General features: G+C 39.1%; 1 protein-coding gene across 2 annotated transcripts; it reads right to left on the minus strand.

Moving 5' to 3' along the window:
- Positions 1-12,204: 12,204 nt before the first annotated feature.
- Positions 12,205-35,753, minus strand: CDK5RAP3 (CDK5 regulatory subunit associated protein 3). 2 transcript variants are annotated; one of them, XM_053697466.1, is made up of 14 exons: positions 35,651-35,753; positions 33,728-33,773; positions 33,433-33,564; positions 33,247-33,347; positions 32,484-32,532; positions 31,808-31,986; positions 30,522-30,658; positions 15,370-15,517; positions 15,186-15,290; positions 14,376-14,460; positions 14,200-14,288; positions 12,869-13,074; positions 12,593-12,764; positions 12,205-12,331 (listed from the first exon to the last, which is right to left on the minus strand). In XM_053697466.1, exons 1-14 carry the CDS (start codon positions 35,654-35,656, stop codon positions 12,266-12,268), a joined length of 1,521 nt encoding a protein of 506 aa, XP_053553441.1. In that variant the 5' UTR covers positions 35,657-35,753; the 3' UTR covers positions 12,205-12,265. The 2 variants fall into 2 exon arrangements, with proteins under 2 accessions (XP_053553441.1, XP_053553450.1); XM_053697475.1 differs by lacking the exon at positions 35,651-35,753 and adding an exon at positions 35,543-35,624.
- Positions 35,754-72,089: the final 36,336 nt, after the last annotated feature.

The raw sequence follows: 72,089 nt of genomic DNA on the forward strand, positions 1-72,089 counted from the left end.
CAAGGCCACTCCACTGCACACTCAGCAGTGCCGGGGGGGGGGGGGGGGGGGGGACTAGAACAACTGCTTTAGGACTTAGATAAAAAATTGTTCTGGTACTGGGCAAAGTACTATGTGACATGGTTCCTACGCACATTTGCCGCAGGGAGTTAATGCTTTAGTAATGAAAATATTTTAATATTGATGTGCTGCATAGTTTTCTATCCCTTTATATTAAAATGGTTTTTATTGGAATAACATCTTTAAACATGGTACATGTCTTATATCATTGGTTACATCAATATTACATCAGATGATTATGTACAATCCTTACTGTATACATCGGTTCCAAAATGTCCCTGCTATCACGTATAGCTTTGCTACATAGTGTTTTCTATCCCTTTAAATGGACATGTCAAGTTTCAAGATTCTGATAGAACTGGCAATATATATATATATATATATATATATATATATATATATATATATATATATATAAATAAAAAATCTGATTTACTTTTATTATCAAATGTATTTCTTTTTCTTAGTTTCATTTGTTAAACAAGCACTTTTCCATGAGAGCATGCTGAGGTAGGCTCAGCAGCGTGCCAATGACAAGAGACAGATTTATGTAGGTGCCAAGCACCAGCCAGCTCCCACTGAAAATTATATAACAGCAATGTTTGCAACAATGCTATATATAGAGGGCCCCATGTATTAACTGTATTATAAATTTGAGAAACTTGTTCACACGCCTTTGCTGCATACAGGCAGCGGATCTGTTTGTCCGCGTATGCATCATTACACACTCCGATGAGTGTCTAATGCCCGCCCTTTCACTCACGCGACCTTCAATCACAGAGAGAGAGTTCTCTGTGATTTCCCTTCTCCACCTCAGAGGTGGGGATGAGTGTAATGCTGCTTTTTACATTGCGGAAAGCAGGCTCGCATGTGCAAACCTGTCCTGCAAGGGCACAGGAGCAGCTTATGCTAATTCGTACATGGAGCCCATAGTGCTCAAAACATGTGCTTGACAAACGATACCAAGAGAAATATTAAACAGAAGTAAATTGGAAAGTGTTATTTTCTTTTTGAATTAACCATGTCCAAATCATTTAACTTGAATGTAATTTGCTGTGTTCTTTTAATATCTCTTTTAAGGGATGGAGTAAAACAAAAATGTTTAGTTGATACTTCTCAGAAGTAATTAAAAGAGGTGAAAAAAGGCAATTCTCAGCTGGTGTATTACAAGCTGAAAAACTTACCTTAACCTATAGTTTAATTTTTCAGTAAAAAAACAAAACAAAAAAAAAACAGGTAAATTCAAGGTTTAAAAATGTTAATTTGTCTTTCCTTATCTAGGGGGCAAATGCAAACACAATATGAAAAACACTGCATAACCTCTTAACAACAAAACAATTAAAAATAATATGCCCTTTTCAATGTTTAGACATCTGAAACTAAAATATAAAACAATTTGCTTCTGAAACGGACACTGTATCGCCATGCCAAGTTTTATAACAATCCCTTCAGCTGTCTGAACTGTAGAAGTGGCTTATCGTTTGTTTTGTAAGTCATTGAGAAATTTTAAAAATTGCACCTTTTTCAGTTTAAATGTTTTAAATTTTGGGTAAACCAATTTACTTGACCTGTTCTACTTTTGTACTGATTACTCCTTTAAAATTAAAGTTAAAGGGACACTGAACCCAAATTTTGTCTTCAATTCTAAGCAACTTTCTAATTTACTCCTATTATCAAATTTTCTTCATTCCCTTGGTATCTTTATTTGAAAAGCAAGAATGTAAGTTTAGATGCCGGCCCATTTTTTAACAACCTGAGTTGTTCTTGCTGATTGGTGTCTAAATGTACCCAACCAATAAGCAAGTGCTGTCCACTGTCTGCAATAAAAATTAGCTCCTTAGCTTAAATGCCTTCTTTTTCAAATAAAGATAGCAAGATAACAAAGAAAAAATGATAATAGCAGTAAATTAGAAAGTTGCTAAAAATTGCATGCTCTATCTGAATCACGAACAAAAGGAAATGGGTTCAGTGTCCCTTTAATATTCCAGCCCATAGTTAAAACATTTAAAATTTTACTTTTAATGGAAACTTGTATCATACTGGTTGGTGCTGTACTGACCTCTGGAACTGAAAAACTTAACTGGGAGGGCTGCTATTGTAAAATAAAAAAATTGAAATTGTCTTTGGATCTAAGATTTAACAGTGAACAGATTTACTTGCTTTATTCAGAGGGAAGTACAAGCAAATCCATGCAGCATGTACAAAAACCCAGACAGTAACTAGTTAACTTACTTCAAACCTCAGCTTTTTCCATATTGTATATTGCATATACGAATATAAAATTGTGTGTGTGTGTTAAATAAAGACAAAAGCCCCATTTCTTAGTTTGCTGCAATTTCTTATTGAGGATTTTCAGCTTTGTATATACACAAATAGATACATAAACACACTCATGTGCAGTTCTTCTGCTAATTGAGTAAAGTGTTCATCAGATGTTTAATTAAAGGAACGGGAGAACCTGTGTCACAATGGAGCAGATGGACAGAGCCCTAATTGCTAATTATATTGTCCACGCCAGCTGAGGAGGCATTGAGTCCTGTGCAGAGGGACCCAGACAGTGACATGTGATATGCGCCAGGAACCTCAACATAGAGGCATGCTGGGTTATATGAATGTAGGCAAATCATTGCCATGGATATAAAGCATCTACTTATATTGCACTTCAGTGCTAACATAGTTTCCACAAGCCACTCCAAATCTACACATGCTGCTGGATGTCCTGTTTCAGATAGTGCTAAAGTATACAAACATTGGAAAGAAGGATGTAAGGTAAAGTAGAATCCTGGCTCAAGATATAGGGCTAGATTTATCAAGCCCCTGCGGCAGCAAGTTCTCACAAGAACTTGCTCGCCGCGATTTATCAAGCAGCGGTCACCAGACCGCTGCTTCCCTAACATCTTCGCCACCTCTATTGTGGCGAAATTAAATCTCCTCGGTCGAGTCTGACCGAGGAGATTGACAGCTCCTGTCCGCGTGTGATTGGCTGTGTGCCGGCAGGGGGCGGGATTGCACGCGAGCGCAAAATTGCACTCGTGTGCAATGTTAATTACCTGCGGGTAATTTTGCCCCGCCACAGGCGAGCTGAGGCATACAGGGGTGTGTATACGCGCCCCTGTACGCCTCAGCGTTGATAAATCTAGCCCATAGCCCTATATTTTATAAGTAGCAAAGAGAAAGGCACAATCCCAGGAGGGCATGGAGCAAGACCATGTGTATGTATTTTACATAAAGTAGTTATGAACAGGGGTTAAAAAATATCACTATAGTGAAAATGTCAGGAAAAAAGTTACTAGTCCACGTTATTAATCATAGACAATAGCTTCTTTATAATGCTGTAATTTCTTAGAAGTCAGAAAAAGTGAAACAATGTAGCCAAGGTCATGGGTTACATGTTGTGAGAAGATATAAGCAAAAGCGAATATTATATACAAAAACAAAGGCACAATGGAACCAATAGCAATTCAAGTTTAGTAGCAACCTGTCATAAATATAGTATCTAATCTGAGATTATAAGAGATGCCAAAGGGCAGGAAGTCAGACTAGAGAGGAAAGAGGGCTGCAACACAGAGCATAAACACATACTCATGTATCTCCAGTGTAACATGGAACAAAATAACATAATGAATCCCTGTCCAAATTAACTTGACTCCAATTCACAGGGGGATGAAACACCCAACACTAAATAGTTTAAATAGAGTTATTAGATAACATTGTCCTAAATCTTTAAAGCAGATAGATCAGTGAAAGTTCATTGATGAATATGTAAGAAGTATAGTGACTAATTACTCTTTACATCACAGTATATGTTGTGGGTAAAGTAAGAAATGGGCAATAATTGTTCTTTTCAGGTAAAGACTTTAAATACTATTATACTAACGGTTAGGCATTTAATAGTTAAAAATTGGAAAGCCAAGATGGTTCCAGGCCTAATACAGATTCTGAAAGAAATCCAATACCAAATCATCTACGAATCATTTCACTCACAATTCTCCTCAGAAAAAAATAGTTAAAAGATTCTTAATGGGCTGGCTACTAATGATTAAATCATATTCTTTACCAATTCAAAAACGTATTCTATCCCCCTTTTTGACTTCTATTAGCTTCATGGAATTGGTCCTTCTGGACCTATTCCCTTTAACATGGATGGCTAATTAAAGGGAGGTTCATTAAGAGATATTCGTCTTTTTAAAACTGGGCATACTTTGTGTACATGGGGGGGGAGAGTGAGAGGAAGATCCCTGCTCCCCTTTTATTTCTTTTTTTTTTAAAGACCAGAAGGTGCATAGGTATGGTCATATTTGTACCATCGTTAATTACAAACACTGTTTCTCTTTTTTTTTATATCTTCTTGCCGTTTAGGGGCTAAGCTTTGTAGTCCCCAATTGTATTCCTTCCTAAACATGGATTTCTGGTGGTCTTATGTGAATCTAACATAAGAACAAGAGATAAGATAGAAGATAGATTATTGTTAAATATATGTATTCATTATCTGTTATTATTTGTCCTAAAATACCTTGTATAGGTATATTATAGGGTTGTATAATTTATAATTTGGTATGCAAAAAGAAAGTTTATGTAAATTGAGGTAAATATGCTGTTAAAAAGATGGACTGAACCCGTACTGATATATTTTGTTTGTTTTTTCTTCTTTGTGCGACGTTTGATTTATGTTATAAAAACTCAAACATATTTAAGAAAAAAAAAAAAAAAAAGAAATTGGGTAATCCTAGCATTACCCAAGCGGCTGTGGGTAAAGCCTGATGTAACTTGATAAATCTTCTGAGTACATCGGAGTCACCGCACCAAACATATATACGATGCACTGTAATTCACACATCTTCACTATCTTTTTTGCCTCCGCCTAGGGGGTTCAGGGGGGGGGGGCGAAGACCCCCTTGTAAACCTCATTCCCCAAAGTTCAATATATATACCTTCCATAAGCCACGGAAAGCAGCCCTTCAGTAGACGTGCATTGAAGGTTTTGAATGCCTCAGATTGCGAGAGAAGGCAGCCGCTCGTAACATTCGGCTCTTTTCAAAGCCGGATTTATTCAAGTGAAAGTGCAGCACACTTATATCTGTGCAAATCCAGAAATTAGTGTGTTGTACTTTTACAAGAATAAATCTGGCTCCAAAAATAGAAACTTCTCAATGCACATCTACTCTTTATTACCTTTTTAATGGACTACTGTTTATAACATGGTAAATGCAAAGTTTATAGTTCCTCCATACACAAAACACCGGGTTGGGGCAAAATAAAATGCATAAGCATAAGATATGATGTTGATCAGTCTCTCCTCATATAAGGCCCCATAAGCTATAGTCACACCTTGTTCCCAATAGGCATAAATAAGAGCTGAGCGGTTTGCTTATTCCCACTATACAGCCAAAAGAAACACACAGTTCTGCTTACAAATATCCTGAGTATATGACTCGTCCGGTCCTAAGAGAATCTGTTGTTTCGTTGGAAAGTTTCCTCTTGCACATTTCACAGCCCCTTACCATATTTCAGCCGGGAGATGCAGAGGACTCAAAACTCCTGGAACTCGCCTCCTCTTTCAGACGTCATTCAGGTTGGACTCAAGCAGTGCTGTGATTGGTCCTTGAAACTCCTATGGAACCCCATTGGATACAAACACTGTTATGCTCACTTGGTCAATAGGGTATGCAAAATAACACAGCGGATCGGAGCAGCAAGCAGTGAAAATGGTCCTTTATTCGTGGCAAATTAAAAGGATGTCAATACATCTCAAACACACACGGACAGTAAGAACAAGACAATGGTAGGAGATTAGCTAGACAGCTGACGCGTTTCGGCAGTTAGCCGTACTCCTAGCTGATAAAATACAATTTAAAAACACTCCCCTTTATAGGGTCATCTAATCTCCTATTGGGCTGGACATTAATTGGACAAATAATCTGTTTAACCCTTGATCGTCTATGAACAGTATAATGATATAATAGCATGCTGAATACATTTAAAGGGCCATAATACCCAAATGTTTAAACACTTGAAAGTGATGCAGCATAGCTGTAAAAAGCTGACTAGAAAATATCTCCTGAACATCTCTATGTAAAAAAGAAAGATATTTTACCTCAAAAGTTCCTCAGTAGCCACCTCCCATTGTAAAGTATTTCTAAGCAGCATTTTAGTGTGTCTGTCCTGGGACAGCTGAAAGGATGAGCCTCGTGAACTCTCATATTATTTCACCAATCAGGTAAAGGAAGCTTAGTATGACATCTCATGAGAGTTAAGTCAAATCTCATGAGATCACAGTAAGAGTTCATGACCTCAGCACTGCTGATGCTGATTGGCTGCTGTTCATTTCTTCATTTTTTTTTTATTTTTACCTGCAGCTGGGAGCAGATGAAGTATAACTTTTTACACAGAACTTACTCTGCTGAGCTGAGGAGATTGTGAGGTAAAATATCTTCCTTTTTTATATAGAGATGCTCAGGTGATATTTTCCTGTCAGCTTTTTACAGTTATACTGCATCAGTTTCAAGTGATTTAGCATATGAGTATTATGTCCCTTTAAGTATTCAAATATTTTTCCCCAGCTATATTGTTATTTCAACAATCACACTAAGACCCTATACATCAAATTAATATATGTACAATGATAAGCATAAGGTTAATTTGTATAACCAAAAACAATTGTTTCAGTTCACTCTAATAGTTACAATATGCTTTTTCGTAGACTTGCCACAACAAAACACAGATTTCATAGTTATATAGAATATATAATATATTAACCCACTAGCTCAGTTAGAAATAAAGTGATAAGCTTACTTTAAGCCTGAGTATACAGTCACTAATATTTCTTATTCTATTCATCTAATATTTATATAATATATATGAATAGATTGTTACATTTGAATTTATTTATTTTATTATTTTTATTTTCCATTTTTTACTACTTCAGTTCGAGGTGTAAGAAATTACGATTTTTTTTAGGAACAAGCGAAAAAATGACGATATATATACACAAGTGATAAATAAAAAGATGTTATTGTGTACTGAAATCAAAGCACTTTTTCGTAAGTTACGCAGACGGAAAAAACCTCCTAAAGATACACAAAATGCAAAAACATTATGTACCGCTATTCTTTAAGTTATTTATAAATACTAATATTAAACATATTTTGGGGTCACTCTCTGATGGGCCAGTGTTCCAAGACTTCCTGGTCTTTAGGTACTGCGCTCTGGTCCAAAGTTCTCTCAGGATCCGAAGACTGCTGGGCTCCCAAAGTTCCAGTCTCAGCACCTCCCAGAACTGCTGCTTCCACTCTCAGCAGTCTATATTAAACTAGGTCTAACTGTATAGGTATATAGAGATATAACCGATTTGGCAAGTCCCTCTTCAAGCCAACCCAGGATCTCTCTTTGTGGGTAGGGAGAGTTCCTGTCTCACAGCTGACCATATAGCTTTAGAGTTGAATTCTTACAGTGTTGAGAGTGCAACTACCCATTAACATATCTAAGGTAAGTAACTATTGAAAACATATTCAATACACTATCAAACAATTTCTTACACGGGAAGTGTGACCTGATTACTATGTGTATCGGCCAGGAACATGCAGCCACCGTCTGTGTGTAGCTTTTCCCTTACTTTTATTAGGGAAGTCATACCAGCCTTTTTTTGGAGTGTTGGATGGTGTTTTTTGATATCTCAGTTTTCATGCAAGAGCTTTTCCTTTGTTTTTGCTCTATAATTATTAAAAGTTAAGTTGTATGTGGGTTCTGCCCCATAATCCTACTTTTTCTCCCCTCTTCTTAATATTGTGTGGGGGAGGGTGCACTATGAAGATTACCATCATCACATGATAGATATTTAGTTTTTGTTTAATGTAACCCATAAAAACTGCCAAATTCCCATATGTTAAAAACCCTTCCACTAATACAATGATTTACTCTCCCTACAAAATGCACTATGTGAGCCCAACATATTGCCTTAAATTGTCTTTTTTTCTCATTCTGTTTGTAATAGAATTGGCAGCATCTTTTAACCCATTCCCTACCAAAAGCATTATTTTACACCTGCTGCCACTGTGCTGCACATAGGATATATTTGTGTGCAAAGGTAATGCTCTGCATGCAAGATAATTAATAGATGCCATCACTCAGTGTCCAGCCGCAGGGCACAGCTTCCCCCTGGTGCATAGATAACGAGCAGCCAGAATAATGAGCACTGACAGGCCACTCGTCATTCTGATGGGATGTAATTAGCGAGCCAAGAAGAGGGGAAAGAAATGTACCACCCTGTATGGTAAGATATGAGAGGGGAGGACAGAGATGTGTAGAACTGTGTGGAAAGGAGAAAGATATGCATCACCTTGTGTGGTATGAGAAAAGGCTCTGTGTATAACTCTGGGCATTATAATAAGCGAGAGGATACACCTCATGTGGGATAAATCAGAGCCGTGTATCACACATTAAAGGGACAGTATACACCAATTTTCATATAACTGCATGTAATAGACACTACTATAAAGAATATACGCAGATACTGATCTAAAAATCCAGTATAAAACATTTTTTTTAAAAAACTTACTTAGAGTTTAGCTCTGTTGATAAGGTAGTCTGGGACACCCACTAAAAGGGGCTGTGTTAACAAAAAAAAGAGTAGACACTCCCCCCCCCTTCCCGCATATGAAAAGACAGATTACATAAAGAGGAGCCTGCAGGAGTCTGTAAACGTGTGTATACATCTGGCACTATGGGGCTTGGTTAGGAGTCTGAAAATCAGCACAATGATCTTAAAAAAAATAAGTAAAACTATACAATTTTATAAAAACACTACCAGATGGGCTATATAAATTAATTAAACCACAAAGTCCTGGCACTTCCGAAAGGACATTTCTAAACAAAGAAGGTAAAACGTCAAAAATGTATTTCATCCAGCGATAAAAGCATACATGGATCCAACTTGTGGATACAGTTATAAATAAGAACAAAACTGAAATGGGGAAACCATGGCCCCTCCGCATCAGACACGTTTCATGCTGAGTAGGACTTGGTCACTGATAGTGTGAAGGGTCAAGGTAAAGGCTTTTTAAAGATTGAAGCACCAATGAAAATCTTGCATATAATTAAACTGTTTTGTTCAAGTGCTGCCATAAAGGGGAAGTAAAAAGATACATACCCTTAACAGAGAAAATCCAATTTCATAAATATATAATATTAATATCAGCCTCATTTTAAGCTATTAACATTATACTATACAAAGGGTATTGTGCCGACTTTATCAAAAGAAGTAATAGAAGATAATTAATGTTTAATAAACAAATCACATCCATACGGGAGTTTAAACCATTGGGAAATTTGGCATTAAGATGTAGAATCAAAAATAGCTCTTTTTCATTATTTGTCTTCCCTATTACCACCTCTTCTGCCTACTGGGACAAAATATATTCCCTGAACTTTTAATAAAGAACTGAGTTGTCTTGTGTTCTAAAATGTCTAGCTATGGGTGTGTTGGACTCAGGGTCCTCTATGGCCCTGAGATGTTCTAAAAAATCTATCCCTGAGGGCCCTTTTGGTATTGCCTGTGTTTTGTATTTTGCACCCCATACATGCAAACAAATAGACCACATGGGTAGTATTACAGTTAATAAAATAGCGGATCTCAAAGGTCCTATTATTGCTAATTGTTTTCAAATCAAAAGGTGCTGCCCTGGATTACATGTTCACAGGTTTTACATCTTGATCCACAGCACTTATAGCATCCTTTTTTTGGGTTAACCAAGTAGTGTTTGTGAGTTTGGGAAGCATGGATGGGGAGAGGGTTTTCCTGAACGTTTTGGGTTTTTTGGACACAAATGTAATAATACCTTTATCTACTATAGTGGATAGTATAGGATCACTATGCAAAATAAGTGTTGTTTTATTAGACCACAAATTTGATGGTATGCCTTACTATAGGATGTTACAAATAAGGGAGGTTGTTTATTATCTTTATTGTAATGTTTCTTGTAGGTTTTGTTAAAATATGAGGTATTTTGGATTCTACATCTTAATACCAGATTCCCCAATGGTTTAAACTCCTGTATGGATGTGGATTTGTTTATTAAACATTAATTATCTTCTATTACTTATTTTGATAATGTCTGCACAATACCCTTTGTATAGTATACTATTAATAGCTTAAAATGAGGCAAATACATTAATATTATATATTTGTATATATTTATGAAATTGGATTTTCTCTGTTAAGGGTATTATTTCACTTCCCATTTAAGGCAGCACTTGAACAAAACAGGGGTTAATAATATACAAGATTTTCATTTGTGCTTCTACCTTTAAAAAGCCAATACCTTGACCCCTCACACTATCAGTGATCAAGTGCTTACTCAACATGAAACGTGTCCGATACGGAGGGGCCATGGTTTCCCCATTATAGTTTTGTTCTTATTTATAACTGTATCCACGAGTTGGATCCATGTATGCTTTTATCGCTGGATGAAGTTTTACCTTCTTTGTTTGAAAGTGTCCTTTCGGAAGTGCCAGGACTTTGTAGTGTGTTCTATATTGCAGGCCTGTTCAGGGGCCTTTCATGGAGCACCTGGAATCACACACCCCCACCTGTATTTTACTGCTGGCACAGAAGAACGCCATGGTAAGCGATTCTGGCTAGAGCATCCCGTACCTACACATTGTGTTGCTTACATAAATGAATCACCTACAAAACATTTATGCAAAGAAAAGTCTAGTGTTCAATGCCCCTTTAAGAAACAAAGTGGAGAGAGAATTGTATGAATGTATATAGGAATGCTTAGACTTTACTAAGATGGGATACAATTATTTTATGAATTTTGCCACACGTCTACTTGTGCATGTGATAAACTTAGGGAAATTTGGGTTTAGAAGCATTGTACAGCAACTGTCTAACGACGCTATGATGAATCACAACTTGTTCAGGTAACGTGTGTGTTTACTGGATGCTAGTGTAGTGATGCAATAATATACATGTTAAATAAATGACATATTTCTATAAACCTTTCACTATTCACATAACGTAGTATCACATACTTTATGTGAATAGTGAGGTACCTGTGTCAACTAGAGCTGACTAGGCCAGAACCTACTGTGGCAAAATGAGAGGGTTGCAAATCTGGTGAGCAGCTCAGCACCATTCCACCCTACATATTAATATTTTTTGGAGCTGCATTTTTTTGTAATCTAGTGGGGAGCTTTTAGACTGCCCCTATGCACAACAAATTCCAATCTGGGCCAGGTGGAGATCAATTACATGAAACCTGATATGGGAATAATAGCTTGCACATAGCACTATACATAATGTTATTTATCTACAGCTGACCCAGTAAGGCATTTGCTGGGCAGACGTTTAATTTGAAACAAACTCTGAAGTCAGGAGGCTCAGCACAGGATAAAGAACCCTCCCCCACTTACAGTGATTCAACATGGAGGCTACATGGAAGTATCCTCTGCACTGACTCTGCATCAATAAATTGTCTTTTATTTTATTTTTGTTGAGGGAGGAAAATAATTTAATTCATTGGCATAAGGAATTAATCCCTGCTCTATATGTAGTTGGCATAAGAGGTTAAAACTGCTCTATCAATGTATTTGTACCTAACAGAAAAGGATTAATCACTCTCTTAGTCTGTATGGCAGGATGGTATTAATTACTAACCACTCAGCTGTAAGAAATATAAATGAGACAAATGATATAAAATAGGAAGGGGTGAGGGTGTAGGGTTTTCTGTGCCTATGACCAAATTACATTGTCTTTGACTTTGTATTTTATGAGAGTAGAGGACTGTGTTGCCCTGTTTTGTATGTGAGAAGGGAGATCTTTATACACTTACGGTGTGACAAGAGAGACATGTAGTAGACACTGTAGTACACGAGAGGAAAGAACAAATGCCACACTACATGAATATTTGAAAACACCAGTTTGCAAGGCTTGTGCCAATGGCTCTGTTCATTAAGCTAAACACTGTGTATTCTGTCCCTGTGTTATTCTTACACAGCCTATTCACAAAAGTGAAAACAAGTGTAAAAGAACTGGGAAAAAGAATGGGTTTTTTTATGTCAGGTTCTATGTTCTGAGGTGCAAATAAAATATTCCGGAATGACCTTGTAGGGACAAGCAAGGTGATTTAATACAAACCTCATAACTGTTCTTTATTATTATTTATTAAATCTGCTCACAATTCAGTATGACATCAGAGATCAAAAATCAGAGGCCAGTACCAATCAACTTCACAGGGCGATTGCTATATCTTTTTGAGATATCTGCTTCAACCTGCAAGAAGAAAAACGTTTATTAACGACAAAGCAGGAAATAGAGACAATTTATAACTAAAAGTTAATCCTACCCCTGTACCTTCTGACACCAAACCACTGCATCAAATGCTCACAGTTCTTTGCAGCTGAGAAAATAGAACCCTGCGCATGTCTAATTTCCATCTTTCCTATTGAAGCAAGGTTTAGGTTCTCTATACCTTTCCTCCCATTACAGTCTGTTTTCCCTCACATTAATACGGTAATTTACTGCCACTCTCACCTGTTGCTGCAGTTCTTTGCTCCTTTCCTGTAAAAGTGCAAGTCTGGGCTCCATGGTTTCCCTCTCTTCCTGCGCAGTCCTGCCTCTCTCCCTCCATGCCTCACTTTTCTGTTCCAAGAGTTCAGCCTGTCGCAGTCTCTGGCGCAAGAGATCCGTGACACGGTCCACATATCTGAAAAGGGAAGCAACTCTACCTCTGACATATGCAAGAGCACATTTGCATATTAACAGGAAAAACAGTTTCACTTAAACATATGCAGATGTGACTACTCTCACCGTGGAGATGCTAGGATAAGGAAGAGGTGGCGCATTCGTACATCTGTCAGTCGGCCAATCAGATCCTTTACAGATGCTAACATTGCTAATACTGGTTTCTGAGTTAGTCCCTGCAGGATAGGAGGAGCTGTCTGGAATTGTGTAACAGCAACGATATCTGTGTCACCTTCTAGACTCAGTAGCCACTGGGACAGGAAAAGCTCCAACTGCATGGAGAGATTTGAGAAAATATTAGAAAGATAAAAGTGGAGAGTAGAGGGATGGAAATAGACAGAAAACAGTTACTGCTAAGGGATATGCTGGGAGAGAAGCAAAAACATTTAGAATGGATGGGAAAATGGAAAAGAATGGAGTTGAAAGGGGGAGGTCATGGTGTTATTGAAAGAAAAGAGAAATAAAGAGGGGGGGGTAGGTGACAGAGTGCGGATGTTGGCAGATTAGGTAAAGAACATCTAGTGCTATATACCACCCAACTAATGGCACTCCTCCCTTTCATGCAAGCTTTCCCTTGCTAGAGATGTGAGGACGGATGAAAGAGACGAGGTAGGGAAAAGAGGGTACAAGGGAGAGGAGAAAAAGATGAACAGAGAGGAGAAATTTAAAAGGACATTAAATGGGACAGAAAACCCCAAAATGTAATTAATGGTTCGGATACAACCTACAATTTTAAACAACTTTCATATTTACTTTTATTATCAAATGTGCATCATTGTCTTGTTATCTTTTGCTTAAATAACAGCATTGCACTACTGGCAGTAGCTGAACACATCTAGTTAGCCAATCACAAGAGGCAAATGTGTGCAGACACCAGCTAGCTTTCACTAGTGTGTATTCATTTTCAACAAGGGATACCAAGAGAAGAAAGCACTTTTGAAAATAGAAGTGGTCTTAAGTGTCTTTTTGCATCTGATTCTTGCAAGTTTCATTTTGACTTTCCTATTCCTTTAAAGTATTTTTCGTTCTTTCATGTAAAATAGATATTTTAAAATATATATTACAGTTAAAAAATAAATAAAAATGTTTTGTGCATATACTTGTGGGGTGTGTCCACCAATGGAGATGGTTGTTGTCCCCATCAGCAAGTGAAATTCTATTCCACAGATCTATTATATACAAATAAGCACTTCATGTTTGTTTCCAAATTAAAATAAATTGCTTTGCCTTAAACATTTTCATAAAAATAAAGATATAATTTATTTTATAAAGAGTGCTCTTTCATATGTATGGTAAATATTTGTTAAGTTTTATGTCCCTTTAAGAAAATAAACAAAAAGAAGATACATTATCAATAAGCAGAGAATCATAGTGAGCAGAGAGTAAAGAGGAGTCACCTCCATTAATTCATCCACAAACTGGTTTCGAGTGTCTGGGTTTTCCAGGACCGTTAAAGCATCTGACCCACGAGCTACACCTGGGGGGACTGAGGCAAATTGTTAACAATTATCAATGTAAATAAAAGAATAAAAGGCGGCCTCTCCACAACCCAAGCTCCCTCTCTTGAGCTTACCATGGGTTCCAGCTTCAAGCACAGTGATTGTTTCAGTTGGACATGTATCTCCGCTGTCCCAGTTTATACCGTCTGCTTCTACACCCTTAGAGCATAATGTAGTAATAATAATAAAAAATACTAATTGTTCCCTTTATACCAGCCTATCATACTGCTCAATATACAGCATCTCACACACGTGTACACACCATGCTAGTCTTACATTTTCTTCTTCATATCATATTTGCATCTCACAATACTCCATACATCTTCCCAGTCCCTCCTTCTGGTAACCCTGCCAGCATCTCGCCTCTCACACTCCTCCACATACCCTGATACTCATTCTCCCTTATACACCTTACAGGCATTAAAGGGACACTGAACCCATTTTTTTTCTTTTGTGATTCAGATAGAGCATACAATTTTAAGTAACTTTCTAATTTACTCCTATTATCAAATGTTCTTCATTCTCTTGGTATGTTTATTTGAAAAGCAAGAATGTAAGTTTTTGGTTGTCCTTGCTGATTGGACAGCACCAATAAACAAGTACTGTCCATGGTCTGAACCAAAAATTTGCTGGCTCCTTAGCTTAGATGCCTTCTTTTTCAAATAAAGATAGCAAGAAAACAAAGAAAAAATTATAATAGGAGTAAATTAGAAAGTTGCTTAAAATTGCATGCTCTATCTGAATAATGAAAGAAAAAAAATGTGTTTAGTGTCCCTTTAACAACCTTTCCCTATTTCTCATCTTTCAAAGCCATGCCAGCTTGCCACAATACATTCCACCAGTCTTGCCACACCAGCAGCCTTACCCAACAAAACAACACTCACCTCTGGCTCCACAGTGATGTCCCATTCTATGTCTCCAGCAGTTAAGCCATCCATTCCTTCTGCAGGGGTGGCCTCTGCCTGGACACTTATATCCCCCCAGTCAATCTAAAGAGGAATAGGAAAGCTGTGATATAAAATATAGACACACCCTGTTAGGATCTTACTGCCACTCCACTGCACTCACATCTCCCACTTCTGTAGAATGGAGGTCCTGCTCCTCTATCTCTAGACGTTCTATCTTCTCTGGAGCCTCCCCTGTACGCCACTCATATACAGTGGTGTCCCCATGTTGCTGTATGTGACGCAGAAGTGGAAGTTCATGCTCAGGTGAACTGGAGAAATAAGATATATAGAATGATATATGATCTATATACTAAATCAAACTTAATGCAATTTTTTTATGAACTGGAGAAATAAGATATATAGAATGATATATAATCTATATACTAATCACACTTGATGCCATTTTTTTATTTCCAACTCATTAGGCCAATACCATTTTCGTAAAGCATTTTATAGTCTACAACTTTACCTCACCGCTACAACAACTAACTGCAAACTGCTTGAATTACTCTCTCCAGACTAATTCCCTACATTCCTCATACTCACCTTATCTGATGGTAATTATTCTTCCACATACCCACCACCAGTTACACCCCTTATTTTATCCCACCATTGCTGTCACCTTAAAGGGACCCTAAAAACTAAATACATTTCATGCACCTCCCTTTAATTATGGGTGCTGCCATTATGGAACCTATGTTATACTGCAGGTATCTGAAGGAGAGTTACTGCACACGTGAAAACACGTCAACACCCGAATGTAATGAAAGACCGATTTCAACATGGCAGCAGCCATGACTAGAGGGAGGCAGGGAATAACCTCAATACTTTGCTTATAAAATGTATTTAGTGTTTAATGTCCCTTTAACAAATACATTTATGGGTGTTTTTAAAGGCATAATTGTTATGGTTGCTTCTACAGTACTTTAAATAAAATTATATTCTCCAATTTATCAAATGCAATCATTCTTCCTTTTCTTTACCCCATCCTCTCTATCAAAGCAAACATGTCTGTCGCCCCTCTCATACCACTCATTATCCCCTACCTGCCACCCAAATTCCACCTTACCAACCTCCACACCACCCAGTGAACGTTACCAGCTTCCTTGTACCCCTTACTGTCCTTTACAAGCTGGCCCATAATCTTCATGACTCCTTACTAGTTCCTTCATGTTGCCCACTTTACCTTATAAACTCACTTACACTGCATCTCACTGGTTCTCTCATACTCATCATGGCATCTTAGCAGCTTCCTTCCTATTACCCACAGTACCTTACCATCTCCCTTATTGTTCCCACTTCCCCTCATACTCTGCAGTGCACCTTACCTCAAATCACTCTAACACTCCTCACAGAACCAAACTAGCCCAATGACCTGAAATGCTTTCTTAACACTACCTATGGCAGCTGACCTTAAAAATACTATCGGTCTCTCGCATTCCAAACTATATAATTGCCCCCCCACTCCTTACTGCACAATCCTACAGTGTCTTAATAAATCTCTTATTTTATATTATGGTCTGCTCAGTTTCCTCACTGCATCTTACATGATTTCCAATACCCTCATACTCCTAACTTTACCATCCTGCCACACTCATCGTAGTCCCCAGTACACACACACACACACACTCTCTCTTGTGTACCATACTAGCCCACAATTTACCAGATAACAAAATCTTCAACCTTACTTTTTTTTTTCCAACGTAGTACTTACTGCAGATAGCAGACTGATCACTGCACTTTACACATACCACCTCACACCCCCCACTGCACATTACTAACACTTACAGAACTCACTGTTCTTACTAGCCCCTCCACTCCCCTTATCCTCCTCATTACACTTTATTAGCTCATTCATACTCTTCACTGCACCTTACAAATCTATTTACACTGCTTAATTAATATTAACAGCCCACACAGTCATATTGTTAGGCTGATTTTTTAAACATACTGATTTAAAATTACCTTAGGACAAAAAGTACCCTCCCTGTCACTAGGCACACATTATATGGAAGGGTATACTAAATAAGTTATTATGAACCACTAGAGATTAATGGGACTCTGCAAGAAGAAATGTATATGCAAGGTTAAACTAATTATAAAATTTTCTTTGTTTTCTTGTTAACCTTTGTTGCAAAGCAGGAAGGTAAGCTGAGGGGTGTGCACATGTCTGCAACACTGTATGGCAGCAGTTTTGCAACAATGTTATACATTATCAAGAGCACTAGATGGCAGCACTATTTCCTGTCATGCAGTGCATATTCACATTACCTAGCTAGATATCTCTTCAACAAAGAATAACAAGAGAACCAAGCAATTTTTTTTAATAGAAGTCAATTGTAAACTATTTTAAAATTCTATCTTCTGCCTGAATCATGAAAGAACAAAATTGAGTTTCATATCCCTTTAAGCTACATGCCAGAGTTTTCTATGCATGCAGAAGCAGTACATACCGTCATTAAAGGGACACTGAACCCAAATTTTTTTCTTTCGTGATTCAGATAGAGCATGACATTTTAAGCAACTTTCTAATTTACTCCTATTATCAAATTTTCTTTATTCTCTTGGTATCTTTATTTGAAATGCAAGAATGTAAGTTTAAATGCCGGCCTATTTTTGGTGAACAACCTGGGTTGTCCTTGCTGATTGGTGGATGAATTCATCCACCAATAAAAAAGTGCTGTCCAGAGTCTAAACCAAGAGAAAAAGATTAGATGTCTTCTTTTTCAAATAAAGATAGCAAGAGAACGAATAAAAATTGATAATAGGAGTAAATTAGAAAGTTGCATGCTCTATCTGAATCATGAAAGAAAAAAATTTGGTTTAGTGTCCCTTTAAAAACACACTGAACCCAATTTTTTTCTTTTGTGATTCAGATAGAGCATGCAATTTAAAGCAACTTTCTAATTTACTTCTATTATCAATTTTTCTTAATTCTCTTGGTATGTTTGTTTGAAAACCAAGAATGTAAGTTTAGATGCTGGCCCATTTATGGTGAACAACCAGGGTTGTCATTGCTGATTGGACAGCACCAATAAACAAGTGCTGTCCATGGTCTGAGCCAAAAATGTGCTGGCTCCTTAGCTTAGATGCCTTCTTTTTCAAATAAAGATAGCAAGAGAACAAAGAAAAATTGACAATAGGAGTAAATTAGAAAGTTGCTTAAAATTGCATGCTCTATCTGAATCACGAAAGAATACATTTGGGTTCAGTATCCCTTTAATAAGCATCTTGGTCAGCACATGTAACACCTTATTCCAATATTATGCATGGCCTCTGGAAACTGATGATACAGGACTTATAACATAATAACCCAGTAACAAGGCCAAATTGGCTCGTCCAAAACAAAAGCAAGTGATGGGCAGAGTTTTGGTAATTAAAAACAATTACAGCAAACAAGGTTTTAATGAATTGAAAAAATTAACAACAAATCATACATAGCATATCCGATTATCTGAAGCATAGAGGAAAATCATTTACTCATCTACATTACTGATTCTGCCACCTGTTTTTTTCCCCACAGATGACCAATAGAACAGACTATGAATTAGAAGATTTATTCAGTTTTACATACATCTTGCCATTAAAGGGGTGCATGGCTGTATGTATGGTACTGGAGCTGGGAAGAAAACAATGTTTAAAAAGATACTAAACACATTTCATGCACCTGCCTCTAATTATAGGTGCTGCCATTATGGAACCCAAGTTACAATGCAGGTATCTGAAGGGAAGCCGCTCCACATGCGCAAACACATCAGCACTGGAATGTAGCAAAAGTGAGATTCAACATGGTGGCACCAATGACGAGAGGGAGGCAGAGCATAACTCAATACTATGCTTATAAAATGTATGTAGTGTTTCATGTCTGTATTCTGTTAAGTTGCAACATGTAAATGAAATGGCACGTGATCTCCAAATTAAAGGGACATAATACTCATATGCTAAATCACTTAAAACTGATGCAGTATGACTGTAAAAAGCAGACAGGAAATTATCAACTGAGCATCTCTATGTAAAAAAGGAAATTATCAACTGAGCATCTCTATGTAAAAAAGGAAGATATTTTACCTCACAATTTCCTCAGCTCACCAGAGTAAGTGCTGTGTAAAAAGTTATACTTCAGCTGCTGTCCAGCTGCAGGTAAAAAAAAATAAAAAAAATAAATTAACTGCAGCTAATCAGCATCAACAGTGCTGAGGTCATGAACTTTTTTACTGTGATCTCATAAGATTTGACTTAACTCTCATGAGATTTAATAGTAAACTTCCTTAAACTGAATAGGGAAATAACATGAGTGTGCAGGAGGCTCACTCCCTTGCCTGTCCCGGGACAGACATACTGATTTGCTGCTTAAAGTCCTTTGCAATGGGGTGTGAATACTTAGGACATTTTGAGGTAAAATCTCTTTCTTTTTTTACATAGAGATGTTCAGGTGATATTTTCTAGTCAGCTTTTACAGCTAAACTGCATCACTTTCAAGTTTTTCCACATTTGGGTATCATGGCCCTTTAAGGACTGAACGTAATTGGTAGCAGCCACGCTGGTACAACAAACTATTGTGGAAGAAGAATTGTTACATACCAGCATGCCCATGTGCAGTATGTTATGTAATCATTCCATAACACAGAAATGAGGCACATCTACATTAAAAACTGACATCTTTAGAAATTAACATGTTCAGGCGTAATAAATGAATAGTTTTCCATAAGAACTTTTCATCCTCCCACAGAATGTGTGAGGAACAAATAAGTATGTGCAGTTGATGGAAATAAGCACAATGCAAAAATGCTTCTAATTTTTTCTTTCATGATTCAGATACAGGGAGTGCAGAATTATTAGGCAAATGAGTATTTTGACCACATCATCCTCTTTATGCATGTTGTCTTACTCCAAGCTGTATAGGCTCGAAAGCCTACTACCAATTAAGCATATTAGGTGATGTGCATCTCTGTAATGAGAAGGGGTGTGGTCTAATGACATCAACACCCTATATCAGGTGTGCATAATTATTAGGCAACTTCCTTTCCTTTGGCAAAATGGGTCAAAAGAAGGACTTGACAGGCTCAGAAAAGTAAAAAATAGTGAGATATCTTGCAGAGGGATGCAGCACTCTTAAAATTGCAAAGCTTCTGAAGCGTGATCATCGAACAATCAAGCGTTTCATTCAAAATAGTCAACAGGGTCGCAAGAAGCGTGTGGAAAAACCAAGGCGCAAAATAACTGCCCATGAACTGAGAAAAGTCAAGCGTGCAGCTGCCAAGATGCCACTTGCCACCAGTTTGGCCATATTTCAGAGCTGCAACATCACTGGAGTGCCCAAAAGCACAAGGTGTACAATACTCAGAGACATGGCCAAGGTAAGAAAGGCTGAAAGACGACCACCACTGAACAAGACACACAAGCTGAAACGTCAAGACTGGGCCAAGAAATATCTCAAGACTGATTTTTCTAAGGTTTTATGGACTGATGAAATGAGAGTGAGTCTTGATGGGCCAGATGGATGGGCCCGTGGCTGGATTGGTAAAGGGCAGAGAGCTCCAGTCTGACTCAGACGCCAGCAAGGTGGAGGTGGAGTACTGGTTTGGGCTGGTATCATCAAAGATGAGCTTGTGGGGCCTTTTCGGGTTGAAGATGGAGTCAAGCTCAACTCCCAGTCCTACTGCCAGTTTCTGGAAGACACCTTCTTCAAGCAGTGGTACAGGAAGAAGTCTGCATCCTTCAAGAAAAACATGATTTTCATGCAGGACAATGCTCCATCACACGCGTCCAAGTACTCCACAGCGTGGCTGGCAAGAAAGGGTATAAAAGAAGAAAATCTAATGACATGGCCTCCTTGTTCACCTGATCTGAACGCCATTGAGAATCTGTGGTCCATCATCAAATGTGAGATTTACAAGGAGGGAAAACAGTACACCTCTCTGAACAGTGTCTGGGAGGCTGTGGTTGCTGCTGCACGCAATGTTGATGGTGAACAGATCAAAACACTGACAGAATCCATGGATGGCCGGCTTTTGAGTGTCCTTGCAAAGAAAGGTGGCTATATTGGTCACTGATTTGTTTTTGTTTTTGAATGTCAGAAATGTATATTTGTGAATGTTGAGATGTTATATTGGTTTCACTGGTAAAAATAAATAATTGAAATGGGTATATATTTGTTTTTTGTTAAGTTGCCTAATAATTATGCACAGTAATAGTCACCTGCACACACAGATATCCCCCTAAAATAGCTATAACTAAAAACAAACTAAAAACTACTTCCAAAACTATTCAGCTTTGATATTAATGAGTTTTTTGGGTTCATTGAGAACATGGTTGTTGTTCAATAATAAAATTAATCCTCAAAAATACAACTTGCCTAATAATTCTGCATGCAATTTTAATCAACTTTCTAAATTTACTTCTATTATAAACTTTTCTTCTCTCTCTTGCTATCTTTATTTGAGAAGCAGGAATGTAAAGCTTAGGAGCCAGCCCATTTTAGGTTCAGTACCCTGGATAGCCCTTGCTTATTGGTGGCTACAGGGACAGTATCTTGCAGGATGCTACGCATAGTTAAACATTTTGAATTTTTGGGGAATTACCTCAGGAACATTCTCAGGGGTCAATTTATCAAACTCCGTATGGAGCTTGATGCCCCGTTTTTCTGGCGAGCCTTCAGGCTCGCCGGAAACAGAAGTTATGAAGCAGCTCCATAACCTATCCGCCTGCTTTGAGGCGACGGACAGAAATCAACCCGATCGAGTTGATTGACATCCCCTGCTAGCGGCCGATTGGCCGAGAATATGCAGGGGGCGGCATTGCATCAGCAGTTCACAAGAACTGCTGGTGCAATGATAAATGCCGACAGCATATGCTGTCGGCATTTATCGATGTCCGTCCGACAATAATAAATTGACCCCTAAGTTTTTGATTAGTGGGTAAACCAGAATCTCCCTTTTCAGTACCTATATTTTTCTAGTTCTCTCCACAAGTGCTCAGTGTTTCTGTTGTTCACCTTTTTTTGATAATTTAATTACCTTCTACAAAAATACAAGTCACTTATCAAACACATAACTGTGTATTTCAAATATGATTTGGTACATTTTATTGTGCCCACCTCCCATTACCAATACGACTCATACTCCAAGTGCCAGTACAATAACTTGCTTTTTATGTCCCTTTAAAAGGTAAACAAAAGCAATATTGCTTAAAAAAAAAAAGCAGCATTTAAACAACGTAAAATATATTTTTACATGGAAAAAGTTAAATTACGTCTATTTGAATATACAGTATATTGAGAATTAGATTATATGAATGTTTACATCCAGTATCCATTGCTTTTGTACAGCTTTATTGGGATGGAGCAACAAGACTTCAGGACCATAAAAACAAAAAGTAGGTTTATTAAATATATAAGTATCATTAAAAAAAAAAAAAAAAAAAAAAAAAAGGGATGCATTTGAAACTAACCTACTTTCACAAAATAAAAGTGACTTATGTCTCTTTAAACGGACATTACATTTCATGCATATCACAGGAATACCTTTTTATAGCTGGTCCTAAAAAAATGAGTGCGCACTGGCTGGTTTGCAAAACTTTTACCGCTTTAGCAGTAAATCCTCAGTACATAAATATAAACTTTACAAAAAAATAATAATACATTTTCAAATATACTTTTTTATATGCAACCAAGAAACAAACTAATTTCAGTTAGTGCTAACATTATGTCTCCCTCTAGTGTTTTCCTGTAGTTCTTCATCTGAATTATCATATTTATATCACTGGTGGTCTAAACCAGGGTTCTTAAAACCATGGGTCAAGGCCCATTACTGGATCACAACACCATGTTTACTGGGTATGCGACTTGTGTGTGTGTTGTAGGAGAGTGTGTGTTATTACATTTTGACTACAATCAGGAATAAAGTACACACACATTTTACTCCGTTTGACAAAACTTGCAGCTATCTTGTTGAATATTACTTTAGAAATTTTCAGACCCAGCATACAAATAGGGTGGTATCATTGCACTGGGTCTAAATCCTATCATGGCAGGAACATCTGGGGCTCTATTGTATTCTCAACGCTGTGTGCTGAAATATGTGCATGTTAGAACTAAAACTTTGGATTTTGAGGAATTGGAGCAAGCTATTAAAAACACCCCATCTGGGAAGAGCCCCGGGCCTGACGGCTTTGGTATTAAGTACTACAAGACATTTAAATCACTTTTAGCTCCCCACCTCGTGCAACTCTTCAACAATATTGAAGAAGTTGGGGGTTTCTCCAAACAGATGCTGGAAGCCTATATAACCATATTACCTAAACCAGGGAAGCCCCCCATTAAACCTGAGAATTTCAGACCTATTTCTTTACTAAATGTGGACGTTAAGCTGTACGCCAAGATATTGGCGGGCAGACTTAATAAAATACTGACTAAATTAATCGCCCCTGATCAAGTAGGCTTTGTCCCGGGCAGGGAGGCGAAAGATAATACCCTCAGAACCTTACAACTCATTTGTTATGCACGCACCAACAACATCCCCATGACACTAATTTCTACTGATGCCGAAAAGGCTTTCGATAGGGTCAGCTGGAGGTTCCTGGGTTCGGTTATGAGACAAATGAACATTAGTGAAGTCTTCATCTCTAGAGTGTTCGCTCTATACTCCAATCCTACGGCCAGAGTGCGAGTTAATGACATCTTGTCTGAGCCATTCGCCATCACAAATGGAACTAGGCAGGGGTGCCCCCTGTCCCCTATCTTGTTTGCCCTGTCCATTGAGGCACTAGCACAAAAGATTAGACTTAACCCTCGCATTTCCGGCATTAAAATTGGTCACTCTGAACACAAATTAGCCTTATACGCTGACGATATAATCTTCTCCCTGACGGGCCTCCCCCACTCACTGACTGCACTTTTAGACGAGTTTAGAGACTATGGAGTCCTCTCCAACTTTCATCTTAATGTTTCCAAGTCAGAGATTTTAAACATTAACCTGCCACCGGAAATTATGATTCCTTTGAGGGCTTCTGCCTCCCTGACAGTACAACCTCTCAAAATGAAATACCTAGGTATATACCTGACCGCGGACCCTCGGGACTTGTTCCAGGCCAACTACGCTTCCCTTAAAGCAAACATCTCCAATGATATGTCTAGCTGGGGCAATAAACAAATTTCTTGGGTAGGCAGAACGCAGGTAGTTAAGATGAATATCCTTCCCAGGATTCTTTACTTATTTCAGACTCTCCCTATCCCACTCCCTGCACCTTACATACCCAGCATTCAAAATATTATAGGACAATATATCTGGCAAAAGTCTAGACCCCGTATCCCAAAATCCACCATGCATCTCCCTAGACTTAAAGGAGGCCTGGGAGTTCCGAATATTGAATCTTACAGACAGGCCACAATCCTCCAACATTTGATCGACTGGTGCCATAATTCACTAGATAAGAAATGGGTTCAATTAGATAGAGCAATATTACATCTAGATAACATGGGTACTTTGGCATGGACCCCTCCTAAAGACAGACCCCTGGGGGTCTCCTGCTATCCTCTCTGGACGGCATTTTTTGCAGTATGGGATAGGGTTTTGGGGACTTCTCCTCAAGTATCCACGCAGCTTGCACCTATGACCCCCCACAGAATTAAACAAAGGAGACTCCCCGGTGTTCACCACCAGACACATGACTACTCCCCACACATAAAGTCTTTGACAGTGGGCGACATGCTGACGGGAACCAAGCTTTTACTAAAAGAGGAAATTGAAGAGAGGTGCGGAGTGCACTTTTCATCTTGGCTGGAATACACACGCCTGGCCCATTACATACAAACACACAAAAATAGAGGCGCTTTTTCCAGACCCCTCACGGCATTTGAAAGCTTATGTACACAACAAACACAACCTAGACACACCATCTCCAAGATCTATTCCATTCTTTCTACTAACACGGGCACGGCGTACCCATCATTTATACACAGATGGTCAGCAGATCTTGACAGACAGATTGATTCTAAAGAGTGGGACAAAGCTTTTAAACACCTGAAAGAGGCCTCCATTTCCTCAGGCATCATAGAAATGAATTACAAATTAATGGCCAGATGGTATCTGACTCCTGCCAGAATCTGCCGGATATATGGAAGGGGCAGCGGGAGATGCTGGAGAGGGTGTGGTGAGGAGGCAGATGTGCTTCACATCTGGTGGTCCTGTGAGAGGCTGGGTTCTCTGTGGTCGGACGTGTTGTCAGAAATCAATGCAAAGCTAGGACTGCGGATCCCAGAGGATCCGGGGATCCTGGTATTCCTGGGTCTGCCCAGAGTGGGGAGTAGATCCAGGAGGTCCCTACTACACCTTATGCTGAACAGTGTCAAGGCTCTCATTCCGAGAAAATGGAAGTCCAGAGAGGTCCCCTCGTTGTTGGAATGGAGGGCTCAGGTTTCCTTACTTTTAGGACTAGAGAGATATCATTACTTAAAAAGCGGTAACCTAGACATTCATGAAGCTATGTTGGAAATATGGAACCCTCCCGCTGTTGGCCACACTGGCCAGTAAGGGGGAAATATTTGCACGTACGCTAAGCCGGCACCCTCCTCCCCCCTACCCACTACCGTTACCTACCAATGCCCCACCCCCCTCCCCTTTTTTTTTTCCTTCCCTTCCTTCTCCTCCCCCCCCCTAATTATCCCCCTCACAGACTTCTTATCTTTCTACTCTAACCCTCAACTTCCCCTCCGCTATACACCTTAACTTAATCTTTTCTTCTGAATACTCTTTTAACAGTACTATGATGCCTCTTCATTTCCCCTGTTGGGACTTTCCTTACTGAATCGACCCCTATTGTTAAAAAGGAGCATTATTTTAAGTATATGGCCCTACAACACGGTTTATCTAAAACTTTATTTTTGACATGGAGCATTAACTCCTTACTCAGTTTTACTACTGTGGGCCTGGTTACTACTGCTTGTGGAAAGTTTATGTACATTTTTCTTTTCATTGTATCATTGTAACCACTCGCTGTATTTGTATGTTATATGCTCAATAAAAATCTTTAAACATAAAAAAACTTTGGATTTTATGTGAACTGACATCTTTCTTCCCTTTGTATTAGACTAATATCATGGGTATCATCATTTAACAAATACATTAGCTAAAAAGGTATACAGGAGAGGTGTCCTGTTTTACACCTGAGTGATCACAAAAGATTGTACTTTATTTACTCCTAGAAATGTAAAAACATCTATTGAAGTAGCCATATGTGTCCAGTCATTACATTTCATATTAAAAAAACTCATTTTCAGAGGTTTCTCAAGTCCTTAGATCTAAAGCAAATTTACAGTGATTCAGACCTGAGAAAGATAAGAAAGTCTGTATTCTCCCTCCTCACTACCTGCATCCCTCACAGCAGCTGTTTCCCTTCCTCCCCATTCTCTGCTACCCCTTCAGGTACTCCTCCCTCTTAACTTAACTAACTGAATCCATCCTAACATAATCATCCCTCTCCCCCTATACTATTTGATATCAGTTCCTTCCTACATCATCCTCCTTCCTTCTTTCAGCCACATCCCTTCTCTCTCCCTCTGCTACCACAATCCATCGCTCTCTTCAGGCCATTCTATTACTCCATATAAGTCCGACTTGCAGGAAAGAAAGGAATGATGCCGCCCCCCCCATCTCTTCTCTTCCGTCATTAACTACATCACTCCACTAGCTTTAACCATGAAACTCTGTCTTGGCTGTCTGCTTTCCTCCGCCTTCTTTCTACACAAAGTATACAACTACAAACCAATAATAATAATATTATTACTAGCAGGTGAATGTCATGTAGTCTGTTAGTAAACAGTGAAGTAAAAGTCACACAGAGCATGCTATTATAACCCCTGAATAACATTCAAGTACCCTATGGGAATGGGTTTCCAGGGCTGTAACAACGCAGGCCTTGCCGACAGCAGTGAGATCTTGACTTTTCTGCATGCCTCATTGCCTATGGAAAAGCAACAACCAACCAATGTAGCTGCTGTTAAGGGGTTAAACAACTTTCCAATTTACTTCTCTTATCTAATATGCTTCCTTTACTTGGTATCCTTTGTTGAAAAGCATAGCTAGGTCAGTTTAGGAGCAGCAATGCACTACTGGAGGCTAGCTGGTGATTGGTGGCTGCACATATATGCCGCTTCATTGGCTTACCCAATGTTTTCAACTAGCTCCCAGTAGTGCTTTGCTGCTCCTTCAACATAGGATACCAAGAATATGAAGTCAATTTGATAAAAGTGGTAAATAAGAAAGTTAAATATTGTATGCTCTATGTAAATCACCTAAAGAAAACATGTTGTTCCATCCCTTTAACTTGTTTGCATTATGTTACACTTCACTCCGTCTAATACAGCGCTTCTAATACTGCTTCATGTTTCACAACAGTAAGATTTGTATAATGCCTCATTGTCTTTTCCTTTACCCATTAATCATCTGCATTTCCACCTCAAAACAGTCATTGCTTCTCACTTTATCTCCTATCTCTCGCATAACCCATCAACTCCGGCCATTCCATCTCTGTATCAAAGAGACCATTGCAAAAATGTTCAGGCATCCATATGAGAAATCAGCATTTATGCATATAGCCATTTTTTTTGCCTGTACAGTGAGAATTAACAGGGAGTACCTATCAACCAATAAGCATCAGAAGAAAATGCCTGTTAGCCAATGAGCATCATTAGGAAATATTTTTAATTTACAGTTAAAAAGCTTTTAATGCACATTTTTCTCACGAAAAAAAAATAATTAACATTAAGATACTGCTTTTAATCTCTCACACCATCTTCCTGAACCGTAACATGGTTACTGCTTCTCCCTGTAGAGCCCTCATATTGCCAACGTTCCTCTCCCACACATTACATACATCACTTTTAACTCATTAATAGCACATACCGACCTTATTCTTCATGATTGCATTTTGCCTCTTACATTTATATCTACACGTATCACCATCTTTCCAATTACAGACAACTGCCTATGAAACTGAAGTGCTGGCTTCTCAAGAGGCTGGATGTATAACCAGTATATTGTAAAGCACTGAAGCAGATTGGTGACCAAAACTGCTAAATGGGAGAGAGAAAGCAATAATGGTCGAATGCATAAAACAAGGATAAGTATAAAAATAAACATCGTCTGACGCGTTTCTCGCTCTCCTAGTGGTGCTTATTCACAGGCGGCGAGAAAAATATGTTTATTTCCATGTTTATCTTAATAAGTTTGACTATTTATTTTTTAAAACGTATTCTATCTATATATCTCTCTCTCATTATATATATATATATATATATATATATATATATATATATATATATATATATATATATATATACACATACACACACACACTAGTCCTAAAGCCCGTACACACGGGCCATTTTTTGCAGGGTACAGCAGTCCCAACCCTGGCGCTCTCTCCCTGCCCCTCTCTTTTGCTCTCTCTCCCCCCTCTCTTTTGCGCTCTCTCTCCCCCTCTCTTTTGAGATCTCTCTCCCCCCCTCTCTTTTGCGCTCTCTCTCTCCCCCCTCTCTTTTGCGCTCTCTCTCTCCCCCCTCTCTTTTGCGCTCTCTCTCTCCCCCCCTCTTTTGCGCGCTCTCTATCCCACCCTCTTTTGCGCGCTCTATCTCTCCCCCCCCTCTTTTGCGCTCTCTCTCCCCCCCCTCTTTTGCGCTCTCTCCCCTCTATCTCTCTCCCCTCTATCTCTCTCTCTCTCACTCCCCCTCCCCTCTCTCTCTCTCCCTCCCCCTCTCTCTCTCCCCCTCCCCTCTCTCTCTCTCTCTCCCCTCTCTCTCCCCCCTCTCTTTTGCGCTCTCTCTCTCCCCCCCTCTTTTGCGCGCTCTCTATCCCACCCTCTTTTGCGCGCTCTATCTCTCTCCCCCCTCTTTTGCGCTCTCTCTCCCCCCCCTCTTTTGCGCTCTCTCCCCTCTATCTCTCTCCCCTCTATCTCTCTCTCTCTCACTCCCCCTCCCCTCTCTCTCTCTCCCTCCCCCTCTCTCTCTCCCCCTCCCCTCTCTCTCTCTCTCCCCTCTCTCTCTCTCCCTCCCCTCTCTCTCCCACTCCCCTCTCTCTCTCCCCCTCCCCTCTCTCTCTCTCCCTCCCCTCTCTCTCTCTCTCCCACTCCCCTCTCTCTCTCCCTCCCCCCTCTCTCTCCCTTCCCCCTCTCTCTCTCCCTCTCTCCTCCTCCCCCCTCTCTCCTCCTCCCCCCTCTCTCCTCCTCCCCCCACCTCTCCCTCCCTCCTCTCCCTCCCTCCTCTCCCTCCCCCCTCTCCCTCCCTCCTCCCCCTCCCCCCTCTCCCTCCCTCTCCTCCTCCCCCCTCTCTCTCTTCCCCTCTATCTCTCTCTCTCTCCTCCCCTCTCTCTCCTCCCCTCTCTCTCTCTCTCCCCCTCTCTCTTTTGATCTCTCTGTCCCCTTTCTTTTGCTCTCCCTCCCCCTCTCTTTTGCTGTCTCTCCCCCTCTCTTTTGCTCCCTCTCTTGTGCTCCCTTTATCTCCCCTCTTGATCTCTCTCTCCCCTCTTGATCTCTCTCTCTCTCTCTCACCTTTCTTATCTTTTCCCTACCCCCTCTCTCCCCTCTTTTGAGCTGTTTTGAGCTCTCACTGCACAGCCTTTCACGGGCTGCCTGGCCCCGCCCCTTCACGATTGGCCACGCCCCTGCACGTGGCCACGCCCTCTTCACACTTGGTCACGCACACTTCTGCTCGCACTGCAGAGCAGAGACTTAGGGACTCTCAAAGGCCAGGTGTGTTTGTCCTCGTGCTGTGCTGTCTACTGCGCATGACAGCTTCAGACAAACACACTTGGCCTTTTATTATATAGGATATATATATATATATATATAAATACATACACACACACTATATATATATATATATATATATATATATATATATATATATATATATATATAAATACATACACACACACTATATATATATATATATATATATATATATATATATATATATATATATATATATATATATATATATATACACATACACATATACATACACACAAATATACATACACACACTATTATTGCCTTTCCTTGAAGTGTTTCAGACCCCAACACTCAGAGCTCTTGGCCAATACCACACATGCCTTTTTCCGTGTCATTCTCCTACATGGAGGGATGGAATAACTTTTGAGCTTGGTATTTTATGAAAAGATTATATTGGGAAAACCCTAGTACTTTATCTCCTGCTTTTAGCAACTACTCCTATACCTGAAGTGCTGCAGCCATGTTTCTCACATCATCAGTGCTCCTCACCTGTCACATACAAATGACACACATGCTTGGTAAAGATTGACTGCAGATAACAATCCTGCTGCATCAGCGCCTATTTGTCTCAGAAGAGATGGAACATCGCGAACAAGGTATAGGAGTTCCCTGCGTATATCCTCACCCTGAAAGAGAGGTGCAATAAGACAAAATACCATCATGACCATGGACAAGAATGCAGAGTTTTTTCATAAGCTGGAAAGAAGTAAAATGGAAGGGAAACACTGCAATCAACAGGAAGGGAGTGAAGGAGAGTTATGGCCCCAGTTAAACAGCAAATCTATTAACATTCAATTCTTTACAAAATATCATAGAACACATGAACATCAGGTTTATCATGCTGAAAGATATGAGTGAAGTGAATGAGTGCATTCAGTGGATTTGAATACCTAAAAATGCAGAAGGTGGCGGCCCTTTATGCCATTCGACAGAGACAAATTTATAATTATGAAAGGGCCACACACTAAAATCTGTGCAAATCCAGGTTTTAGTGTGTTGCTGTTTTACAAGTATAAATTTGGCTATGAATATAGCGGAATCGCACAAAGGTCTTCCATCTTCCACGTTCAGAGTTATCTGAAACCTCAGAATGCACACGTCTACTTATGAGAGAGTAGACTTCCTGTTTTTTCCAGAAAAAAAGATTTGGCAATATTGTATTTGCCCCTTTAATCAATAAGACGTACCAGATATATGGTACTGATACTACTTATACTTTCAGGTTGCTTTGTACCAGTTTATACAAAAAAAGAAAGAGTGGCAGATTTATACCAGACAGACAGGGGTTGGTTACTAGTTTTGTTTTTTTGTTATATGTTTTCTTATGCTTTTTTATATTAATATTACAGTTCGATGTCAGTGAAACTTGCATTCTGCATATTACATAATGTTTTAATGCATATCATATTGTGCCTGGTGTTCCTCCTTGATGACTTTGTCCTTATTCATACTGTCTATGTGAATGTGATATGCTTTTGTTGACCATGTGATAATTAAAAATAAAGAAATAAGGAAATAAAGCAAAAACAAGCAAAATAACAACAAAAAAAAATAAGCAGGGAGTAAGAAAGAGAGAAGGTTTTATATAAAAGAAAGTGTGGGAGGGAAGTTTGAATGGTTCCCTATCACAGGACGAGAGGCTGAGGAGTCTATAGCCAATACAGAGAGAGTTTTCAGATCAGAAGAAAATAAACATGCAGGGTTATGAAGTTTCTCACAGGGAGCGAGGAAGTCATCAGGAAGAAAGGACAGATTAATAAAAGATAAGCACTCACAGCGATTCTGTAGTTCTTACAGCTTGCAAAATACTGTTCCCGCTGCTCTGCTGCTCCCTTTAAACACTCATCCACGCGCCGCTCGCTCTCCGCAACTAGCTGCTGACACCGAGACATCTGCTTCTTGAGAGCCGGAATCTCATAAGTCACATTGCGTACAAATAAGCTGGCACACTCCGCTGAGAGCAAACAAATAGACCCTAAACTAAGATTTTGCTTGGGACACATATGCAACAATCTTGAACTCTGCTGAGAACATTCACACTCTAGGTTTGTTAAATGGACATGAAATTCAAAAATTTTCTTTTAGGATTGGGACAGAACATACAACTTTCCAATTTGCTTCTATTATCCAATTTGCTTCATTTTCTTGGTATCCTTTGATGAAAAGCATACCTAGATAGGCTCAGGAGCTAGATGCTGATTGGTGGCTGCACACATATTCCTCTTATCATTGGCTACTGGTGTGTTCAGGTAACACCCAGTAGTGCATTGTTGCTCCTTCAATATAGGATACCAAAAGAATGAAGCTAAATTGATAAAAGAAATAGATTGGAAAGTCATTTAAAATGGTATGCGCTATCTGACTCATGAAAGAAGAATGTTGGGTTTCATGTCCCTTTAACCTTTGATAACAGATGCAGACCTGAGACTCCCAAAAAGATTGCACACTCACCAAGATACGTGTGATCGGTCTGATACAGAGAAATTATTTCCTGCCAGTCCTGTAGAAAGATGAAGATGTCATAATACATAATACCACTGTATGAGATTCAGAATGATAGCTCTGGCAGTGACCATTGTTAGAGTGCTAGCTATAAGACAAAGATGGCAATTTATCAAGCTGAGGCGGACAGAGGCGCACATACGGGTCTGCCGTAGCTCGCCTCCCTGGCGAAATTCAGCATTGCACACAAGCGCTGTTTTGTGCTCACGTGCACTCCCGCCCCCTGCCCGCACACAGCCAATCACGCGCGGGCAGGAGCTATCAATCTCCTCGGTCGGACTAGACCGCGGACATTTAAATTTGCCACCTAAAAAGGTGGCAAAAGGGTAGAGAAGCAGCGGTCTGATAACCGCCGCTTGTTATATACGGCGTGCAGGTTCTCTTGTGAGAACCTGCAGTCGTAAGCAGGCGAAGCCTGCCGAAAGGGCTTGATAAATCACCCCCAAAGAAGTGTTGTAATTAGGGTGACCATATCGCCGCTTTAAAAAGGGACACATATGAAAAATCCATGTCAGGGTAACATTTCTTTAAACAGCCCTGACATATGTATTTTTTATATGTGTCCTTTTTAAAGCGGCAATATGGTCACCCTAGTTATAATGCTGAAGCTATAAAACAGATTGGTTGTGTGGGACAGGTGTGCTTTAATGGTAAAATTACAGATTTAACAGAAATATTAAGTGTAAGAGTTAAAACTGCTGAAGACTGTCACCTTCATTCGCTGAGATGAGTATCTTCCAAATAAATTCTTTGTGGCAGCTTCTGTGTTTTTTAAGATGTCCACAATCTTCAGACAATGGAAGTAATTAATATCTGATGAAGAAAATGATACAAATCAGCAATAAGCACCCAAAACAAAGTATCTTAGTACCCCAACATTCCACTACTTATGACTTACAAGTCCCTGACAGGAGATTCCTTATTCCCTCATGCTCAGGCATGTCTTGCAGTGCTTGGTTGATCTTCTCCCGGATCTGTAGTACTTTGCTCTGCCATTTGAGGTTACAATGCCGTCGGTCCACCAGCCAGTCTGTTAATACATCAGAAAAGACAAAATATTCTTAATTTGCCCATTAAATCATAATTGGATACTTGTATAGCGCACAGCCTCAAACTTAAATCGACTCGCGGCACTGATAACAGGTATTATTAAATGATGCCGTATATTTACTAAACATTGTGCCAAAACTCACCCAGCAGGCGACTGGTCTGGATGTCAATGGGCAAATTTTGTACATCCTGTGAGATAGAAAAGTACAGTTGTACCGTTATAAGAATATTTCCTTTTGGTATTGAATCTATATACCCACTTCTGTAATGTTGCCTTTCTAACCGCTTTTGTCAGACTTTCTGCTACTGTCTCATAAAACTCCCAACTAAAAGAATCCTCAGCACCATATGCTAAAAAGTAAAACTTCTTTATTTCAGCATCCAGATAAAACAAACTGCAGCAGATTTATCTGGATGCTGAAATAAGGAATATTTACTTTTATCATATTGTGCTGAATATTGTATACTTCTAGATTGGTATAAGGGTGTGCAGTGACCCTTCCTTTGTGCACATTAAAACTGTAAGAAGCATTTAACCTGTTTATTGCTGAACTTAATATATTAACTGTCTTATAAAATCCCCCCTTTTCATTTGTCATCTTGTTCTCTTATGCCCCTGCCACAGATGTCACAACCTCTCCCATCTCTGTCAAACGGTGTCTGTCACAATCATACAGCCCCTTGTGTCTATATCACTGTTTTCCCAGTTTTAAATACATTGTCCATTCCTATGTCTGACACATCAAACCTTTAGCCTGTGGTATCCCCACCTAAACTGAACGTTTTTGGACTTAAAGGGATAGTCTAGTCAAAATTAAACTTTCATGATTCATGCAATTTTTTAAGCAACTTTCTAATTTACTCCTATTATCAATTTTTCTTCGTTTTCTTGGTATCTTTATTTGAAAAAGCAAGAATGTAAACTTAGGAACTTGCCCATTTTTGGTTCAGCACCTGGGAAGTGCTTGCTGATTGGTGTCTAAATGTAGCCACCAATCAGCAAGCACTACCCAGGTGCTGAACCAAAAATAGGCCGGCTCCTAAGCTTACATTCTTGTTTTTTCAAATAAAAATACCAACAGAATGAAGACAAATTGATAATAAGAGTAAATTAGAAAGTTGCTTAAAATTGCATGCAATATCTGAATCATACAATTTTAATTTTGACTAGACTATCAATTTAAGTCCTAGTTATTGACAGGCTAGGTAAACACAGCCAGCTGAAGAAATTACACTCCCGGTCGGGGGGTAGAAGAGATATCTAATAAAATTATATAACATTAGCTTAGCGCCAGGTTTCTAAAGCAAAGTGTTAGATAGATATTTAGCAAAGAAAACAGAACGCCGCCCCTGGTTCTACTGAGCAGGTCTGTTTTATTCTGTTAAGTGCATAGCGGGCACGCTGTCTATTCACAGTGCGCCCAATTGCGCTATTAAAATCAATGTAGCTCGCTCCCGCTCTGGTAGCGAGCTACATTGAGTTTAATAGCTCGATCGGGGCGGCTGTGATTAGACAGCATGCCCAGATGCGCTTAGGAGAAGAAAACAGACCCGCTCAGTAGAGCCAGGAGCGGCGTTCTGTTTTCTTTGCTAAATATCTAACAATTTGCTTTAGAAACCTGGCGCTAAGCACATAGCGCAGAATTATATAAAATTATTTGCTAGGTTTACTGGCCCTTTAATAGCCACAAATAAACCAGAAAATGCAATGTCTCATACATTTTATACTCTGCAGCTGCTATTGCAAGTCATAGTAGATACATTAAGGGAAAAATAATTTTACTGTAAACTGTCCCCTTTAACTATTGTAAAACACCTTTTTTTGCAGTACATAACCCATTTCACGTAATGCTATTATGGCGCAAACATTTTGCACATTTAACAGCTATACTGTAACACAGAGAGCAGTTTTGTCAGTGTCCATATTGGTAAAACATAATTTCCTCCCTAACCCTTACACCTCAATGTTCTATAGCTGTCAATGTATTGACGACACCTAATGCAATGACGTCACGCTCCTCGATGGCTTTCTGCCCCTGTGACGTCAAATCGGCTATCGGTACTACCTGCATCACGGCTCCGGTAACTCTCAGGACACGTGTACCGGATACAAACAACTCGACCAATCACACGGCGAGATGTCACTATCAGTAACGCCCACTCTAAGTTTGGCGTGATACGAGCTGGGTGGCTGACGTAGTTGGGAAGCGCCAATGAAATAAGGACTTTATTGTATCTTTAGTTTTTCTTTATCTGGGATGATGGGATCATGTTCTGTACAGGAGTCGTTTAGGGGCGTAGACCCTGACAGGGACAACGATAAAAGTGACGTTACACCAGACGGTGATATGACAGTGAGGCAGAAAGACAGAAAGGCTTGTTGTGGTTTTATAAACGAAAGATGGCAGGGCATGAAGGGCTACTAGATAGGGAGCGTAAAGCTATGGAGTGGTGGCATGACAAAAAGTCACAGGGATGTAAATCTACATTGAATTAAAGGGACAGTATACATCAATTTTCATATAACTGCATATAATAGACACTACTATAAAGAAGAATAAGCACAGATTCTGATGTAAACATCCAGTATAAAAACTTTTAAAAACGTAATTAAAAGCTGTTAATGAAGTTAGGCTGGGAGACCCAAGGAAATGGACGGAGAAAGCAGGAAGAGCGGACCCTCCCCTGCATATGAAAAGACCTATTACACAAACAGGAGTCTGTAGACATTAGTATGCAACTTTGGGGCTTGGTTAGCAGTCTGAAAATCAGCACAATGTAATTAAAAAAATAAGCAAAACTATATATTTTTACAAAACACCCTAGAGGGGCTATATAATTGGATAATCTACAAAACATTTGTGGAAAGAAAAATCAAGTGTACAATGTCCCTTTAAGGCGAATAGGAACATGCTACTGATGCATGACACTATGTTAAAACATTACTAACCTTGTTACAGTTTGTTGCTGCTTACAATTTACAGCGTAACCCTGGGTTGATATTTCACTGCGTGGACTCTGAACGGAGTATTTAAAGCTAACAGCTGTTTAAATCTATAATCTGAGCTGTGCTCCTTTCACAAGCAGTGAACTTTGTCTTTTTGGACTGATATGACAAGTCCAGAGCCTGAAGGAAAACAGGAGGACAAAAACGTGACAGAAAGCCATGCCAGTAGGATTAAGCTAATTAGAAACATGATGGGATAAAGGACTAGGGCAGTGTGTCTCATGTACCCCTAACAGGCCAGATTTTCATGATGTCTTTATTAGAGCACAGGGGAAACAATCAGCTGATAGGTGAGAGCAGGTTAGTAACCATGGTTACTAATCATCTAAATATTTCACCTGTCCTTTAATTAAGATATCATAAACGTCTGGTCTGTTAGGGGTACTTGGGGACGGGAGTTGAGAAATACTGAAGTAGGGTATATTAAAGGGACAGTCTACTCCATAATTATTTTTTTTATTGAGGTTTTTAACAATTACAACAGTAATCAAACATTTAACAGAAGTGGTTAAATGGATAGGAAAATTAGAATTAAACTTGCATGATTCAGATAGAGCATGTCATTTTAAGACACTTTTAAATTCACTTCTATTTTCAAATGTGCTTTGTTCTATTAGTATCCCTTGTTAAAAATTGAATACACACATATCATACACTAGTGCAGAGTTTTCCAAACTGTGTGTCGTGACACATTAGTGTGTCGGCGGCAGTGTGTAGGTGTGTCCCTGCTTCAGCACTAATTTTTAAAAAAAATTCTGTTTCCGCCTGCCTGCTACGCATATCACATGGTTGACACGTGATTGATACCCAGTGGGTCACAGATCATCTTAACCTATTGGCGCAGCTTAGCGGGAACTGAAACTATTCCCATTGGCGGCACATTGGCTCCTAACTGCACGTGTAGTCTCCTCAATCGGCTCGTGACTGCATGTGTAGTCAGTGAGTGGGACAGCAGTGTGTTTGCAGCGTGGGCAGTAGTCAGTCGGACTCGCAGAGTTTTGTGGGCAGCAGTTTAAACGCTGAGCTAAAGTCTGAAGTCAGTGTTTTTTTTACAGCTAGCTCCCAGTAGTGCATTGCTGCTCCTGCTCTTGATATATGGATAGGAAGTGGAAGCTTAAAAATGCTTGATAATGAAATGCGAGTATCTTTATCTAATATTCCACCAAATATTCAGAAACTGTTCATCCCATCAACCTCATACATCCTATTAAAATAGTAAGTAGCTATTGGTGTTATTACACCTTTTTTTTTTTTATTCTTGCACATACATACTGTTACTTGTAAATACATTTCATTATTATATAATATATGTGTCCGTATCTCTTAAAACAAGTTAGTTTAACCTCCTGTTTGCTAGTACAACTGAATTACTGTGTCGCAAAATGATGTAGGTCTAAAAAGTGTGTCACCAACATGAAAAGTTTGGAAAGCTCTGCACTAGTGGGAGCTGCTGCTAATTGGTGCCTGCACTCATTTGTCTCTTGTGATGCAATGGATAACAAGAGAATGAAGAAAATTTGATAATAGTATTAAATTGGAAAGTTGTTTAAAATTGGATGTTCTATCTGAATCATAAAATAAAATGTTGGGGTTTACTATCCCTTTAATGGCATATCATTTACACTCTTATGACAAATATAAATGTTCTACACATATTAGCATGGAATATCCAAAGATCCAAATACTCTAAATTCAATTATGTTAGTGAGAATATGGTAATGAAACCTAATTTTTTACAAAATATATGTTTTCCTCCAAAACTTTATAGAGCCTCTCATCCCAGGCTAGTAGAATTATCTCAGGGGAGGAAAGCTAATGATATAGGCAGTCACTCTTGGACCTCTGGCAACTAAGTAATATAAAAAAGTTGCTATTAGATAATATTATGCCTAGAATAAGGATAAAATAGTTTTTTTTAGGAAAAATTTAGCAAATTATATTATAAATAAGATATATTTTAGATTATGATCTAGGGATAATATTGTGGGAATCTGAGTGTTTATCTAACAGGCTGGTTAAAGGGACAGGACATTTCTTTTATGGTTCAGATAGAGAATACAATTTTAAACAACTTTCCAATTTACTTCTAATATTTAAGTTGCTTCCTTCTCTTGTTATTCTTTGCTGAAAGGTTTATCTAGGAAAGCTCAGGAGCAGCAAAGAACATAGGTTCTGGCTGCTGATTGGTGGCTGCATATATAAGCCGATTGTCATTGGCTCACCCATGTGTTCAGTCAGCAACCAGTAGTGCATTGCTTCTCATTCAGCAAAGCATAACAAAAGAACAAATGATAATAGGAGTAAATTAGTAAGTTGCTTAAAACTGCATGCTCTGTTTAACTCATGATAGAAAAAAATGTGGGTTTCATATCCCTTTAAAGGACCAGTCAACACATTAGATTTGCATAATCAACAAATGCAAGATAACAAGACAATGCAATAGCATTTACTCTTAATTTCAAATGAGTAGTAGATTTTTTTATAACAAATTTCAAAGTTATGTATATTTCCACTCCCCCTGTACCATGTGATAGCAATCAGCCAATCACAAATGCATATACGTATAGTCTGTGAATTCTTGCACATGCTCAGTAGGATCTGGTGACTCAAAAATTGTAAATATAAAAGACTGTGCACATTTTTTTAATGGAAGTAAATTGGAAAGTTGTTTAAAATTACATGCTGTGTCTGAATCATGAACATTTTATTTAACTTGAGTGTCCCTTTAATGCAACAAGGGAAGGGGCTTGTCCACAAATGCAGTGTGCGATAAAATGGGATATAAATTTATTTTATTTATGAGGTAATAAAAAGTTGTTAAAAACTCATACAAGCCTTCTGTAAAAAAATGAGTGATACCGCCAACTATAGCCCTCCTAAATGCCTTACTGAAAATACTATTACAGATTGGTATAAACACGGCTAAATCACTAATAGCCTGACACTGGAAAACAGCCACAATACAGTCCCTTAATATGTGGAGAGAAAGAGTCTCAGAGCTGATAAGTCTAGAGAAATATGGATACCTTAGACAAAACCAAGAAGAAGCCAAAATCCTTTGGGAAAATGCACTTAAAACACAAGAGAACGACAACACTACAATAAACCCTACTCAGAGCAACATAAATAGCTGCCTGTTTCCTTCTACATAGCTCAAACAATAAGAGAAACAGACACCCACTGCAGCCACATCTCTCCCCTTCTACCCTCTTCCCTTTCCCCCCACCATATGAAAGAAATCACCCCCTTTCTCCCCTATAACCCCAATCTCAATGTCCACCATGGAACAATATAACCACTACTGACACCACCAACAGGAAAAAATACTTTGCGACCACGAAATATCATACCCCCGGGTTGTGAAAAGACTCAAGAGGGACCCTCTCCCCTGACAGAGGACAATTCAGCGAAAATCATTAAGCACCATACTTCAGAATCTTCTACTTAGCAACAAGCATGTATTCCATTGTTTAGTTATGTTATGTTTTTCTACTAAAAGTGGCCATATGTATCTTATAATCTTTTTGCATTTCTGTTCTGATAAAATGACCAATAAAAAAAAAAAAGTCACTAAAAATTAGTGCCTGTGTGAGTGGTTCTCTTAATCAGTATAGAACAGGATTGCCAATATTGTTTAAGTCTAAAGCTTAGTACATGAAACTACTTTGCAACTACATACATAAATATAATTCACTGTGGGCCCCAAAATCCAGAAATATCTTAATTAGAGGGAAACTAGTCTGTCAGACACTTAACAAGTCTGATACTGTATAAAGACTTATTCTCCTAAACTATAAGTAAAGAAAGTATGAGAGAGTAGATAATATTGCTGTCTATGTCCAAATCTGATGCTACCCTTGAAAGAGAATTATAATACAATTTGTAAAGAGAGAAAAATTCAAATTATATATTGATAATTTGAAAAAGCAAGGGATTCAAAAGAGCACACAGAACGTCCTTTTTAAAAAAAATATATTCCAATTTATTGATCCCATACACATTCAGTGAGTTACTGAGTTTGGCCAAGTCAGACAATAGTAACCTAGGTTTAAAAGAGACAAATCAAGGTTAAAGAGAAATAAGGAGTTAACTGCCTATGCATACATATGCTAATCTCTATCTAAAGTAACTAACATCACAGGATATATCATATGTATATACAGCTCAACAAGCGTACAAATTGTAACACTGTGAAACACAAGATAGAAAGATATACTTCATATAAAGATGCAAAGCAAATGGTGAACATATACAGGCATAGAGATAATAAACTTCAGAGCCTATAAATCTAAACGATGCAAGCACCATCCAGTACTAGCAAGGATAGTCCGTATTATAAAATACGTAACACAAGTTCCAAATGTGACAGGGTGTCGGAGATAATTATCCTCTACAAACAGGCAACTTAGCTTAGGTATTCAGCAAACTCGTAGCGGGTGCACCGCTCACACAAAGCCTGTATGTTGGCGTCTGACGTCACAGGAGAGGAGTTTCCCAGATGTCACCCTTTTGTTCGAAAGGGGGTGTGTACGTTCACTCGGCAAACAGCTGATGAGAAAAAGAACCAGGCTTCTCCCAAATTATGCAGCAAATGCCGTCTGTACCAAGATGTACCGTAAAAAAACACACACTTTCAACCACTTGCCTTTACTTGTGTTATAGCTGATAGATAAGCTGACTCTGTATCCGGCTAGGCTGGGAAGAATCCAGGTCTCCCCTAAGCGCTGCTCACTGAAAAGCCGTTGCTCTATACCATTATTATATACTTACCAGTTCTAGTGTATACTATAGGCAACCAGCTGTCCTGGCCGCAGACAGCCTTAAAGGGACACTAAACGATGAAAAAAATGTAACTTAAACATTTCAATAGATATATTTTAATCATATTTGTAATTAGTTTTGCGTGTCATATTTTTACCGTACATTAGTTATGCAGCTCCAAAATTTTATTGATTTCCAAACCCACCAATTTAATCTTATTTTTCTTTCACGAATCGTCTACGATAACCTGAGTTATCAAGATGTCCGACTTTGTGAGTAATGCGCATATGCAATCATCTAGAAACGTCATTACATATGTCACCTTCCATTTACACCGCAGACCGTCTGAATCGATATTTCCAAACAGATGTTACCCAGGAATAGACAATGTAAGATCGTTACGCTGCGCTGCGAGAATAACCCTTATTTTAACGAGCATTTAAATACATAAATATTTCATTAGGAGAATAATGATGAATGAAACCTCTAATATTTTAAAATGCATTTCTTAAGGATCTAAGTAGTTTATTTAATTACTCAAGGATTTAGTTACTATTAGTGTTGGATGCTATATGTGTGGTATCAGCGGCACCACTGACGTCTGAACTTGCAAAGCAAATAAGAAAAGAAGAGGTTGTGGAGATTACAACCTCTGATAAGTATTGCGGTAGGCTATTTCTTGCTTGTGTAAGTACCGACTGAAAATGGAATCTGTTGATTACTGTGCTGCTAATGGGACTATACATCTCCCCTTGTAAAATGATAGCTAAATCAGACTAAGTACTCAGGAGGATCCCCCGATTATTCTCTATATATATTTTGCCCCGCTAATAAGCATATATCTTTATATATGGGGAGATGTATAGTCCCATTAGCAGCACGGTAATCAACTGATTCCATTTTCAGTCGGTACTTACACAAGCAAGAAATAGCCTACCGCAATACTTAGCAGAGGTTGTAATTTCCAAAACCTCTTCTTTTCTTATTTGCTTTGCAAGTTCAGACGTCAGTGGTGCCGCTGATAACGATACCACACATATAGCATCCAACACTATAGTGCTATGGGTTATAGACAGCAGTATATTATAGCGAAACCTAGACACCTGTTGGCAACTACCTCCTTTTTTATCCAGTTACTGTAGAACAGCCAATATTTGTATTTATTAAAGGGTTGTTGTGAGCATTTTATCACTGTTTGCCTAACCTAATTTATTCGTGAATTCAAAAAGCACCTAGCTTTTATATTGTCTACATGTTCAGTATATAATACCCCCAGTGACAACAGGAGGTTTATAGCGAGCGTGGGTATATACAAAATCTTTTTCCCCCTGAATATTGAGCATACAATTACAAATCCTGCTGTTCTTTATAATTATTTATAATTCAAGACAATTATGTTCCTCTCATAGTTTGTTTAGGATTAGCTTGTAATCAAGCCGTACACAGTATGAATAGGAGTACCTATTCAATCGATCTAATTTTGAAAAGCGCATGCGTGTCGCAAGTAACTTGTTATGGGTAAGTCTGGCATCTAAGTGGTAATATGCGCATGCGCTAATGGACATATAGTATTGCGCATGCGCTGGGTGATGAATACAAGCAATAATGAGATGCAAGAAATCGCGCTGTGATTGGATAATAGTTTTTGCATTGACGTCAGCAGAAACGGGGTTTGGCTTTGATGGCGTTTTTTTAAAATGTAATATATTATTTTATTCATCTTCTAACACTCGTTTTCCATTCTAAGTGGGTAAGTTTGGCTAATGAGGGTTTATAGATATGATTTTGATTAAATTTAGACAACGAAAAAGTAAAAGTTTTGGAATCCTTTAATATCAATCTCCTGTTAAAAGAACAGTCAAGCCCCAAAAAAACTTCCATGATTCAAATAGGGCATGTCATTTTAAACAACTTTACAATTTACTTTTATCACCAATTTTGCTTTGTTCTATTGGTATTCTTAGTTTAAAGCTAAACCTAGGAGGTTCATATGCTAATTTCTTAGACCTTGAAGGCCGCCTCTAATCTAAATGCATTTTGACAGTTTTTCAACACTAGAGGGCGTTAGTTCCTGTGTTTCATATAGATAACATTGAGCTCATGCACATGAATTTACTGAGGAGTGAGCACTGGTTGGCTAAAATGCAAGTCTGTCAAAAGAACTGAAATAAGGTGGCAGTCTGAAGAGGCTTAGATACAAGGTAATCACAGAGGTAAAAGTATATTAATATAACAGTGTTGGTTATGCAAAACTGGGGAATTAGTAATTAAGGGATTATCTATCTTTTAAAACAACAAAAATTCTGGTGTTGACTATCCCTTTAAGTAAAATATATTTTAAACGGGGCAAGTATGAACTCTATCTAAGAGTAAAGTATGTAGTAATAAATTATAACAATACTAGTCCTAAAGCCTGTGTACACGGGCCATTTTTTGCAGCACAGCGGTCCCACCCCTTGCTCTCCCCCCCCTCTATTTTGCTCTCTCTTTCCCCCTCTCTTTTGCTCTCTCTCTCCCCCCTCTCTTTTGCTCTCTCTCCCCCTCTCTTTTGTGCTCTCTCCCCTCTCTTTTACGCTCTCTCTCACCCCTCTCTTTTGCTCTCTCTCCACCCTCTCTCTCCCCCCTCTCTTTTGTTCTCTCTCTCTCTCTCTCCCCTCTCTTCTGCTCTCTCTCTCCCCCTCTATTTTGCTCTCTCTCCCCCTCTCTTTTGCTCTCTCCACCCTCTTTTGCTCTCTCCACCCTCTCTTGCTCTCTCTCCCCCTCTCTTTTGCTCTCTCTCTCAACCCTCTCTTGCTCTCTCTCTCTTCCCCCTCTATTTTGCGCTCACTCCCCCCTCTCTTTTGCACTCTCTCTCCCCCTTTCTCTTGCTCTCTCTCTCCCCCTCTCTTTTGCTCTCTCTCTCCCCCTCTATTTTGCTCTCTCTCTCCCCCTCTCTTTTGCTCTCTCCACCCTCTCTTGCTCTCTCTCTCTCCCCCCTCTCTGTTGCTCTCTCTCAACCCTCTCTTGCTCTCTCTCTTCCCCCTCTATTTTGCGCTCACCCCCCTCTCTTTTGCACTCTCTCTCCCCCTTTCTTTTGCTCTCTCCCCTCTCTTTTGCTCTCCCCCTCTCTTTTGCTCTCTCCCATTTGTTTTGCTCTCTCTCCCCCCTCTCTTTTGCTCTCTCCCATTTGTTTTGCTCTCTCTCCCCCCCTTCTCTTTTGCTCTCTATCTCCCCCCTATCTTTTGCTCTCTATCTCCCCCCTATCTTTTGCTCTCTATCTCCCCCTATCTTTTGCTCTCTCTCCCCCCTCTCTTTTGCTCTCTCTCCCCGTCTCTTTTGCTCTCTCTCCCCCCTCTCTTTTGCTCTCTCTCCCCCCTCTCTTTTGCTCTCTCTCCCCCCTCTCTTTTGCTCTATATACCCCCTCTCTTTTGCTCTCTCTCCCCCCTCTCTTTTGCTCTTTCTTCGCCTCTCTTTTGCTCTCTCTCCCCCTCTCTTTTACTCTCTCCCCCCTCTCTTTTGTGCTTTCTCTCCTCTCTTTTGCTCTCTCTCTCCCCCTTCTCTTTTGCCTGCTCTCTCTCACCTTCTCTTTTGCCCGCTCTCTCTCACTCACCCTCTCTTTTTCTTGCTCTCTCTCCCCCCCTCTCTTTTGGTCTCTCCCCCCCTCTCTTTTGGTCTCTCTCTCCTCTCTTTTGCGCTCTCTCCTCTCTTTTGCACTCTCTCCCCTCTCTTGCTCTCTCTCCCTCCTCTCTTTTGCTCTCTCTCCCCCTATCTTTTGCTCTCTCTCTCCCTCTCTCTTTTGCTCTCTCTCTCTCCCCTCTTTTTTGCTCTCTCCCCCCTTTCTTTTTATTTCTCTCTCCCCCCCTCTCTTTTGATCTCTCTCACCCCTCTCTTTTGTTCTCTCTCCCCCTCTTTTGCTCTATAGCTCCCCCTCTTTTGCTCTTTATCTCCCCTCTTGTGCTGCTCTCTCTCTCATGCAGACACTCAGACAGGCACGGCAGCTCCCGCCTAGCCCGGCCCCGTCACACTCAGACCCCGCCCCTTCATACCCAGCTCCGCCCCTTCACTATGCGCCCCACCCCTTCATGGCCAGTCAGCTCCGCCCCCTTCATGGATTAGGTGCCAGCAGCCAACCCAGGTCAGTTTGTTGAAGGCCAGGTGTGTTTGTCCTCATGCAGTCTCTACTGCGCATGACAGCTTCGGACAAACACACTTGGCCTTTTATATTATAGGATTAGCCTATCCAAACTCTAGAATATCTACTGACTTTAACTTTTATACTAGTATGCTAGTACTCCAGCCTCCACTCACTACGCCTGTCATAACTTAGTTACCTTCTAGAGCCTATGCTCATAACTATACCTAGGTATTACTTTTGTAAGTAGTGAAGGAGTATGTAAAATTGCTAAATTATATCACAAATATACTGCAGAAATATTATATATATTAACTAAGAGGAGTAAATATAGCTCCAAATTTCTTACAATACAAAACCAGAGGTTATCCTTGTCAGGGTTTTTTCCCTGTTTTGTTTGCCATGTGCTGCTGGCAGCCATTTTACTCACCTCTCTTGCTGACTATGGTGCATTGTGGGGGATGCTGCTCATTTCCTGCTCTTCCTTTTATGGCCAGACTGGTGTGCATCATCTGTGTGAGACAGGATGCAGTCTCAGAATTGTGATATCATCACTTATTATTTAAAGGGCCTCTGTTCAGTATGCTTTGCCTTTGCGGTGTCTCAGACCTGTTTGTGAGAGTTCCTGTGTATTACCTGACTGTCTGACGTCCTTCCTGGTTCCTGATCCCTGGCTTGTTCCTGACTCTGCTGTTTTCCTTGTTCCTGATTCCAGCTCGTCTGACTATTCGCTTTGGCTCCTGACTCGGCTCGCCTGACTACCAGCTCTGGTTTTGACTCCTGGCTTGTTATTTGACTTGTGGACTTTTTATTATTTTTTTATTATTAATAAAGGTGTGATTATTTTTGCACTTCTCGTCTCAGTCTGATTCCTGGCACCCTGACAATCCTGCTGTGGGAGTTTGTTAGTGTGGGATGAAAGGCCTATGATAAAAAGAATTGTAGATGACTCAGCAGGTTAGTAGTGCAAGTTTGTTACTGAGGGCAAGCTAATATCTATTATAGATAAAGATAGAACAGCAGAGCTCAAAGGACCGCTAGTAAGAACCACAAAGTAAAAACGGATATATATAGGTGATCAAAAATGCAGAATAAAATGCAACTCTACAGCAAATAGAACGGTGTAAAACAGGAACCATTTTCCTATCTAATGCTTGTCTAGACAAGTGGCCAAATTAACTGTTCAGTGGAATCTTACATGAACGCAAAAGTAATCTAACAGGTTACCCCCACACTAGAATTAAGTCACTTAGCAAAGTGTTAGAGGTCTTAATCCTCCTTCTCTTGGGAATAGTTCCTGTGTGTGCCTTGTAGGAATGTCCTCAATTGCTTCCAACCAGGAACACCAACAATCTGCAACATCTGGTACTCAAAAATACTGTGACATGGAAACGGCGAAATCCCATCACTTGAGACCCCTATCAGATCTGTAAAGTCTAAGTCCTCTTGTCGCGTATGTAGTGAGTTGAGGCAGACTGCAGCTGGGGGACGTTTGAAGGCTCTTCACAAGCAGATTGATACCGAGCAGGTGATGTCTGCGATCTCTCTGCATTGTGGGTAGAAGATTCACCCTTGATTGTCTGATCACCAGTATACGATCCGCCATCAATCCTTTGAGTGACCAAGTTAGTAGAGTCCTTATGTAGTGTCTGGTCCTGGATTAATGGGTACAATACTCTTTTTAAGCTCTGTTTCAGTTTCTGAAAGTGTAGGTCCAGAAGAGACTGCACACGCTGTTCCCATGTGTCCAACGCTACCATTTTATTGCTGTTAGCAATATTTCAGCTTACCAGCTAGATCACAGAATAATGTTTCCCAAATATTATAATAGCATAATGGTTCAAGTTTTGAAAAGTTGTGGCAGTCTAACTACGACTGTCTAACCAGGATAACCGGGGGGGGGCAATTAGAGAAATCTATGTGTGGCCGCCGCCGATATCTCTAACGGGCCAGACTAGGGCACTCCACTAGGTGAGGCTACCAATATCGGTATCAAGCTGTACATAGAAAGATCCCCTTAAAGTTTATAGCAATGTATGGTCACTCATCTTGTGATAATCGGTGGATTATCAGGATGGTCTATGGGGCTCCTAGTTTTGCATGTCCGGTAGCAACCCGGACATGCCCCCCTACTCCAGAATTTTTATTGTTTAAAAAGATAGATTCTTTATTACCCATTCCCCAGTTCTGCATAACCAACAGGTTTATATTAATATACTTTTTACCTCTGTGATTACCTTGTATCTAAGCCTCTGAAGACTGCTGCCTTATTTCAGTTCTTTTGACAGACTTTCATTATAGCGAATCAGTGCCCTTTCATAAGTAACTCCAAGAGCATGAGCACAATGTTATCTATACACATGAACTAACACCCTCTAGCTGTGAACAACTGTCAAATGCATTCAGATAAAAGGCGTCCTTCAAGGGCTTTGAAATCAGCGTATGAGCCTACCTAGGTTTAGCTTTCAACTAAGAATAACAAGTGAACAAAGCAAATTTTATGATAAAAGTAAATTGGAAAGTTGTTTAAAATTACATGCCCTATCTGAATTATGAAAGTTTATTGTTGACTGGACTGTCCCTTTAATGTAATAACGCAGTGGACACATGGATAATACAAGGGCAAAGGGAACTGATGTATAACAGGTAGACAGCTTTTTTATAGCTTGCAGCCTTCAACATATTTAACACAGTGTAATAACATTAAAGTGGTATTAAACCAATTTCTTTTATGATTCAGATAGATACAGTTTAAAAACAAAGTAGCACTGTCGGGGTGTCCGGATTTAACACAGTACAATGTGTCTAAAGCAATAATCAAAGCCGCTCTCAGTACACAGCATCAAGCAGGGCCGGACTGGGAAATCAGACCGGCCCTGGAAAATTGTATACACCGGCCCAGCCCTGCCCCCTCCAGCCCAGCCCATACAAATTCTCAAACTTGCAAAAAATAATGCTTCATGGGAAATTAATAAGAATGTAGATCACATTAATATGCTGTACAGGATCATGTGCCATATGAGATCTATATATCATGATGCCATAAAGGGGCATTATGCATTCTATATCACATACCTACATGTCTGCCCACTATTAGTGTCCACACTGTCCGGTGATCTCATCTGATCTGTCTGTATATAAATAATGCATACAAATACAAACCTCCTCCTTACTTTATTATTATTATTATCAGGTATTTGTAGAGCGTCAACAGATTCCGCAGCGCTGTAAACATAGTCGGTATACAGGATAGCTTTTGTAGGGATCAAGTGGGTAGAAGGCCCTGCCGAGAGTTTCACTGTTGCAGTCGGCTCTTATGAAGGCGATCTGCAAACAGCTGGGCTCATAGGCTTGCATTCTAATGGGTTCAAGGGGAAAGCAATGGAGTTAGGAAAGATTAGTGTTGGTTGTAAGCATCCCTGAATAGTAGTTTTTAGGGAGCGCTTAAAGTTGTTTAAACTAGGGGAGAGTCTTGTAGAGTGAGGCAGGGAGTTCCACAAGATGGGGGCCAGTCTGGAGAAGTCCTGTAAATGGGAATGTGAGGAAGTAACAAGAGAGGAAGAGAGGAGGAGATCCTGAGCTGATCGAAGGGGACAAGAGGGAGTATCTGGAGACAAGTTCTGAAATGTAGGGGGAGCAGTGCAGTTGAGAGCTTTGTATGTCAGAGTGAGGATTTTGTGTTTAATCCTAGAGGCAAGAGGAAGCCAGTGAAGGTATTGGCAGAGAGGTGCAGCAGATGAAGAGCGACGAGTAAGGAAGATGAGCCTAGCAGAGGCATTCATAATGGATTGTAAAGGAGCTATGCAGCAGCTAGGTAGACCAGAGAGGATGGAGTTGCAGTAGTCGAGGCAGGAAAGGATGAGAGAGTGGATAAAAATCTTAGTTGTATCTTGTGTAAGGAAATGTCTAATTTTAGATATGTTTTTAAGGTGGAAGCGGCAGGCTTTAGCCAAGGACTGTTTGGAGTGAAGGAAAGATCTGAGTCAAGTGTGACCCCAAGACATCGGGCATGCGGGGTAGGAGTAATGATGGAATTATCAACAGTTATTGAAATTTTGGGGGTGGAGACATTGGAAGAAGGGGGAAAAATAAGGAGTTCAGTTTTGAAGAGATTTAGCTTAAGGTAGTGAGAGGACATCCAAGATAAGATATGAGAAAGAAAGTTAGTGACACGGGTTAGTAAGGAAGGAGGTAGGTCTGGTGCAGAGAGGTAGATTTGGGTGTCATTGGCATACAAATGATATTGAAACCCATGGGACTTTATTAAGGAACCTAATGACGTGTAGATTGAACAGAGAAGGGGACCGAGGACAGAGCCTTGAGGTATCCCAACAGAAAGTGGTAACGGGGCAGAGGATGCTCCGGAGAAGGCTACACTAAATGTATGGTTAGTCAGATAGGAAGAGAACCATGAGAGAGCTGTGTCGCAGATGCCGAAGGATTGGAGGGTTTGGAGCAGAAGAGGGTGGTCAACAGTGTCAAAGGCTGCAGACAGGTCAAGGAGGATAAGCAGAGAGAAGTGGCCTTTGGATTTTGCTGTAAGTAGGTCGTTGGTAACCTTGACAATTGCTGTCTCTGTAGAGTGATGGGGACGAAATCCGGATTGCCGTTGGTCAAGGAGAGAGTTTAGTGTAAGGAAATGGGATAGACGTGCGTATACTAGCTTTTCAAGGAGCTTTGAGGCAAGAGGGAGTAGGGAAATAGGGCAGTAGTTGGATGGGGAGGTTGAAATAGAGGGAAGGTTTTTTAAAGATAGGTGTGACCAGTGCATGTTTTAGAGATCAGGAAATATATCAGTGCTGAGGGAGAGGTTGAAAATGTGTGTAAGTATGGGGGTGAGGATAGAAGAGAGGGAGAGAATTGGCTGTGAGAGGATGGGGTCGAGGGGACAGGTAGTGAGGTGGCAGGACAGTATAAGGGCAGAAACTTCATCCTCGTTAACAGGGGCGAAAGAGCTGCATTTTTAGATATTTTGGGTTTTGGATGATTGTGAGCTTTTGAGGGGCTGGGAGTTTGGTTCTTTATTCTAAAGGCTTTATTCTAAAAGGCTGCCTGTTGTTGCCCTTCTTTGCATTAGATTCACTTATATATATATATATATATATATATATATATATATATATATATATCGTGTTTTTTTTTTAATGAATGAATGGCTAGTCTACAGCAATGTAGAATCTAACCTAAGAAAGCCAAAACATTACAGTTAATAAACTATTAATAAACTATTTTAAAACAGCCCTTGAACACGGTAATTATTAATTACATACCATGTTAATGCTTATGCACAAGCTGTTGGTACTACTGTTGTTCACATCAGGCTTCTCTGCCTCTGCGTTGCTTGCCGGGCGGCCATGTCCCGTGACCGTCGTCTTCCGTCCCTCCCACACATGGCCCCACGGGGCCTGCACTCAACTAGGCTCGGCTCGCTGACACTCCCAGGTTCCCTCCACGATGTCACGTGGTGTGTGAGACGACTAAACGAAAGACAGCCAACTCAGTGTGATGTAAGCCGGGCCAGCCCAGCCCTGCCCTGCATTCCGCCCTGGCCTCATCCAGTGACAGACTGAGCTGAGCCTGTGAGTGACAGACACAGACTCAGTCTGATTGGCTAAGTTGCGGTAGGTTAACTTGCGTTGCGGGCCCGGCCGGAGGGGGTTATTTATTATATTAGACAGTCACAGTCTAGTAGGGTAGTAGCGTGCCTCTTGGCCTAAGAGTAACCATTAATATTACCGGCCGCAATATATAATATCGACGGTGCATCAGAATATTTGCTAAATGCTAATTAATTGCTGCTCTCTACTGCAGCAGCTGAGCCAGCCTGAGGCTGAACCCAGCCCAGCTGAGCTGGCAGCCGGCGGCCCGCAGGGATTTTTCCCGGTATCCCGGCTGCCCAATCCGGCCCTGGCATCAAGCAAATTCCAACACTGTCAGAAGCCTATTGTAAGATGTCCACTGAGATAAAAAAAGATCCCTAGTAACCTACTGACTATGTTTAAGTGATACCCAGCAAAGGTGGGTGCAGGATGGGGCTTATCAAACTATCTCTGAGTAGGTATTACTTGCAATTATTGTAAAAAAAAAGTCTGGGCTTGCAGTGACTAAGGATTTAGCCAAACATACCAAAATTACCAATGTATTATAACAGAGAACGCACAAATGAAACATAATAATCTCCAGACTACTCACAGACAGGCGAACGCCTAATGCACGTTTTGCCTGGGCTTTTTCAAAGGCAACTAAGGCTCTTTGCAGCTGAAACTGGTAGATGTACCCTGATTGGCTCACACTTTTTTGAATCTCCAACAGCTTACTGAGCTGACTGAACAGAGGCCTGTAACAGCTACATCTCAAGGAACCAAGTAAAGAAGAAGAAATATTCAGCAATACTCTGGAAACAGGCTTCCAACAAAGCCATTGAGTGAATGCACTCTCTTATTTAGAGACTCATCACAAAATCCAGGAACGGATGCCAGTGTGATCACACAGCTATATTGGCTGACAGGCTGACACACAGGATACTTCAACACTATTCACCCAGCTAGCGAGTGAGATCCCGCTCTCCCAGGCATGGACAGAAGAAAAATAGACTGTAAAACATCCAAAACTAGAAAAAGTGAAACAAAGTAAAAATAAGAAATTTTTGGCCAAAATATAGGTAGTTTCTATATCTTGACATATATCCTAGTCAATACCTATCGAGTGAGATCCTCCTCTCCCAGGGGGGCATGGACAGAAGAAAATCAGACTGTAGAACATCCAACTTGTAATGTGAAATAAAAGTGTGAGGTGCCTTCCAAACAGTAGCCTGACAGAGATCAGACAATGATGCATCATCCTGAAAAGCTCAGGATGTGGAGACAACTCTCGTAGAATGAGCCCTGAGCCAAAATGGAACTGGATGACCATGAAGTTGATAAGCATTAGAAAAACAACATACAATCCAGTAAGAAATAGTTGTCTTTGCTGGAGTATGACCTTTACGATGCCCCAAAGGGATGATAAACAGATAGGTTGATTTCCTAAATGCACTTGTCCTTTCGAAGTAGCCACAAATACATATGACCACATCCAAAGCATACAAAAATTTACCAGCTACTAATTCTTCCCAAGAACCAAAAGACGGAAGAACCACATCTTGAGAAACATGAAAGTTAGATACAACCTTCAGCAAAAACTGTTTTTTTTTTCTATCTTGATGAAAGATAAGAAAAGGTACCTCAATAGAGAAAGCTTGTAACTCTGAGACTCTGCTTGCTGAGGTAATAGCCACCAGAAAAACTATTTTCAATATCAGGAACCATAATGACATAGACTGCAAAAAAAGCGAACATCAAGGCTTCTAAGACCAATGGAAGATCTCAAGACGGTACAACTGATCTTTGAGCAGGTTTGATATGAGACAAAGCCTAGAAAAATTGTGTCACCAAGGATTGCTGTGCCCACCGGTTACCAGTGAATGCAGAAATTGCAGATACTTGAACATTTAATGTAGCAGCAGAAAGACCCTGTTAAAAGCCATCATGAAGAAAGTCTCATAGGTTGATATAATTCAAGGGAGATTTCTCTTTGACATCCAACTTGAAAACATATCCCAGACTCTGTAATATTATTTAGATGAAGAGCGCTTCTTTGCCCGATGTAGAGTCTGAATTACTGAAGGAGAAATATTGACATTGCTCAACCGTGACCACTCAACAACCAAGCCACCAGATTCAACTTGCGTGGATACAGATGCTGCTCTGGGCCCTAATACGATATGTCTGGAATCTTCAGAAGAATCCAAGGAGCCTGAAGAGCAAAAGTCTGAAGCAGGGAAAACCAAGGCTTGCAAGACCAATGAGGTGCAACCAAAATGAATAGCGCCTTCTCCTTCTGAATTCTCCTCAACAGATGGGGAATCAGGGAGATTGGAGGAAACACATAAATGAGACCAAAGTCCCAAGTCTGAGAAAAGGCATCCACTCCCAATGACTGAAGATTCAGGTAACGACTGAAGAAGTGAGGAACTTGACTGTTTTTCCGAATGCTGGCCATTAGATCCAGTTCTGGAAAATCCCACCTCTGAGTTATAATCAGGAAGAATTCCCTGTTTAGCTGCCCCTCTGTTGGCAAGATAATTGTTCTGCTCAGATAATCCGCCTCTATGTTCTGACAACCGGGTAGATGAACGGCTGTCAATTAAGATACAAACTTCTGGGTCCATTGAAAAATTGGGGCCACCATCTGAAGGACCAATACTCTTTCCTCCAGTTCTTTTAGCATTAAGAGCCTCTAACTGCTTCACAAACCACATTTATGTTAGAAGCAGGATCAGCATCCCAGTGCCTTAACCACAATGCTCTTCAAACTAGATTGGAAGCAACCATATTCTTGGCATTAAGCCTGGCCAGGTTGTTCATTACTTCTGAATAAAAGCAAAGTAATTGATGCATATCTTTAAAAAAGATGAGTATGCTTGAAAATCTGGAGAAACACAAAAGAACAAAAAAAGTTAACCAAACTTCAGCAGCCCTGGTAACAGAAAACATGGAGAGTAGATGAAAGATGGCCCCTTGCAAAAGAAAAGTTTTCTTTAAAGTGACCTCCATCTTTTTATCCATGACATCACGGAATGCCCCAGAATCTGCAGTAGGAAACGACAGAGGCGAGTAATTGCAGCATCAGTATTAGGAGGTGAGGCACAAAAATCTGTAAAAATTTAGGCAAAGGAAAATATTTAACTACTTTCCCAGGAAGCTACTCTCTCTAACGCCCACTAACTTTAATATAATTAAAATAAATCTAAATAAAAATTACTATTATTAACTAAATAATTCCTATTTAAAACTAAATACTTACCTGTAAAATAAACCCTAAGCTAGCTACAATATAACTAATAGTTACATTGTAGCTAGCTTAGGTTTTATTTTTTTTTCTCAGGCAAGTTTGTATTTAAAATAAATACAAAGTTACCTGTAAAATAAAACCTAACCTGTCTTACACTAACACCTAACATTACACTAAAATTAAATAAATTACATTAATTAAATTCAATTAACTAAATTACAAAAATAAATAAACACTAAATTACACAAAATAAAAAAAGAAATTATCAAATATTTAAACTAATTACACCTAATCTAATAGCCCTATCAAAATAAAAAAGCCCCCCAAAATAAAAAAAAACCCTAGCCTAAACTAAACTGCCAATAGCTCTTAAAAGGGCTTTTTGTGGGGTATTGCCCCAAAGAAATCAGCCCTTTTACCTGTAAAAAAAATACAAACAACCCCCCAATAGTAAAACCCACCACCCACACAAACCCCCCAAATAAAATCCTATCTAAAAAACATAAGCTCCCCATTGCCCTGAAAAGTGCATTTGGTTGGGCATTGCCCTTAAAAGGGCATTTAGCTCTTTTTCCACCCAAACCCTATGCTAAAAATAAAACCCACCCAATAAACCCTTAAAAAAAAAATGTAACACTAACCCCCGAAGATCCACTTACAGTTTTTGAAGACCGGACATCCATCCTCAACTAAGCGGCAGAAGTCCGAAAGGTTTTCCTCTGTGAAAAGCACAATTGGGCAGAAAGAAGCTACTTCCAGGTGGTAACCGGGCCATAGAACAAGCTATTGATGCTGCTGTTTGTTCCTGGCAGACTGCTTCTCTTTCTGTTTAGCATATGTAAATATGACCCTGCGGATAATCTCCCTATGGGTGATGGGGGAAACTAGACGTGGACTCCATGCCCAATGTGCTTAGAGGAATATGGCTGCACCTCACTGACGAGGCCCACAGAAGGCCGAAACGATCATCTGGGGTTGCCTTTTCCTTATTCAGAGGAGAATTGCCTGGTATTTCGGGGCTGGACTGACTGTGTCGGCGGGATCAGACTGATATACTACAGGAAAGTTTTCCTCTGTGAAAAGCACAATTGGGCAGAAAGAAGCTACTTCCAGGTGGTAACCGGGCCATAGAACAAGCTATTGATGCTGCTGTTTGTTCCTGGCAGACTGCTTCTCTTACTGTTTTGCATGTATTACATAATGCTACCCTACAATAACCCTACCCTACAAGCTACCTAATTAACCCCTTCACTGCTGGGCATAATACACGTGTGTTGCGCAGCGGCATTTAGCAACCTTCTAATTACCAAAAAGCAATGCCAAAGCCATATATGTCTGCTATTTCTGAACAAAGGTTATCCCAGAGAAGCATTTACAACCATTTGTGTCATAATTGCACAAGCTGATTGTAAATAATTTCAGTGAGAAACCTAAAATTTGTGAAAAAGTTTGTGAAAAAGTTAACTTTTTTATTTATTTGATCGCATTTGGCGGTGAAATGGTGGCATGAAATATACCAAAATGGGCCTAGATCAATACTTTGGGTTTGTCTACTAAAAAAAAAATCTATATGTGAAGGGTTATTCAGGAATTCCTGACATATATCAGGTGTTACAATGTAACTATCGCTAATTTTGAAAAAAAAAAAATGGTTTGGAAATAGCAAAGTGCTACTTGTACTAATTGCCCTATAACTTGCAAAAAAAGCAAATAACATGTAAACATTGGGTATTTCTAAACTCAGGATATAATATTTTATAATTTTGTTTATAGTAAATGATGTGATATGATGAAAATAATGGTATCTTTAGAAAGTCAATTTAATGGCGAGAAAAACGGTATATAATATGTGTGGGTACAGTAAATGAGTAAGAGGAAATTTACAGCTAAACACAAACACTGAAGAAATGTAACAATAGCCCTGGTCCTTAACAGTAAGAAAAATGAAAAATGCTGTGGTCACTAAGGGGTTAAAGAAGATCTGACAGAGCTCTAAGAACACTTCATGCTCTCTACTTTATATAGGCAAATAAGGCCAACTCATTGATAGCCCACAAATAAAAAATGTATTATAAGGGATAGTAAAGTCATCATTAGACATTCATGGTTTAGACAGAGCATACAATTTTGAACAAATTTCAAATGTACTTCTATTATTTAATTTGCTTCCTTCTCTTGTTATCCTTTGCTGAAAGGTTTATCTAGGTAAGCTCTGGAACAGCAAATAACTTCTAGTTCTAGCTACTGATTGGTGGCTGCACATATATATATATATATATACCAATTTTCATTGGCTCACCCATGTGTTCAGTTAGAATCCAGTAGTGCTTGCTGCTCCTTCAACAAATGATACCAAGAGAATGAAGCAAATTTATAATAGAAGTAAACTGAAAGAAATGTTTTGGGTTTCATGTCCCTTTAATTCAGTTACCAAATGGTCCAGTGATGAGTCAACCCTAACAAATTGTAGACACCTTTGCTAAACTTGTTGACAGGCTGAATAAATGTATAATAAATTGCCCCCCATGAGTAATAACATAAAGGAAGGGATTTAAAAACATATTTTTTCACTGAGAAATTAAATTCACAACCCCAATAATTTTCTTTTTTTATGTACTTAAAATAAATCATAAAGTCAAAAAATACAACTGAGACAACTGCCTGAAGAACCGCCCTACCAAATGCTACACCAAAATGGTAGTATGTAAAAGTATGCAAAGAAGAACATTTAGATGCCTTGCAAATCTGGTCAACTGAAACCTCATTTTTGAAAGCACAAGAAGTGGCAACTGACCAAGTAGAATGAGCAGTATTCCACTGTGTTGGAGGCTGTCCTATCTCCAAGTTCATATTGGTATTTGTAGATAAAGGAACAGCACCAACCTTTTACAATCCTTTTAGGGTGTACAGGGCTCTGTAACCCCCAAAGTGTATACAAACTCAAGGAAGAATCCAGCACCACTCTTTTGCAATTACCCACCAAGGTCTCTTTATAGGGATAAACAACACATAGATGCAACATTTTGAGGGAGACCCCAAAGATCCACAATCTGATTAAACACATCCTGGTGTAAAGAGCACTCCCTTGGATGTAGTGATTGACGACTGAGAAAGTCCGCTTCCTAGTTGTTCACCCCTGGAATATGAATCACAGAGACTAGACAAAAATGTATTTCTTCCTATGACAGAATTTGAGACACCTCCCTCATGGCTAAGGAACTGTGAGTTCCTGCCTGATGGTTGACATAAGCTACTGCTGTGACATTGCCTGTCTGAAAACAGAGATGAGATTTTCTTTTCAACAGAGGCCAAGCTTGAAGAGCCCTGAAAATTGCACTGAGTTCTGTATTCTAAAACATTTATAGGTGACCTCACCTCCCGTGGATCCCAAACACCCTGTGCTCTCAATGTCCCCCAACAGCTCCCCAACCTGAGAGACTTGCATCTGTAGTAATCAAAGTCCAGGTAGGACTAGCAAAAGAAGCCCCCTGAATAATAAATTGATGATCCAGCCACCAAGTCAGAGACTGACTTTTATTGGGATCCAAAAATATCTTTTTTTGAGACAGATGAGCATAGTCTCTGCACCATTGACAAAACCTACAAAGCTGAAGAGGTCTCATGTGAAAACAAGCAAATGGAATTGCATATAAAGCTGCAATCATCAGATGTAGAACTTCCATACAAATAGCAGCCGAGGGAAAAGAGAGAGACTGAAGGTTCAGACAGGCTGACACCAATCATAACAATCTCTGCTCTGTTAGAGCAAGACTCATGGAGACTGAATCTATTTGAAAATAAAAAAAGTTACCATTGTTAGAGGAATCAAAGAATTTTGTAGAAAATTAATCCTCCAACCATGTTGTGTAAGAAACAACAAGAGTCAGTTGGTGTGAGATTCTGCTAAAGGAAAAGACGGAGCTTGAATGAAGATGTCGTCGAGGTATGGAAACACTGAAATACTCTTAATTCTGATTACAGACAAAAGGGCACCCAATACCTTTGTAAATACTTGTAGCCAGACTAAATGGTAGAGCAACAAATGCCTGTCTAGAAAAGCAAACCTCAGAAATTGGAAAGAATCATTTAAATCTATTGTGGACATAAACTGACCTCGCTGAACAAACTGCAGAATAGTCTGAATAGTTTCCATTTTGAAAGATGGAATCCTTACAAACTTGTTCAGAGCTTTCTTATTCAGAACTGGTCTGAAAGTACCTTCCTTCTTTGGAACAATGAAGAGATTTTAATAAAACCCAATCCCCTGTTCATGTAAAGGAACTGGAACAATCACTCCCATCGCCTCCAGATCTGAGACAGACTGGAAAAAATCTTCAACTTTTACAGGATTTCTTGGAACACTGGACAGAAAAAAACTTCCTCTGGGAGGCCTTGTTTTGAATCCTATTCAATATCCCTCAGAAACTATATTCAGAACCCAGGGATCTGGAACAGACTGAAACCAAGCCTACCATAACTTCTGGATAGGGGGTGACACCTCCATGTAGTTTTGGTAGTAGGAATACATTTCTAACCCTGCTTTGACTTGTTCCAGTTAGCACTAGGTCTCCAGACTGAGCAAGAGGTGCCTTGCTTCTGAGCAGAGCAGTAAACCTTTTGTTCCTTATTCTGACTAAAGGATGGAAACAATTAGAAGCTTTAGATTTCCCTCTAAACTTTTTGTTTTGAGGAAGAAAAGCTTATTTACCTCCAGTAACAGTATACTGTATATTATAGAATCTAAATCAGAACCAAACCCCTTCTTTCCATGAGAGGAAAGAGACAATAATCTAGATTTGAGACAATGATCTAGATTTTGACACCATTTACACAGACCAGGATTTAAGTCATAAGGCTCTCCTGTCAAGGACTGCGAAATAAATGCTTTTGACATTAATCTTCATAATAGCATCACAAAAAAATGAATTTGCCCTTTTGAGTAAAACCAAAAGATTTGCACTAGCAGAGTCATCAGAACACTGTCTGAAAGACTAGACAACCAGTAAGTTGAAGCAGCAGCCACATCAGCAATAGAAAGCTGGCATGAGCAAATACCCTGCTTATAAAAAGGCACTTTTATGAAAATACTATCTAAAGGTTCTTTAAAAGAAGTACTGTCATCCAAAGGAATAGTAGTACGTTTAGCCAGAGTGGAAATGGCCCCATCCACCTTGGGAATACAGGGAGTGCAGAATTATTAGGCAAATGAGTATTTTGACCACATCATCCTCTTTATGCATGTTGTCTTACTCCAAGCTGTATAGGCTCGAAAGCCTACTACCAATTAAGCATATTAGGTGATGTGCATCTCTGTAATGAGAAGGGGTGTGGTCTAATGACATCAACACCCTATATCAGGTGTGCATAATTATTAGGCAACTTCCTTTCCTTTGGCAAAATGGGTCAAAAGAAGGACTTGACAGGCTCAGAAAAGTCAAAAATAGTGAGATATCTTGCAGAGGGATGCAGCACTCTTAAAATTGCAAAGCTTCTGAAGCGTGATCATCGAACAATCAAGCGTTTCATTCAAAATAGTCAACAGGGTCGCAAGAAGCGTGTGGAAAAACCAAGGCACAAAATAGCTGCCCATGAACTGAGAAAAGTCAAGCGTGCAGCTGCCAAGATGCCACTTGCCACCAGTTTGGCGATATTTCAGAGCTGCAACATCACTGGAGTGCCAAAAAGCACAAGCTGTGCAATACTCAGAGACATGGCCAAGGTAAGAAAGGCTGAAAGACGACCACCACTGAACAAGACACACAAGCTGAAACGTCAAGACTGGGCCAAGAAATATCTCAAGACTGATTTTTCTAAGGTTTTATGGACTGATGAAATGAGAGTGAGTCTTGATGGGCCAGATGGATGGGCCCGTGGCTGGATTGGTAAAGGGCAGAGAGCTCCAGTCCGACTCAGACGCCAGCAAGGTGGAGGTGGAGTACTGGTTTGGGCTGGTATCATCAAAGATGAGCTTGTGGGGCCTTTTCGGGTTGAGGATGGAGTCAAGCTCAACTCCCAGTCCTACTGCCAGTTTCTGGAAGACACCTTCTTCAAGCAGTGGTACAGGAAGAAGTCTGCATCCTTCAAGAAAAACATGATTTTCATGCAGGACAATGCTCCATCACACGCGTCCAAGTACTCCACAGCGTGGCTGGCAAGAAAGGGTATAAAAGAAGAAAATCTAATGACATGGCCTCCTTGTTCACCTGATCTGAACCCCATTGAGAACCTGTGGTCCATCATCAAATGTGAGATTTACAAGGAGGGAAAACAGTACACCTCTCTGAACAGTGTCTGGGAGGCTGTGGTTGCTGCTGCACGCAATGTTGATGGTGAACAGATCAAAACACTGACAGAATCCATGGATGGCAGGCTTTTGAGTGTCCTTGCAAAGAAAGGTGGCTATATTGGTCACTGATTTGTTTTTGTTTTGATTTTGAATGTCAGAAATGTATATTTGTGAATGTTGAGATGTTATATTGGTTTCACTGGTAAAAATAAATAATTGAAGTGGGTATATATTTGTTTTTTGTTAAGTTGCCTAATAATTATGCACAGTAATAGTCACCTGCACACACAGATATCCCCCTAAAATAGCTATAACTAAAAACAAACTAAAAACTACTTCCAAAACTATTCAGCTTTGATATTAATGAGTTTTTTGGGTTCATTGAGAACATGGTTGTTGTTCAATAATAAAATTAATCTTCAAAAATACAACTTGCCTAATAATTCTGCACTCCCTGTAGTTTCCAACAAATTAACATTAGCAGCAGGTAAAGGATATAACCATTTACACAGACCAGGATTTAAGTCATAAGGCTCTCCTGTCAAGGACTGTGAAATAAATGCTTTTGACATTAATCTTCATAATAGCATCACAAAAAAATGAATTTGCCCTTTTGAGTAAAACCAAAAGATTTGCACTAGCAGAGTCATCAGAACACTGTCTGAAAGACTAGACAACCAGTAAGTTGAAGCAGCAGCTACATCAGCAATAGAAAGCTGGCATGAGCAAATACCCTGCTTATAAAAAGGCACTTTTATGAAAATACTATCTAAAGGTTCTTTAAAAGAAGTACTGTCATCCAAAGGAATAGTAGTACGTTTAGCTAGAGTGGAAATGGCCCCATCCACCTTGGGAATAGTTTCCAACAAATTAACATTAGCAGCAGGTAAAGGATATAACTTGTTAAACCTTGCAGAAGGAGTAAATTAATTACCTTGCAAGAATTAGATGAAGCAGCCTTAATTACGATAGACACTGAGAAAGCATTTGATTTCATCACATGGGACCACTTATTTACATCTATAGATAAATTTGGTTTTTTTAGTGACTTAATTAGACTTATCTATAAGAATCCTTCTTCTTTGTTATTAATTAATGGGTCTCTTTCTCCAAAACTAACAATTGATAATGGAACATGACAAGGTTGCCCTCTTTCTCCTCTCTTATTCAATCTATCTATTGAACCCCTAGCTACCAGCCTTATAACACAATTAGAGGGAATTCATATTTCAAAAACAAGACTAGTATTAATGATAAGAATTCTCATATATAAAACCCTCAAAAGAGACCAAAGTATTGTTACTTAAGTATTTAACACATGTAATGGTAATTACAATTTCAAGAATGCCCTTATTATAAAAGTTCAGTTAGATGGGTATCAGGTCAAGGACTATTAATGCAGAAAAGTAAAAAAAAATTAGTTTCTGGTTTTAAGGCTGAGTCCCAATAGTTAGGTTGGTAAGTATCAGTACTTACAGTTTCTTATCCCTTTGGCTGGGTGCAGGTATTCGTAATGATTGCAAGTGTGTCAGCAATTTATCCCCTCTATATCCGTCTGGTATGACTAGTGTGCTGTAAGGTGGGCAACTTCTGTTAGTGATCCTGGTCTGGTGAGTAAGCCCTCTCATCCGCAGGAAATGTCCACAGTAAGCGGTCAGGATCCGTCGTCTGAGAGGGTGTACCACCCTCCTCGTTGGTTCCAGGACCTCTCTGACATCAGTGTATATTTGGGTCACATTAGATGTGACAGACTTTACTCCAATATCCCACACAAACAAGGCTTGGAGGCTATTAATTATATGTTACATAGACATTCTAATTATAGCGATGATTACATTCTGTTTATAGTAAAAATAACAGAATTTTGGCTAAATCATAATTTTTTTGTACCAAGGTAAACATTTTCTGCAGAAGTGCGGTACGATGATGGGGGCAAAATTTGCCCTAGCCTATGCCAACATTTACATGGGTCGGCTTGAATTTTAACCGCATCTTTGCAGAAAATTTTCCCTTCAAAATGAACATGATCTAATACGGTCGCTTCATAGATGACATTGTGATTATCTAGCAAGAAGGTGACCTACACACACTCCCAATTCCCCCTGTATTTGTTTGTTAAATTGTGTCTGGTGTCTCATATTGTACTGTCCTTTTATCTTTGTTACCTATGAACAGCACTGCGGAATATGTTGGCGCTTTATAAATAAAGAATGATAATAAAATAATACACACTGTAGAACCATTCATGTTTTTTTTGAATGACAATTAATTTAATTTGACTTTTACAGTCCAACAAAATAATAGAAACATAGACTTCCTAGATCTCAAATTGGAAACTAAAGAAAACCGAATAGTGACATCCACTTATCGAAAACCTTTAGCCCGTAACACAGTATTAAGAGCTGACTCTTGCCACATACCACACTTGAAAAAGAGAATCCCTAAAGCACAATACCTGTGATTATGCAGAAATTGCACAGATTTATCCAAATATCAGAAACAAGCCCAGGAGTAAACCTCAAGACTTTCAGAGTGAGGGTATCATTTAAAATCCCTCAAAAATTTGACATAGAGGTTGTCCAAATGTATAGACAGAATCTCTTCACTAAAAATAGAAATAGTAATAATCCAAATACAAAAAAACGGATTTACTAACAACATCCTGTTCATTACACAATTTAGTAGACAATACCAACAAGTCTGCAATATAATAAAGAACATTTTAACAATTCTAAAAGATGATGACACATTGACTAAAATAATTTCAAATAGAATAAAATGTATAGTAAAGAAGGAACCCACCTTAGGTGATATGAGGAAAAAGTTTGCTGGAAAAACACCCCCTAAACCTAACTGGCCAAACTCTAAAACAGGCTCTTTTAAATGTGGCCATGTTCCCTGCAAAAGTTGCCATTATACCACAGTAACTAGCACTTTTACTTCACTTATTACAGGACAAATATTTCATATCAGAAATAGAATGGATTGTTCCTTTCAATACGTAATTTATCTGATTAATTGCCTATTTTGTGCCAAACAATATATGGGGATCACGACTCCTTCTTAAAGATAGAATACGAGAACATTTATTATCCTTAGACGAGAAAGAACCCAGAACCCAGTAGCTAAGCATTTTAGGTCACATGGACCAGGCACTAAATATTTTTCATTTACTGCTATTGATTGTATTAATAAACATCCAATGGGGGGGGGGGGGGGGTTAGATTAAAAAGACTTCTCAAAAAGGAAGTCTTTTGGATAGTAAAACTGCAGACTAGATACCTAGATGGTATGAAAGAGAATGGATGTAGATCTCTTTATTGAGTGACAAAAATAATGTTTCCTAACCACCATGTGTTCCCTAGACTCTAGAGTACCATAACTTTGGAAAACGCTCCTTATATCCTGAATTTAATCATATTTCGATTTTTAGTCATTTCTGATTAAATAATTTCTTAAATTGATAGGGGAATTAGATATGGCCTTAACGATATTAGTCTTTCTTGGAAGTAATGAATAATATACTGGTGGCTTGGTGATGTTGCACTATTTGCAGATATGATACAAGTGTTTCTGTTTATTCATTATCAATAAGAAATGCTTATATGTAATAACCCCTAATATAACATAGGACTTCTATTCCATAATAGTACCCAATAAAACTTACAACAATTTGTATCGAGTCACACATTTACATCTTATTAGGATTATGAATTATTTTTATTTTCGTTTTCATTTATGTATATACCCATTATTTTGTATTTCCTTTTCTTACCTCCATTTTTTTTACTAACTAGGATGTTAATATTTTTTACATTGATGTGCTATTGACTGTTTTTCTCCAAATTAGAGATTATGTATAGTATTCATTTTTTATGTTTTATTTTTTACTTTGGTTGCACATGGGATTTAAAATATCTTCTGTATGATGTTGTTTGTATATATATACACTTTTGTGGCTCAATTAGTTGTAGATTCTTTATCAGAAATTATATGAACAAGAGTCTTATAGAGGGCATACCCGCCCTACCCAGTGGTCATCCAACATCATATACTACTATTGGAGAAAGCATTTGCTCAGATGATTGGCTACCTTATCCTATTTAAGCCTCTGTGCTCATATAATCATTAGCCTCTGATAAAGCACATGTGCGCATGTGTAAAACGCGTCAGGTGTCTTTGATTGTCTTCCTTACATCTGTTTGGCACAGCTGAATAAACCAACTATAATTAAGCTTTTGTCTCCTGTTCTGCTCTCTTGTTCTTTTGGATACTATTATAAAATTAATATAGCCAAATCCGAGATTCTCTGGCTTAGTAAATCAGAGAGGAGCTTGAGAGAAATGCCTTTTAAAGAGGCTAAAACACAGATTAATATACTTTTAAGCAATAATCCTCTTGAATGGTATGATATAAACTATAAAAATGTATGGAGTTCTATCTTTTCACAGCTTTTGAAGTGAGGAAGGATACCATTATCTCTTTCAGCTAAGATCCAATTGATCAAGATGATCCTATTGCCAAAGATTATGTTCCTTTGTCAAAATGTACCTTTATTTATCAGAGATAGAGATATAAAAAAATTCCATTCACGATGTTCCCAGTTTCTTTTGCATCTATGGAAACTAATGCAAAAGAAAGAATATGGGGGTCTAGGCTTTCCAAATTCGAAATTCTTCAACTGGGCATGTATGGTAAAGGTGGCCAGCAATTGGATTACAGATAGTAACATTGTTTCATATCTACAGATATAAAATGATCTGACCTCTCCAGCTTTGGCAGTAGGGTTATTACATTTAAAGGAAAAAGAAATCCCGAAATGTATAAAAGAAAGAAAAACAATATACAATATAATTGTTGCATGGTCCAAATTTAAGAGAGAACTCTCTTTAAATAGGCAATTGTCACGATATCTACCCATCTTTGGTAATGCATATTTTTCTCAGAATCTCATGACTAGCATCTTTAAAAGCTGGAAACAGAAAGGCTTGGCTTTTCTAAACCAACTAGAGGATCTGTATCTAGGTTCAATTAAATAATTTGAATCCCTCAGGAACGAATTTGGAATGCCAGCCAAGGAATTCTTTGCATACCTTCAGATAAAGCACTACTACAGAAAAATTTGGTAGAGTCCGGTCTTTGGAGCAAATAGATCAAAAAATGTACTTATATAAAGCAGGGAGAATTTACAGTCCAAATGGCAAAAAAGAGTTAAATGAGATCTCTGCGGAGGAGATTGGTCAGAGCCTAAAATTAGTTTATTCCTGTACTAATCTACAAACTCAAAAAATAATCAATAAATCATATTTTAAACCGGGTATCATTAGCCAAGTGGTCTCCACAAAAGGATGCCTACTGTTCGAGATGTTCGTTTCCTAAAGCGGATTTAATCCACTGCTTCTGGGCATGTCCTAAAGTTAATATTTTTTGTCATAAGGTCAATTTTTAGCTAAATGAATTCTTACCCAGGTAACTCACATTGAATTTAACAAATGTATTACTACTACAGAGTGAAAATGGCGAAATGTTCAATAATAATCTGGTAAATACAGCAATTTTGATAGGTAGGAATATAATACTGAGTTTTAGTATGTCAGTTCTGCTGGGTAATTTCCCAAACTTTTGGCTGGACTAATAAAGAAGGGCGGGAGTCTAGAACAGCTTTATTAAGGAAAAATAGGGAGAGGAGAAGGGGGAGGGAGAGAGAGACAAGATTCCCCTTTTTCTCCTTTCTAGTTGATCCTTCCTTATTTGGTGTTACTCTCCCTTGCCTTTTTTTTTAATTTATTTTTTTGTTATTGGGAGAATAATAGAAGAGTTAGTCTTAGATACAGTATATCAATTGCTTACTGTTATATACGTTTGACAAGATTGTACATTGTCTGACTTTTTTCGATCTGTTCATGTACTTTATATATGATTTTCTTTGTTTTTTATCATTTTGGTTTCTCTGATCCATGCATGAATTGTATTGCTAACATGGATTCAAAATAACAAAGGAGAAATAGTGTAAAATAGTTTTTCCCTAGAAATCATGTCAAAGACAGCATCAGGAATAAGGAAAACCTATTCTCATTAGCAACATAAACAACTGTCTTAAAAACTGAATTTAAACTATTAAAAGGCTTATCATCATAAACTTTAGGATATTTAACCCCTAAAGTTATTAAGACCTCTTTCAAAAGAGAACAAATATGTTCAACTTTAAACAAAAAACAGGAAATATCAGGTTCAACAGTTCAATATCAGTTGAAGATTCCTTATCAGCAGAGGAATCTTCGCCATCTGAAGACATAACAGTATCCCTGGTTTCAGGGCACATAAAACTTGTAGAAGGTAAAATCTAAACTGACCTTTTACGCTTGTGTGAAGGTGGGAGCGCAGCCAGGGCCTCAGGAAGTGCAGCCTTGATAAAAAAAATCACAGTAGGTGAAATATTATTAATCTCCTGTAATGAACAAACAGAAGGTGCATTAATACACAAAGACACAGCATTAGGTTGGTCTGATTGTATTCATAATTCTAAACATGAGTCACATAAAGGCTCTGGAGAAGGCATCTCAGCTTTTTTACAATAAGCACATCTAATAATGTTAGAAAGGTGTTAAGGGTACTCAATTTCTTGGTTAGATATAGGGACAGAATCGGACTGCTCCATTATATCATATGATGAAGTAATGCAATAAACACTATAACCTCCTTAAAAAGCTCTTGAGCAATGGGAATCACTTACCACTCATAAGTAGCTTTTTAAATAAAATCACAGGTACAATTAGTGCTAAGCTGAACTGAACAAATACAGGAGACATTTACATTACATCCAAAGGCCAGATAACATTCATCACTATAAAGAAAAAGCATGCAAAAAACACTAACAGCTCTAAGGGATTTTGTGTGCCACAAAATCCGATGTGCGCAAAGCTGACAAACGTGCGTTAACCCAACAAGCGTAAACTAACTGAAGCTTGAAAGTAACTATAAAAAAACTAAAGGGACATGCGGTAACCCAACAAGCGCAACGCACGTAAACTCAAAGGCCTACAAGCGAAATTCAAACTAAGTGCGCAAAACAGCAATGGGAATAATGTAAAGGATTCTGTCCCAGGGCCATATATATTAGCAAATAAATATATACAAACGAAAAAGTGCCTACAGATAAGAAAAGAAAAAAAACCCTGCTATCTTTAAGAATCACCAAAATATAGATTGCGCCAATATCAAAGATTCTTTGTAATATAAAGGTTTATTTACAAAGTTAAAATGTCACAATATATGTATACTCACATAAAAACAATACTAAAAATGAATGAATAAGCAGTTTGTCACAATACTAACGCCTAGATTTAGAGTTTGGCGTTAGCCGTCAAAACCAGCGTTAGGGGCTCCTAACGCTGGTTTTGGGCTACCGCTGGTATTTAGAGTCAGTCAGGAAAGGGTCTAACGCTCACTTTGCAGCTGCGACTTTTCCGTACCGCAGATCCCCCTTCGCCATTTGCGTATCCTATCTTTTCAATGGGATCTTTCTAACGCTGGTATTTAGAGTCTTGGCTGAAGTGAGCGTTAGAAATCTAACGACAAAACTCCAGCCGCAGCAAAAAGCCAGGAGTTAAGAGCTAATCAGATTGAGCTCGCATTCTATTGGCTGTTCCGATCAGCCAATAGAATGCAAGCTCAATCTGATTGGCTGATCGAATCAGCCAATCGGATTGAACTTGAATCTGATTGGCTGATTCCATCAGCCAATCAGATTTTTCCTACCTTAATTCCGATTGGCTGATAGAATCCTATCAGCCAATCGGAATTCAAGGGATGCCATCTTGGATGACGTCCCTTAAAGGAGCCTTCATTCATTGTTAGGACGTCGGAAGAAGAGGATGGATCCGCGCCGGAGGTCTTGAAGATGGAGCCGCTTGTCGTCGGATGGATGAAGATAGAAGATGCCGCTTGGATGAAGATGTTTGCCGGTCCGTATCTCCTCTTCTGCCCGGATAGGATGAAGACTTTGGAGCCTCTTCTGGACTTCTTCTTGCTGGATAGGATGAAGACTTTGGGACCCTCTGGAGGACCGATCGCTGATACCCAGCGTGGTGAAGACAAGGTAGGAAGATCTTCAGGGGCTTAGTGTTAGGTTTCTTTAAGGGGGGTTTGGGTTAGATTAGGGGTATGTGGGTGGTGGGTTGTAATGTTGGGGGGTGGTATTGTGTTTTTTTTTTACAGGCAAAAGAGCTGATTTCTTTGGGGCATGCCCCGCAAAAGGCCCTGGTAAGGTAAAAGAGCTTTTCAATTTTAATTTTAGAATAGGGTAGGGCATTTTTTTATTTTGGGGGGCTTTGTTATTTTATTAGGGGGCTTAGAGTAGGTGTAATTAGTTTAAAATTGTTGTAATATTTTTATTATGTTTGTAAATTATTTTTTTATTTTTTTGTAACTTAGCTTTTTTTATTTTTTGTACTTTAGTTAGTTTATTTCATTGTATTTATTTGTAGGTATTTTATGTAATTAATTCATTGATAGTGTAGAGTTAGGTTTAATTGTAGATAATTGTAGGTATTTTATTTAATTAATTTATTGATAGAGTAGTGTTAGGTTTAATTGTAACTTAGGTTAGGATTTATTTTACAGGTAATTTTGTAATTATTTTAACTAGGTAGCTATTAAATAGTTATTAACTATTTAATAGCTATTGTACCTGATTAAAATAAATACAAAGTTGCCTGTAAAATAAATATTAATCCTAAAATAGCTACAATATAATTATTATTTATATTGTAGCTATATTAGGGTTTATTTTACAGGTAAGTATTTAGCTTTAAATAGGAATAATTTATTTAATAAGAGTTAATTTATTTAGTTAGATTTAAATTATATTTAACTTAGGGGGGTGTTAGGGTTCGGGTTAGAGTTAGTTTTAGGGGTTAATACATTTATTATAGTAGCGGTGAGGTCCGGTCGGCAGATTAGGGGTTAATTATTGTAGGTAGCTGGCGGCGACGTTGTGGGGGGCAGATTAGGGGTTAATAAATATAATATAGGGGTCGGCGGTGTTAGGGGCAGCAGATTAGGGGTACATAGGTATAATGTAGGTTGCGGCGGTGTACAGAGCGGCAGATTAGGGGTTAAAAAAATATGCAGGTGTCAGCGATAGCGGGGGCGGCAGATTAGGGGTTAATAAGTGTAAGGTTAGGGGTGTTTAGACTCGGGGTACATGTTAGGGTGTTAGGTGCAGACTTAGGAAGTATTTTCCCATAGGAAAACAATGGAGCTGCGTTAGGAGCTGAACGCTGCTTTTTTGCAGGTGTTCGATTTTTTTTCAGCTCAAACTGCCCCATTGTTTCCTATGGGGGAATCGTGCACGAGCACGTTTTTTAAGTTGGCCGCGTCCGTAAGCACCGCTGGTATTGAGAGTTACAGTGGAGGTAAATTATGCTCTACGCTCCTTTTTTGGAGCCTAACCCAGCCATTCTGTGAACTCTAAATACCAGCGGTATTTAAAAGGTGTGGGGGGAAAAAAAAACAGCGTTAGCTACGCGGGTTGCTACCGACAAAACTCTAAATCTAGCTGTAAATTAGCAAATCAGTAGAAAAGCAGTAGATTGTAGAGAGACAGTAAAGCTGCTTGCCTGGCCAGGTACGTTCAATCCTGACTACGCGTTTCAGGGCTCCACCTACTTCATCAGGCGTGTCCAGATTAGCTGTAAACTGTCCACAATCCTGCCTTTTATTGTGTTTTTCAGCCAATCATTTAGCTTATAAGAAAAACAACTTCTGTTTCTATTGCTCATAACCATGGTTCATCCCGCACAAGCCCAATCGTCTGAACAAGCAATCTGCATTTACAATTTCTAAATGTTCAGTCAAACATAATGTTTAAATCAAAACAAACAATCGGCTAGATTACGAGTTTTGCGTTATGAGTGAAAAAGCATCGTTATGGCTCTTTTTCACTAACGCTGGTATTATGAGTCTTGTAGGTACAGCTGTACTGCACACTTTTTTGGCCGTCACGCAACATAACTACCGCACTTTTTAAAAAGTCCTTTTTCAATGGGACTTCCACAGCGCCGGTATTACGAGTTTGCCTGTCCGGCCAAAAAGTGAGCGGTACAGCCCATAACTACAAGATCCGTACTGTAAACTGAAAGCCAGTAGTTATGGGTTTTACGTTACAAAGCTGTACCATAAAACACATAACTAAGTGTTACAAAGTACACTAACACCCATAAACTACCTATTAACCCCTAAACTGAGGCCCTCCCGCATTGCAAACACTAAAATAAAATTATTAACCCCTAATCTACCGCTCCGGACATCGCTGCCACTATAATAAACATATTAACCTCTAAAACGCTGCACTCCCGCATTGTAAACACTAGTTAAATATTATTAACCCCTAATCTGCTGCCCCCAATGTCGCCGCCACTATGCTAAAGTTATTAACCCTTAAACCTCTGGCCTCTCACATCACTAACACTAAATAAATATATTAACCCCTAACCCTAAGTCTAACCCTAACCCTAACACTCCTAACTTTAATATAATTAAAATAAATCTAAATAAAACCTATTATTATTACCTACAAAATACCAATTTAAGACTAAATACTTACCTGTAAAATAAACCCTGAGCTAGCTACAGTTTACATTGTAACTATCTTAGGTTTTATTTTTATTTCACATGTAAGTTTGTATTTATTTTAACTAGGTAGACTAGTTAGTAAATAGTTATTAACTATTTACTAGCTACCTAGTTAATATAAATACAGTTACCTGTAAAATAAAACCTAACCTGTCTTACACTAACACCTAACATTACACTAAAATTAAATAAATGACATTAAATTCAATTAACTAAATTACAAAACAAAATAAACACAAAATTACACAAAATAAAAAAGAAATTATAAAATATTTAAACTAATTACACCTAATCTAATAGCCCTATCACAATAAAAAAATCCTAGCCTAAACTAAACTGCCAACAGACCTTAAAAGGGACTTTTGCAGGGCATTGCCCCAAAGAAATCGGCTCTTTTACCTGTAAAAAAAAATACAAACAACCCCCCAACAGTAAAACCCACCACCCACACAACCAAACCCCCCAAATAAAATCCTATCTAAAAAACCTAAGCTCCCCATTGCCCTGAAAAGGGCATTTGGATGGGCATTGCCCTTAAAAGGGTATTTAGCTCTTTTTCGTTGCCCAAACCCCTAATTTAAAAATAAAACCCACCCAATAAACCCTTAATAAAACCTAACACTAACCCCCGAAGATCCACTTACAGTTTTGGAAGACCATCCTCATCAAGCCGGGAGAAGTCTTCATCCAAGCGGGCAGAAGTCCTCAATGAAGCAGGGAGAAGTCTTCATCCAAGCGGCAAGAAGTCGTCCTCCAGGCAGGCAGAAATCTTCATCCAAACGGCATCTTCTATCTTCATCCTTCCGACACGGAGCGGCTCCATCTTCAAGACTTCCGGCGTGGAGCATTGTCTTTTCTCGAATCCTCTTTTCT

Source organism: Bombina bombina, chromosome 1 (genome assembly GCF_027579735.1).
Source record: "Bombina bombina isolate aBomBom1 chromosome 1, aBomBom1.pri, whole genome shotgun sequence".
In the NCBI taxonomy this organism is placed as follows: Eukaryota; Metazoa; Chordata; class Amphibia; order Anura; family Bombinatoridae; genus Bombina; species Bombina bombina.

What these genes read in the sequence shown, in the direction of transcription:
- CDK5RAP3 (XM_053697466.1), bottom strand. An exon ending in ACTCATCTCAGCGAATGAAG is followed by an intron (nt 32,533 to 33,246) that starts GTGACAGTCTTC and finishes ATCTTTCTACAG; the next exon opens with GACTGGCAGGAAATAATTTC. An exon ending in ACATCACTGTGGAGCCAGAG is followed by an intron (nt 14,461 to 15,185) that starts GTGAGTGTTGTT and finishes TTATGCTCTAAG; the next exon opens with GGTGTAGAAGCAGACGGTAT.